This window comes from Orycteropus afer, unplaced genomic scaffold, assembly GCF_000298275.1.
Source record: "Orycteropus afer afer isolate SDZICR_OR568_19922 unplaced genomic scaffold, OryAfe1.0 scaffold00329, whole genome shotgun sequence".
Lineage (NCBI taxonomy): Eukaryota > Metazoa > Chordata > Mammalia > Tubulidentata > Orycteropodidae > Orycteropus > Orycteropus afer.
In genome coordinates this window covers 3785413-3847857 of record NW_006921916.1, presented here as the reverse complement: position 1 = coordinate 3847857, position 62445 = coordinate 3785413, and the positions used below count along the sequence as shown (strand labels likewise).

The following is a 62445-nucleotide window of genomic DNA, read 5'->3' as shown; positions in this document are numbered from 1 at the left end:
CTCAAAAAAAAACTATAAAAATTAGCAGTCACTTCCCATTTCCCTCCCTCCTATATCCTGGCAATTCCTGATCTATGTTCTGTCTCTATATATAGACTAGTCTATTCTGGACATTTCATACGTGGAAATCATGTAACATGTGGTCTTGTGTCTGAGTTTTTAATAACATTTTCAAGGCTCATCCACATTGCATCTTGTAACATTTCTTCATTCCTTTTAATTGCTGAACAATGGCTAAATAATATTCCATTATATGGATCTACCATTCATTAGTTGACATTTGAGCTGTTTACATTCTTTGGCTATTATGAATAATGCTGCTGTGAAGAGTCATGTAGTAGCTTATGAACAAGTTTTCAGTCTCTTAAGTATATACTTCTTGTTGTTGTTGTTGTTGTTAGGTGCCTTCGAGTCGGATCCGACTCATAGCCACCCTTCCTTGGGTTTCCGAGGCAGTATCACTACGGAAGTAGATTGCTCCATCTTCCTTCCGAAAGTATATACTTAGGAGTGGAATTGAGTTGGAATCAACTCAACGGCAACTAACAACCTTCAACCTCTGTTTAACTTTTTGAGAAACTGCCAGAATATTTTCTACAGTGGTTGTGCCATTTTGTATTCCCACCAGCAACGTATGAGCATTCTAATTTCTCCACATCCTTGCCAAAACTTATTTTTCAGTTTTGTTTTGTTTTATAATTAGTCATCTTTTTGGGGAGCTGGTGGTATCTTCTTGTGGTTTGATTTGGATTTAACTAATGACTAAGAAGTCTGGTGATGTAGTGGGTAAGGCATTTGGATGTTAACCAGACTGGTCAGCAGTTCAAACATACCAGCTGCTCCGTGGAAGGAAGATGAGGCAATCTACTTCTGTAAAGATTTATAGCCTTGGAAACCCAATGGGGATTTCTATGAGTTGGAATCAACTTGATGACAGTAGGTTTGGTTTATTGGTTTTTTGAAAGTCTAATGATGTTGAGCATCTATCTGTGTGCTTTTTCATCATTTATATGTCTTCTTGGGAGTAAAGTCTACTCACATCATCTATTTTTATTGTTTTTATTGTTGAGTTGCAAGTTTTCTTCAGATATTATGGATGCTAAACTTTTATCAGATACCTGATTTCCAAATATTCCATCTGTATGTGTAGTTATTTAAACTTCCCTGGAAAAGAGTTCTGGAAGGATTCCAACAGACCATTTTCTATAGTGATGTACAGCTCTCCTCCCTCCATGGGGAATTCTGGGGAAGACAGAACCTTCTGGAGTTTCAGTTATAACCCAAAAGACTAAACCCACTGCCATTCAGTTGATTCTGACTCATAGTGACCCTATAGAACAAAGTAGAACTGCCCCATGGGGTTTCCAAGATTGTAAATCTTTAGGGAAACAAACTTCCTCATCTTTCTCCCAGAGAGCAGCTGGTGGATTCGAACCACAAATTTTTGGTTAGCAGCCAAATGCTTTAACAACTAAGCCACAAGAGCTCCTGGTTTCAGTTAGAGCTCAGGTCAAATAATGCTCCTCTTAACAAGAGATGTTGGTCTTCTGCCTAGGGGGTAAAAAACCTGGTCATATTGCTCAGTAATAAGATAAAGGGAACTCTCTAGGATCTGGGAGAGGGGAAGGAAGGTCAAGTATGGGGGAGGCAGATACCCCCCCAAACTGAACAATCTTAACTAATGCTAAACAGCTATAGGGGCTTTGACTCATGATGTCAATATTGAGGTGATTTTAAAAAAAACTTTTAAATAATAATTTTTAATGTTTCACATCTAGTGATCAAAAATTACTAATTACAACAGGAAATTATCTGAACCAGCTCATTGCTAATAAAGTTTATCTGTAAACCCTATCGTGAATTACAAAGTTGATCAGAGGTCCACTCTTGCTTGGCCCTGAAATGCTAGTCACAGTTGTACCTTCAGCAAAGTTTTCAAATTCTAAATCTTTTACCCCTAAAGTAAAAATATCTACATCCAGGCTTCCAGAGGGATGTGTAAGGCTTCCTTTTCCTTCCTTCCTTTTTCTCCCAGGAACATAACCCAATTCTTCCCCAGTATCTTCTAATCTCAGTGAACTTTTGCTCAACTTATTTTGCATTTCAATGGCTTGACCCTTGCCTAACTCCTCTCATTCTTATCCTCAATGACTTATTCAAATCCATTCCCACTGAACTGTGCTCTGTTCCTACTGTGGGCCCTCTTATGACATGTCTCATGGAACGTGTCCAGAAAGACTCCCAGGTTTCCACACACACACCTCATTTCTGGCCAGGGAGCTTCAGTATCCACGTGGGAATCCATCCACCAAACTCAGCTCCACAATCCACCTCAGCTCCTTCAGCAACTCTGCCCTGCCACACCCAGCAGGTTATCACCACCATACCCACTTCATCTCTGAAATCCCAGTGATACATTCCCCTATCCTTCTGGTTTCTTCTGTTACTAAATCTGCTCTTGACTTCTGCCAGACCACCACTCCCTCCTTTTCCCAATAGTAACTGCTCTCTCCAAGGCTCATTTCTTTCTTACCCATACTTTCACAGGCAGACCTGTTCACCCTCACCACTACTCAAGCAAAACCTCATTTAGCATCAGTCCTATAGTTGGACCTGTATTTCTACAAAGGAGCTGCTAAGCATGCAACTCTGCAGATGGAAACCAATCTATGAAGTCCAATTTTATCTGGGACTTTTCTGTGCAATAAGGACTCCCAGACTGTTCATGTCCTCTTTTCTCAGGTCCCCAGCTCCACCCTGCCCACCAACCCCCACTCAACACTCACCCCTCCAAGGTCATGATTCACTTTGATTTTACAAAGAAAACAGAAGCAACCTCCCTCAGCTTCTCACCCACTCACCTCAAACTTGACCCAGACATACCATTCCCCATCCACCACTTCCAACCCATCTATGACACTTGATTCTCTCCTTCTTGAAGCACAGTGTCAGCATTTTTCTAAGGCCTTCCTGAGCCATAGTAAAATGCTCAGTAACAGTCAGCTATTATTTTTATTTCCCTGCCATTCACACAAAATTGTTCACTTTCTACCACAATAGTACTTTTTATACTTAATATTATTGCACTCAACATATGCATGTCTTTCTCTACACAAGCTCCTTGAGAGCAGAAAATGTGCCCCCCCCTCTTTTTATTGTCTTTGGAAAAAATGCACAGTGTCTGGTATTTAATAGATGCTTAATAAATATTTTATGAACTAGTTTTGTTACATTGATATCTTCATCTGTTTAATGGCTACACAATAGAGTCATTTCAGGAGACTTTAAGAACTAAAATACCCTAACCTCAGACTGGGCCAATTCAATAGAATTTCAGAGGGAAACCAAGCCTCCACATTTTATAAAGTGATACTCTTTATCAAGGACAGCCTAGATTGAAAATCACTGGTTTAGAAAAGATAGTAAGAACTATTGATTAATTCTAATATTTTGTTTTACAGGAAGCATCTGATTCTAATCTATTAAGAGAGACAAGAAAAGTTTCAGGAAAAGTTAACCATGAAGAACTTGGTTGTTAAGGTCAGTGTAAAGGTACCGGATGGTGGCTAGCACTGCTCCCTGGGTAACAAACAAAAATATGACTGTGTTGAGTCATACCTGAGGTCCAGATACTCAGTTTCCATACCACTATTTTCCCCTGTCAGTAGACATTATTATTTTCCAGTGTTATCACTCCTGGTTCTAACACCAGCATTTGTAGGACTTTGGGAAAAGGAAAGATGCTATAGGCAAGAGTTGTGAGGCCAGGTTATGGGGAAGAGGTTCAGAGCAGGAAAGAGACAATAGGCAGGCAAGAAATTACCAAAATCTGTAGTCTTACAAGTTTTCTGAAATGATTCTTTGGTGTGTATTTCTGAATTTGGTACATATTAGGTCAAGAACATCCCTAGAAGTCAGTGCAGATAAATGCTCTAGGAACTTGTAATCAAAGTTTGGCTGTGGGCTGGTAACATCATCATCACCAAGGAACTTGTTAGAAACAGAATCTTACCTCTACTCAGTCAGAATTTGCATTTTATCAAGATCCCATAATTAAGTGCAAAATCAAAAAAAAAAAAAAAGAAAAAACTCACTGCCATCTAGTTGGTTCCGTGGTAAACCTTTACAGACATAGATTGCCCATCGCCTCTGTGGAGCGGCTCATGGGTTTGAACAACCAACCTTCTGCTTAGTGGTCAAATGCCTTAGGCACCATGTCACCAGAGCTCCTACTGAATTGCATATATATTAAAATTTGAGGAGCACTGTTCCAGACCACAATCTAATTCAGAAGGGCAGAGGTAGCCTGAGATTCTGCATTTCAGACCCTGTTCAAAACCAAAACCAAACTCACTGCCATTGAGTTGATTCCAACTCATAGCAAGCCCCACAGGGGGAGGGGAGGCCCAAGGCTGTAAATCTTTAAAGAAGTGAATCACACCATCTTCCTTCTGTGGATTGGCTGGTGGGTTTGAACCACAGACCTTCTGGTTAGCAGTCAGATACCTTATCCACTCCTTATCCACTATGCCACCAGAGCTCTTTTCAAACACTGTCAGGCAACTCAAATTTGTAGATACCCTGTGTTTGGTCTTTCTTTTTGCCAACCAGGGCATTTAGTGATCCCTTCCATGCCATACCCTGAACATGGTGCTGCCCCCCTATCTGTTATGAATTCTCAATGTGTCAAGAGATGAAAGACAATTCTAAGGGGCTTAAAAAGTAGATGAAATCTATTTGCTCACATCACTGAAGAGTTCAGAGGTAGGGCTCACCTCTGAGAGGCCTGATTCAGAGGCTCAGGTAATATGTGAATCCCAGTATTCTCCTGTCTTGGCCTTCCACCGCAGTGACATCTGTCCCCTGTGCTCCATGGTGTCTTCCAGGCTCTCTTGATGAATTAAATGGCTGCAGTAGTCATGGACCACTAGCCCACTCTGTTCAAGAGCCTCTCTCCCTTTCCTTTGTTCTGAATAGGATGCCATGCCCCTCTCCTCTGAACTGATCACCAGTTCAGATGGGATGCTGACAAGCTTAAGGTGTTCAAAGGAAAACCAAAGTTCTGTTGGGGGAGAAAGGGGCTGAGGAATGAGCCAACAAATGCTGCATCACATCCAGTATGAGGACAAGGAAAGATCTCTGCAATGCAGTAAGGTGCTCACCATGTGTTTCATCTAGTATTTTATTTTTGAAATTTATTTAACTAGAATGGAGATATCTGAGACTTTGACTGTAAAAACACTTTTTAAAATCCTCTGTAATGATCACTCACCCAACCTTCATACCAGTGATTCTAGAGGGAAGCACCCAAATGTTAAAATCTTAAAAAAAAAAAAAAAAATCACTTTCTTGTCTAGAAATATACAAACTCATTCAAAATATTAAATCACAGTATAATAAACTGCAAAACATGAACTCTACGTTTGATATGGATAATGCCATTTGTGAAACAATTTTTATCTGAGTGTGACTCATCACCAAATACTAATCTACCCCAGACATTTTTCAAAGGCTGTCAAATTTCAAATTCCTAAAATTGTACAGGGTGAAACAAGAGCACTTCGGGACCTCACCTGAGCTTTCTAGAAAGAGCCATCAACCAGGGACCTAGCAGGGGAGTCTTCTGCCTGGTCATTGTGTTTTGTCACTCATTTTTTCTGGGGTCCTCATTCAGACTGTAAACTTCCTGAAGGTGAGAACAGGAGCTCTAATGCCCTTCTAGTGATGACCCTTCAGTCACGGAGGTCAATTTTATTCAATTCCTTCCTAAGTGCTAGGCTAAATTCCCTCTCCACAGTGGTGTTCTGCAGGAATGCACAAAACGCACTGCCCTCCAGTCGGACCTGATTCGCAGCGATCCCTCCTTGGGTTTCCCAGGTGATATCACTATGGAAGTAGATTGCCCAACCTTCCTTCTGAGGAGTGGTTGGTGGATTCCAACCACCAGCCTTCTGGTTAGCAGTCAAATGCCTCAGGCACTACACCACCGGAGTTCCCTTCTATAAGAAAGCCTGGCCTTTTCTGACCTTAATGCCCTCCCACAGGTGCACCCTCCATCCTCTTCTCTGTATGCCTGCACCATGAGTTCTGCGGAGTTCTGCCGTCTGTGTGAGGGCTAGGTATGGCCAATGAGAGTCACTGTCTGAAAATTAGCAGGGCAACAGGATTCTCCCTCTGAGACCCCTAGTGGGCTTCATTCCTCTTCCCAAGACCAGCTTCTGGCTGGCAGGATCCCCAAAGCTACATCACCCTGCTTTCCAATGGCTGTTCCTCCTCCTTCCCACTCAGGGTTGACGCCTGATGACTTGAGCTACTATTTGCTCTAGCATGCTTGGTGGATTGTCTGTGCATTGATCTTTCGTCAGTCACCCATTTTAAGCACGTTTCCTGTATGATCCTGACTGATATAGAAACGTTTCATTTAATTTTGCAGAACATAAAATCCAGAAATTGTGTTAAAATTTTATTTTCACGTTCATCAAAGTGTCAATAACCAAGAACTTTAGAAATAATTACCTAAAATGTAGGATATAATGAATACAGTAAATGTTAATTTTTAAAAATAGTTGGAATGGTGTAACTTTTCTAGGGAAAAAAATGCTTCCTACCAAGGTTCATTACTTTTCCTCTTTATAAAAATAATCCATTTTAATTCAAAAATAACTTGTATAATTAGAAAAATGAAATATATTTGCTTTGGATACGCTTAAGCAGAGCAATTTTGCATGGTTTCCTTTGAGACATTAACAACGTTAAACATTGATCTTACTGGAATGCTGGTCTTGAGAAAGATAGGTTTCACGGTATCAGGATTTGCAAACTGTCTCAACCATAAACTTTGCAAACTCCTAATGGAACTCACCGGGGACAGAGAGGAGGGCTGAAATCCGGCACGTATTTCAGTCCACATTTTCTGACTCTGTTTTCAGAGTAGTCGCCTCCCTGGGGGATGGCTGTATCTGGAAGCCGCGCACGCAGCCCACTGCCACTGAATGTAAAGCATCCTAATAGAAATGCGGGGCGCTGAGAGGCGCCAAGACGCCCTGAAACGAGGGGACCCCGGACTCTGGGCTTGCAGAGGTCCAGTGGGTGGTTCCGGGAGCCTGGCACAGTCTGAAGCCTCGGGCAGGTATAGGCGCCGCCCAAGAGTCCGACGACAGCTGGACGTCGAAGAGGACTGGGTCTGGCTCAACGCAGTCCAGCAGGGACATCTAGAGGGGTGCCCAAACCCTGGCAGTCGCTGTACCGGCCACCCACGTGCCAGGGCAGCTGTAAGGGGCCTGGGGAGGAGGAGAGAGGGGAACCCCACTCCTAGATTGCTGTTTGTCCTGCAGGGTCGCCCATAGTGTGGTCATCTGCACAAAGGCCACTCCTCTGCCTGTGCCTCCCGACACCATGTCGCTTCCCCTCTCTCTCTCCCACAGCCTTCACACCCCACAGGCTTGCTGGAAACTTACATAACAGTGCCCCCAGTGAGGTCCGTACATGGGTGACCACACACTTACTACCCAAACGAAGACAGTTTGAAACTGGAAGAGATACTATTCCTAATAATAATATTATCCAATACACAAGAACAGGGGCACCCAGAACACCATAAGCTTGTAATTGTTGGGGAATGTCTCACCACCTCTCAACCAAGCCAGTTTATTAGAAGGCCATCTCAGCCTTTTGTTAGAGTCCCACAAATGCCAACGGGTCACCTTGCCCGGCCAATACCTGCTCGTAGGAAAGCAGACAACTTCAGGGCAGTTATGGGAATGTGTATTGCCAAGTGAGTTTTCTAGCTCTACTACTAGCTCCAGTGAAAGAAATTATAGAATGAACTGGTCTTGTATGAAGATTGCTCTTAGGGTTGCACAGTGTCTACCCCTTTGTTTCTCAGGTGAAATGCAGGCACTCTCCGATCAAGTGCACACACTTAGTGTTTACCTACTAATCTGTAGGAAACAATTTAATATATTTCCAACACATCAAAGATCCTGTGTCCAGATATGACTGGTATCTGTCTCTCTTCGAACCCCACAGCACTTTCCTACAGAATCCAAGACTCTTCAAATTTACAGTCTCTGACAGGCACCTGAATATCCAGTAAACAAGGTAAGCAAGGCTTACTTGTTACCTAGCATATTGGGTATTTCACCCCTGTGCACATGAATTTGAGAAAGTTTGAAGGCTTTAATTGCACATGAAAGGATTAAAACACAGATACAAAAGCACACTGTCTAGGAGGTGGGACTAGAAGGTCTGACCCACGGAAGCCTGAGAGGACCACCAACAGGACAAAACTGAGGTCCATCTTCTCAGGATACAAAACACCAAATTCTATTTTTAACTGAAAAAGCAAGTGGCAGAATAATAGGAATAACTTGATCTCATTGGTGAAAAAAGAAAGAACAAAGAAAATCAATCCTCTACATCTGTATGATTGCAAATGCGGAGAAAATGTGTGCAAGGGAGCCCACTAGGTTGTAAGCATCATTAGCTTTGAAGCTCCAACTAGGGCTGGGAGGCCATAATTTTCATTTGATGTCCTGCTTAAATTTTTATGGGAAAAAATAAGATAATTTTTATATGAAGCTATTCACACATGAGACAAATTAGTTTACCTCGACTTTACAGAAATCACGTCAGGCCATTTTATTCTTTATTTTAGATAAACAACTCTGTCCTCAAAAGGCTCCAGAACCTCAAAGAGTGCCAACGGTCCCCAACTAGAGGCCACTGGATCCCACCTTTCCTAATACAAACTTTAACAAAAAGGACCGGCAGACTGTCACTTTGGTGTCTGTAGACAGCAGCCAAGTTTGCATGAAATCCCAAAGCTTTAAACATTTCCTTTATATATATATATTTTTATTGTGATTTGGGTAAAAATTTACAGGGCAAATTCACTTTGCATACAGCAGTTCACATACACTTTGTCTCATGACATTGGCTACATAAACATTTCTCTTAAAGGTGCTGATGACAGCATTTCCAGCTCCAATGAGAAGTCATTACCGCCGTCTCTGTTACTTACCTGAGAAATGAAGAAAGGATTCATCTCTTTTCTTTTTAGTACTTGCAATTAGGGCATTCGAGATTTCTTTAATAGAGGAGCTTTGCTAGACGACAACTTAAAACCTGTTCCAAAACCGCAGTGTTTCGTGTTATCATTGATATCAGAAAATGGTTAACAATTTAGTTTAGAACCTTTGACTTAATTTCATCTCGCGCCCCCACTTACCAGTCAATTATTTCCCCAGAGGAAAAATTCAGGACCAAGAAAGCTTTCTGGAGGTAGAGCCACCGCGGATTTCCCGAACCTGGCGACCAAGAGACCGCGCCCCACTGAAGCCCACCTTCCGCGGTCCTGGCTCTCTCGCCAGGCCCAATGACCGCCTCCCCAGCTTCAGCGCTGAGCCAAGTCCTGCAGTCTTTGGTCCCCGCGCCAGCCGCTAGTGCCCAGCCCCAGTCACTTCTGAAGGCGCAGGATCTGAGGTTCGCCCGAAGCCGGCCCTTCACCTTCATGTCCTTGAGGGGGCTTAGCGGCTTGGCATGGGGCATGGGGCCAGCCTGGCCATTACCGCGGGCAGTGCGCTCCAGACCTAGCTGTACTCATCTCTGAAGTTTACCACATCTCGACTGCTCTTGGAACCCCAGGCAGGCCCTGCGCCCCGCAGCCCTCACCACTTCCCCTGACCTGACACTGGCCTGGCGGAGAAACCGCTGGCTGCGAGGATCCCAGTGGCCTCGACCTCGCCTGCTGCGTCCTCGTCTAGTCCCCACCAACAGCGTAGCCCGTGTCCCGGCTCGCCCAATGACACTGCGGCGTCCCGGGACCGCAGGGCCTTTTCTGCACAGACTGAGTGTAGGAAAGCGCGATTCCTGCTGCCCTGCTCTACAGCCAAGTCGAGAACTCAGGCGCCCAGGAGCCGCCGATCCAAAAGGCCACACGGTTTGAAGGTTTGACGTCCCCTCTGAGAAAATACCCCGTCGAACCCTCCATCCCTGCCTTTCTCTGAGGAAAGAGGTTTGCTGTTCCCTTGTCAGCTCAGAAGGTCGAATTCAGGAGCGCAAAGCAGGAAGCCCGCCTTCAAACTGCTCCGGCTGAGCTTGCTCACAGATGCTGACTCCTGATCCAGACACGGCCAGCGTGGTCGCAAGCTGGACAGAAGTCTTTCGGCACCAGGTGGAGAAGTCCTTCGGCACCAGCTGGCCTCGAAATGTCGCGAGGCCAGCGCTCGACGTCATGGTCCTTTCATCCTTGTTACTGGGTGCGGGTCCGGGGGTTCAGAGTGATCTGCGCAGAACGCCAGAGTCCCCAAGCGGAGTTTTCGGCGGCCCCTCCTGCCCCACCAGTTCGGGAGATAGGTGCCAGCAGCGCTATCCCGAGCGACTATGGCCAGAGACTATGGCCGAGTTTTCCCCAACACACGCTCCAGCTCTCGGTCGCTCTCTCTCTCTCTCTCTCTCTCTCTTTGTTTAACACCAAACCTACGATCTTTACCTTCTAAATTAAAGTCTATCCAGAGTCTTGTTGAAATGTTTTCTTGATTTACTAGCACTGGAGGCCTAATCCTGGCGAGAGGGAATTGTCACAGCCTGCCCGGAACCCACAAAGGCCCAGGAGGATGGTAGGAGCATTGAAGTTGGAGTCTACCCCTTTTAAATGAATTGGGTGCGTGTGCATATGTGTGTAAAGATTTAGGTAGACTACTTATCTTGTCTGCTGTATGTACAAAGTGAGTGAATTTAAAGTCAGTGAGACACCGCAGTAAGTAGTCCTGACTGACTGGGATTAATTGAGATGTTGTAAAACGGATACCTTTCATCAACCCCCACAGAAAAAAATTTCGTCAGAAAATACCCAATTTCGCAGACTGGGGGAGGAGCGCGCAAGGGAGGGAGGGGCTTCAATAGTTTCATCTTACACAGTGGGGAGTCAAACCATTCCGCCTTTGTGATGGAAAGAGAAGGTGTGAAATCATACTTTAAATAGCAGTAGTAATTAATAGAAGAACTGGAAAAGGATATAATGCATTTGTTGGATAGAAGACGGTAGAAATTTCTTAGCTATCATAGCGGGAAGTCAATGTCTAAAAATGATAAATCTAGAATTAGTAGTGCAAGCATATTAATTAGTTAGCCAGAATTTCTAATATTAATGGAGGTAACGTCCCATAGAGCAAATATGGCATTGACCTGTGGAACTGGTGCTAGGGAAGAATGGAACTTTCTCCAACTTTTATTTTAAATTATAAATCCATTGTAATGTTAGAATTTTGCATGCTTGTATATTCCTTACAATTGAAATTGTTTGAAAAATTAATAAATAAAAATTAGGATTTATTAAAATTAGCAGAAGGATCCACTATAGAGTGAACAACTATAAAATTGTTCCTTCATTTTGCTAGTGTCTCAGGATTTTCTTCTCTTTGGCTGGTCCACTGTTGCCCTGGTGAAAGAAATCACTTCTGAGGACTAAGTGATTTAATGATTGGCTGGAAGCCAGAATTTATTTCTTAATTTGCTGTCCTCTCCCATTCCTCTCTGCTTATTCTTCAAAAATTCAGACTGTGTTCCCAAGACCATGGCCCTAAAACACCCTTCTGATCTGGAACTGAAATAATTCCTGGACCACCTTTCAGCCAAATAATAAGCCCATAAAACAAACAACACCCAAGAGGAATGTGTTCCTAGGAATGCTCAATTTTAAGAGATCAAAAGGTCAACCTTTGCCCAAAAGCAAAAATGAGAAGAAGGCAGGAAGAGGTAGAAACTTTGGATGAAAGGAAATGAGGAACCCATGGAAATGGGGAGAGTGCTCATACTTTGTAGGGAATGCAACCGATGCCATGGAACACTATGTACAAACTACTGAATGAGAAATTAACTTGTTTTGGAAACTTTCACCTAAACCACAAAAACATTTTTTTTTATTTTTTTACAAAAATCAATCCAGGCTTTGTTCAATTCTAAAGAAGTAAATTATGCGGTGATATGATTCAGGATCTGAGAAGGTAGGAGTGGTAGGAGGAAGGGCTGAACTGAAAAAATGAGTGTTAGCAGAGGTGATATTGTTTTCAGTGTATTCTAGTTAATGGTCTTTTTTTCATAAGACTTTATAGTCTTCATTCTAAATGGCAGTTCATATATATTAAGGCATTCTATATATAAAGAAAAGTCTAAGGAATTCTGGTGGCACAATGTTAAGTGTCTGCTAACCACCAGTTGGTTCAAATCCACCAGCTGCTCCACAAGATAAAGATTTACAATCTTGAAAATCCTATTGGGCAGTTATACTCTGCCCTGTAGGGTCACTCTGAGTCAGAATCAACTCCATTGTGGTGGGTTTATATATTGTCATTCTACCAAGCAGAGTATAAGGAAGCCTGATCTCTGTAAGTGACAATTATTTCTATTCTCATTTTGTAATCAAAGAGGCACAATTGTTCAAAGCTCAGAACAAAACGGAGATGATCTGTATCTCTAGCTAATATAGATGATATTTACAAGGTTATAAAATTATCAATCCATATGTAAAGAACTCAGGGGAGGCAAAAAAAAAAAAAAAAAAACCCTGCTGTCTTCTCTTTCCCAATAAAACCAAAAACCAAACTCACTGCCACCCAGTTGGATCTGACTCGTAGTGACCCCTCCTTGGGTTTCCAATTGCCCAACCTTCCTTCTGAGGAGTGGCTGGCGTTTTTGAACCTCCAGCCTTCTGGTTAGCATTCAAATGCCTTAGGCACTACACCACCAGAGAAATTAAATCCCTGAAGTCTGCAGAAGTAGATAATAAGACACCTGAAAGTAAACAACAGAGATGGGGAGAAACTATCCTTTCTGTGGCACTGCAAGCAATTCTCATTTGATCCCTACAACAATTCAGTAAGGCATGCAGGGTTATTCTAATTTTTCCTGCTTTCTAATGATGAGCAGACTAGAGTTCAGAAGAGATTAGTGACTTCTGCAAAACCATAAAGCTAAATGCCTAAGCAAGATGAATCTTCTAACTCAAAATGCGGAGCTTCTTTCTGGATCACTGTCACTCATGGCATTAGTCTGTCATTTTCTACTCAGTTGCTCCCATATCTCAGTCTCTTGGGTAAGTTCCTGTGCCTGACACATTATTCAGAAGAAAGGAATTTAGTCACTGATGATCATTTGAAATAAAGAGAGACAGACAAAGCAGGAACTCCCAAGTTCTCTCTAGAACTCCCAGTAAAAAAACTGTGATACCACTTACCAAGTGAGTTAGTCAATAAAGGTTTGATGAGCAATTAAAGTGCCAAATCAGGTGATACAGAAGGAAAGTGAGGCCAGCCATGCCTTGGGAGCTCTCCAACTAGCCAGAGAAGACCAAAACCTGCTCAGCTTACTGCATGCTTGCCACTTGCTGCTTTTCTTACCCAACAAGGTATCAAGGATGTGGGACAGCAGAAGGGGCATCAATCAGACCCACAGGCAGGTCCCAAACCCACTACCATGGAGTCCATACCGACTCATAGTGACCCCCATTGAGTTTCCAAGGCTGTAAATCTTTATGAAAGTAGATTGCCTCATCTTCCTTCTGTGAAGCAGCTGGTCAGTTTGAACTGCCTACCTTTTGGTTAGCAGCCCAATCAATGCCTTAACCATAGTGCCACCAGAGCTTCTTAGAGGCATTCCAGTTTTGTGTATTTACCCTCATCAGAATCTTCAGTCAGGAAGTAGGTCTTCAAAAAGCCATGTATTTGAGCAACATCAGTTTTAGGAATACTTGCTATGAAGTCAACTTGGCAAGATGTTTAAGACTTGGGCTACAGTGAAAACAAGATCCTCAAAGCTAGAATTCCTTCAGGAATCTGTTACAGAGTAAGTTGCTTTGTTTTGTCTTGTTTTATTTCAGCCACACTGCTCTTTATATCTGAGCTGCAGAGAAATTTTACATTAAAAACATTATCATCATAATAATTTATTAAGCATTGATCACATACTCAGCACTGCACTAAGAAATGTTTATTTTCAGTATCTAGAACAAACCTGGGATTATTGCTGATGGTGAGAGTTCAGGGTTTATGTAGGAGAAATGGGTGCAAACTGAATTAATTCAATAAAGCTGCCTGACAGTGCAGTACAAAGTTCACAGGAAACTTCTCACCATAGGGAGGGTGGGGATAGGTATTATAGGCAAAATTAAGGAGGATATACAGACTGGATCACAGAGCCAGAGGACCTGAAGAAATGTTGGACTGACCACGGGTTCCTTACTGTTGAGAAAATTGAGCTGAAACTTGGTTCCTCATTCTACACCGGATGAGGACTTGGTAGGGGCATCGGTGCTTTTCTCTTCCTTCCCCAGTCAAATATGCTGGACTCAGAAAGAAGCATCTTTTAAGCAGGAAGAATAAATTTGTGCTGAATGAATGAATGTAAACTAACTGTCTAATATTGTCAAAATAAATCAAAGGACATAAGATGAGGAAGGGAATGTTGGACATTATGTGACAAGCATAGTTTTAAGTATTAAAAACAAAATAAAAGCTGGCATTTAAAAATGCTAGATTGAATGACCAGAATTACTGTCAGATGGAATCTGGTGAGACCCCCAATACTGTGGTCCTGGGATACATTCTGGGCCTGGAATAAAGCTCACTCCCAGGGGTTAGCTCTCAGCCCAATAGTAAACAAGATGTACATGCAGTCCACTCAACCCAGGGTGATGCACCTATGTACTCTATAGAAATGCATACCTTAGAGCAATAGACCACAGGGCACCAGAGGGGCAACACTCACACAGGAGGAAATGCAGGATACACAGGAGTGCATAACTGGAGGCTGGGTGTTACTAGGCAGGGAAGGGAGGAGACTGGGTTAGGGTTGGGCATGGTAAATGGGGAGTGAAACTAAATGTACACGTAATGTAGTGATACCACCTTGGAAACCCAAGGAGGTGTCGCTATGAGTTGGTCCAACTGGAGAGCACATACAACAATGTTGAACGTAAAACAAATTCTTAAAATAATTTTTTTTAAATGCTAGATAAATTCTTAAAATAATTTTTTTTAAAAAATGCTAGACTGAGATGATGTATTTTGGTTCATAACCTCCCACCCCATTTTCTCTGAGTTACTTTGGCTTGTATGTGCTTTTTCTGGTATCAGCACAGATTTGAAGAACAACCTGATTGTTTGTAATGTGATTCAAACTAAAGGTACAGTAACCTGAGGTAAGTAAAAGTGATCATTTCACTATGATATCACTTCTTAGCTGTTTGTCTGGGTAACCTATGAGTTTAATATAATTTATTAGACCCACTAGTCCCTTTAATAGAGATGCAGTCAGGGTTCTAGTGGGAAGGAAAATGCACTCTATCTTTCTGGCTCTCTCAGAGGTGTGTTGATTCTATGCTGGTCTCCAGTTAGGAAATGACAGGGCAGCCTTGTGTCTATTTGATGATGTCACGTCATCCATCCTGTGTCTACACTTTACAATACACATTAACTTAAAACTGTGTTGGTGCCTCTAATGCATTCCAAAGCTTTCCCTAATTTTGCCACCATTGCCTAAATCTTCATGGAAGTAGATTGCCTTATCTTTCTCCAGCAGAGCAGCTGGTGGGTTTGAACTGCCAATCTTTTGGTTAGCAACCTAATGCTTTAACCACTTGCCACCAGAGCTCCTTTTTGTGATACAGTACATGCCCAGTTATGTCAACCTGTGTCTCAATCCTGAAGATTTCATGAAACCACTACAGCTATTCAAAGCACTACAGGAAACTGCTGAGCTTCACTGCCTACTTATAATGCTGTGAGACTGTTTCTTCTCCATAAAGGCCGAACAATGATACCCTATAGTTGTAGGGTTAGTATTTGTAAAGCACACTATACATACAGAAATCAACTATGGACTGTCCCCAAAGCTCAAGAGCTTCAGGAGTCAGATCCTGGATAGAGTTGAGAGGACAATGTGGAACAAAATTCAAAATCATAAAGACTACTGGTTTACCAGTCTGATAGAGCCTGATGAGACCACTGAGACTACAGCCCTTTAGTTACCCTTCAGGTCTGGAATTTAATATACTCCCATGGCTTCTCCAGCCCAAAAATAGACAGTCCTATAGGGTGAACATTTACATCAGGTAAATACACTCCTTAGAGCAATCAACCATGGGAAAACAGAAGGTCAGTGTTTGCACAGGGAGACTGCTAAGGGGACAGGAATTCACAGGAAAGAAGGACACAAGGAAGAGGTAACTTACAGGGAAGGAGTGAGAAGAAAGTTGTTACATTATGGGGAATGGCAGTCAATGTCATAAAGCAAAAAATATGTATGAACTGCTGTATGGAAAATTAATTTGCTTTGTAAACTTTCACCCAAATCACAATTAAACAAACAAACAAACTACAGGAGCCAGAAAATGTCACATATGCAGTTAACATACAGTGTCAATATACACTATTGGAATTAGATACTCAGGTTCATTAAAAGTAAAAGTCACGATACAAGTTTTAGTTTGATGAGCTCCTGTGATTCCTTCAAATTATTTTTAACCCAGCAACTGCATTTCCCAAAGTTAGAAACATGAGAGTTAAAGGCAAGTTCAGTGGAGATATAGGGTAAAGAAAACAAGCAAAAAAAGAAAGAAACCTTCTGTAGTAGGTCTGAAAGGTACTTTCAATAAGCAGAAAACCAAAACCACTTGGGTACTCCTCTTTGATTAAAGTGATATACTAGAATAAATAAATACTTATATAAGATTAACCATTACTTCATTGAGAATAAGGTCATTTGGAATGAATGGCATAGGTGCATTCCAAAAAGTTCCTTTTTTCTAGCAAATCAATTTGGAACAAATATAGATATCCCTAATACTCATTTTCATGACTTCTCTTTGAAACCAATGAGAAATCTATAGAAAACTATATATTAAAGATCACCACGTACGTATTTTTTTAAGTCTTAATGTTAACTTACTGTAACTTACTTAAATGTTTACTGACTGTAAAGGCTTAGCTCTTGGGTAAGATTGGTTAGTGTGACAAAGGCACTGGCAGAGTGAAAAAAGCAAAAAATTTACATTTTATTTGTAAAAGATTGAAAAGGCACACTCATGACAAAATTTCTTGATCAATAAACTTTCAGGAAATGAAGTCAGTTATTCTGTGACACATTCAAAACTGGTAAACTTAACTTGGAAATGGGGTTGACAATGCAATTGTAGACAAATCTTTGAACAAATCTTAAAACACCACCTCACATTCCTCCCAAATGTTCAAGTGGCGGTCAAAATAAATTACCATAAATTATATGCCAAGGCAACTTAAAAACAAAAACAGAACATGAGGCTGAGGATTTCCTTAGCTTCTCCAGGAAGTGTGTAACACTGTTTGTGACTCTGGGCTGCAGGCTCGGCAGCTCAGGGACCAGTCAAACGTCAGGATAATTGCAGTAATATACCGCAGAACTGGCATCGGACACCACTGAGGAGAGGGCCCCGTGACTGTCCGGCAGATTCACACTAGAGTCATGCCCCTGATAAGGGAGGCCCATCTCGGGCTTGCACACGAAGTGCAGATACTGTTCAAACTCCGTGCGGTCTACCTCCCCGAGGAGCTCGGTGGGCTGGTTTGGGTCCGTGCCGTCCCGGCAGGGTAGCGCATCGGGAGGGGGCGACGGCTGCCCGGGCCCGGGTGGGTGCTGAGGCTGCTGCATCTGAAAGCAGCGCGCGCCGCCCGCCGCCGCCGGCGAGCCCAAGGCACCATAGTACATGTGCAGGGCGCTGGGGGGCGCCAGGAGGCCCGACAGCGCAGGGCTGGCGGGATCAGGGCCGAGCCGGGGGTGCAGAGGACCAGTAGGCGGCTCTAGGGGCCCCCCGTAGTCCGAGGCCTGAGGATAATTGTAGGCGCCCGAGGCCGCCGGGCAGTCCGCGGGAAGCGCGGCAGCGAAGAAGGCCGGGTCAGGCTCCACGCCGTCCAGCGGGGACGTGTCGGGCGTGGGCAGCGGGTAGCTGTCGAGCTGGGGCGCGCCCAGGCCCTGGCAGTCGCGATAGTGGCCGCCTAAGTGCGGGGGCAGTAGCGGCGGGCCGGGAGGGAAGCCCTGTTCCGCGAAGGAAAGGCCCAGGCCGTCCATGCTCCCGCGGCCGCCCTCAGGTCCCAGTACGGCGGCCGGTGGCTCTGGTAGGCCATGCAGGAAGCCGCCCTCCACCCTCTTCAACCGCTTCACCTGCTTGCGGCGCCGCGGGCGGTACTTGTAGTTGGGATGGTCCTGCATGTGCTGCACGCGCAGCCTCTCTGCCTCCTCCACGAAGGGCCGCTTCTCTGCCAGTGTCAGCGCCTTCCATGATTTGCCTGCACAGGGAGATGAGAGTACTAGAGGTTACCCGCGCACTCTGCTCCTGGCCCCGGCTTTTAAGTGGGCAACTCCTGGGGAACAGGGTCAAGTTAAAGGAGTAAGGTCTGGGACGCTGACTGCTTAAAGTGAATTCCGAGCACTTAAGGACGGAAGATGCAGCCTCGATCCTCTGAACCCTCCCCTGCCTTCCTTTTACCTCCCCATCGCTGCTTGCCTGTCCCCCGGGCTTTCGAGAAACTGAATCACCTCCCCCAGCCAGTGAAGGGCTCCAGAACGGGTCAGGGGTGACCAAAGTCAGAGCCGACCCGGGTCAGGGACAGGGGTGCCCTCGCCGCAGCTCTAACTCTTAGGAGAGCCGATCTCCCCCGAATCACTGCAGCCCGCGCTCTCCCAGCCAACAGCACCAAAGACCAAGGCCGAAAGCCAGTTTGGAAAGTTGGGATAGCGGGAATCAGGAAGGAACGAAGGCCCTGGAGAAGGGCATGGGAGCAACACAATCCGGATCTAGGGACTCATGACCCAGTGACAAGCACTTTTAGGTTCCAGTAACCCGCTGAGCGCTTCACTTGGGGCCCTTGGCGCTGAAACCCTGCCTCCGACTCACCTAGCATCTTGCTCAGCTCCGCGTTATGGAGGTCTGGGTTCTGCTGCGCCAGGCGTTTACGTTCGTCCTTCGCCCACACCATGAAGGCGTTCATGGGTCGCCGAATACGAGACTCCCCCTTAGTCCTGCCCGAGGCCCCGGCTGGCGCGCCGCTACCCGTCGCCACCTCGCCCTTCACCTTCATGTCCCCAAGGGGGTTCAGCGACTCGGCCCATGTGCAGGGGCCTAGCCCGGCCATCACCGTGGGCAGCGCACTCCGGGTCTGGCTCTGGTCGTCACTGGCGTACCCCGCATCCGGGCTACTCATGGCGCTCCAGGCCGGCCCCTCAACCCGCAGCCCTCGGCCGGAATCGCCGCCTCCCCCAGCCCGGAGATGCCCGCGCCCGCCTTGGGAGGCTAAGAATACCACTGCGGCGGCCCCTGTGGCATCTACTCAGCTGCCTAAGATCCCATTTACTCCCAAGCCTCAGCGCAGCTCTGCGTGCCGGCCAGAGCTGTGACACTGTGGAGACCCCAGTCCGCAGAGCCTTTTCTGCCCCTCCGTGGCCAATGGAGCTCCGAGGGCGGGCCAGCGGGCGTCCGTAAGCCCACGCCCAGCCCGCTGCTGGAGTCCCAAGTCCGGGTTCAACCCCAAGCCCGCCCGTTTTCCCTCCCCCTGCCCCGCGTTTTGGGCTACACCTGCCCGGAGGAAAACTGGCTGGAGCCTGGCTCTGGCACTAAGTCCTCGCCCCTGGGGAAGATGGTTGTAAAATCTTTCAAAGATGCTTGCTGCTCTGCAGTTCTGATTAACAAACTAAGTACCCCTTAATTTAATAATTAAAAAAAAAAAAAAAAAACCTTGCCGTGGAGTTGATTCCAACTCATGGAGACCCTACAGGACGGGGTAGAACTGCCTCCTTAATCCCTTTAAAATCAAATCTTTATTACACGAACGAAAAATGTTTCACTGGTGGATAATCTAGCTTTCTTCCAAGGAACCACACGAGTGTCTTCTTCAAACGTATTTTTATAGAATGCAAACGGCACATGACAAAAAAAAAAGAGAGAGAGAAAATAAATCGCTGCCCAAGAACTCAACCTAGTTGTTATATTATATTCAAAATACCATGTCCTAGGTAAATTCATCATTTTCTAACAAAAAAAAAATTGAATATGGAATGACACCTTGTAGTCAGTATCCAGTCACCCACTCTGAAGAATTTAAGTTTTACTCATAATGATAAACCATTCCTTGAACGTTTGTTTCTACAAAAAAAAAAGTATAATAAACATAGCAAAACAATTTCTCATGTGTTCCATAAAAGAAGCAAGACATTTTTTATTTCTAAAATGTGGTAAAATAAAAAATAAAAAATGAGCAATATTTATCTAAATGCCCAATTGCATTTAGAACTAAAAAATATCTTCAGTGGAATTTTTAAACAAACCCTTATACAAGATTTGTTGCGTGTTACACCCTCCAAACATTATCAAACTACTTTATGCCCACGACAAGTGAGGCAGACACTAGTGTATCTTACAGGAGGGAAAACTGAGGCACAAACGTTTGGGAATTCACCAGACTATAGCAATGGGACAAGGATGGGGGTGGGTGTAGAATTCACATCTACTAGTCTGCCTCTAGATTTGAAGCTTTCTATCTCTGTGCAGGCTGTTGTACTTGTGTATTTGTGTTGTTCTCTAAGGCAACTAATACAATCATTCCTGCATAACTGAAGATAACTTTGCAAAAGAAAGCAATACATCACTCTCCAGAAGAGATTTTGTTTGTTTACTATGAAGGGGTGATGAAAAAGGTAGCGCTTACATCCAGAAATCTGAGAGAGAAACTGGGCAACTTTTGATGTGACATTACAGTGACAAAGTCATCTGTCAAGTTCAACTTTTTAGTGCCATCCATCAAAACAAAGAAGCACTGAGCCTTTGCAAATCCCTGGCCCTTTCTTCAGTTTCTTTGACATTGCTTTTTCTCCAAAGAACTTCTACACACTTGTTTTCAACCAATTTTTCTTTAACTCTCTGAGTAACTGTGAAATGTTGGCTGCTTTCCCTTGCCCTCACCAGCCAGTTAATAGTTCTGGTTTCTGGGTATCTGAGGTTCAGAGAAGGAAAGATTTAAAATCTGCTTAAGCGAATTATCCACCCCTCACTTCCCCCTCCCCCCCAAAAAACCCAGTTCTCATGGAGTCAGTGCCAAGTCATAGCCACATGGGTGTCAGAGTACAACTAAGGCCATAGGATTTTTAATTGCTTTTGGGAAGTGGATCCACACGCCTTTTTTAATGTCCTCCGAAAATATAGAGGGGTGTTCTTTTTAATTGGTAGTTTTAAAGCAGTTGAGCATAAATTTAATTGATTATGTACTTTTCCTTTAAAGCTTCATTTTCTGAAAAAAAAATGGATTTCAAATGCAATGCAAATGTTATATAAATAAGAAAACTACACTGGGAATATTTCAAATTAATATCATAGCTCCTTTTCCTGTGCTGTTTTCTTCAAAACCAAAAAACAAACTCACTGCCATAGAGTCAATTCCAGCTCATAGCCACCCCTTAGTAGATTGCCCAGTCTTCCTTCCGGAGAGTGGTTGGTGGGTTTGAACAGCTAACTTTCTGGTTAGCAGTCAAATGCCTTAGGCACTATGCCACCAGAGCTCCTTAGAGGCCTCTAATTTTTCTTAGTAAACATATTTTCAAAATCTGAAAGTAGAGTTTTCTATTAGCACAAAAGCTTTTATGAACTAATAGTTTTCTTAGAATTGAAATTGAAAACTAAACAATGTATTTTCCAGAACCCAGTTTATCTGTCTGAATTAATCTAATAGACTAGTTAATCTAATAGACTAGTTCCTTTAAAAGTAAGAGTACAAGAAATAAAATCCACATGTGAATTTTAAAAATGTATACCTGCACATTTATCCTGTACATGTTCTCCATCCGTTTGTTCCTCCTCATTCTCCCCATATAGGAACAGATGTGCTGGGGAGTCAAGAAGGGATATACAATCATTCGGAAGAAAATCTGAGGGTTCCGCATTGTTACTTGCACTTGTACAAAGATTCTAGCTATTGATCCTTGTCTTCTAAGGTTACTGAGAAATCAGGTGAAAGTTGAAGATGCCTAGGAGGGACTTGGAGCTTCAAGCACATGTCCCTTTAGCGCATCTTCCCCCACTTCTCATAACATCCTCCCTGGGAGATATAAAGCAGCAGTTTATTTTATCGAAATTCCAGGAAGGAATTATGGTGCCTTCCCAATACTGGTCCCTTTTACATATATTTAATCTAGATATAATTGTTTCTCTTAATTCTCTTGTCACATATTTAATGGAGGCGGGGAACGGCGCCCCAGACCCCGGCGCAGTGTTTTGGACTCTTCTATTTCAGTCCCTGTACTAAACGCCGCGCTGGAAGTCGAGCTCCGGGCGTTATCAGACCGGGCCACAAATGCCACATGAAAAGCAGCAAACATCCGGAATGGCTTCCTGCAAACCTTGCTTTTCTCAACAAGAGAGGTTTATGCGCGGGGGGTGGGGTAGGGTCAAAATGATCAAACTTTGCTGAATTAAGAGCCGAGTACACGGTTCCTGTCGGGAGGACCTCTGCGCTAGTAACTGAGCTAACCTCACGTCCCGGGTCGTACTCAGGGATCCACGCGCTGGCCAAGGAGGCGACAACTCTATCGAGAAGCTGTGGCCATTACCACTTAGGGGCCTTTTAACACCGGTAGGTGACGAACTGTGGCTCAGACCCGAGGAGTCATAGCCAGGCATTCCCTTGTCCTCTAAGTGACCAGCCAAGGCTGGGTGATTTCCTGCAAGTTTTTGTGCTTTTGATGCTTGGAAAACAGGGGTTGTACTAAGTACACTGCAGGCGATCGGGAAGGACCCACGGGCCGCCAGACAGATCCGTGTTAACTCAGAAGGGCAAGTCCATGGGGGCGGGGAAGGAGCAAAGCGCCTCAAACCCTTTGAAAACTCCCTAGTGGCCCACCGAATAGACAATAGTAGCGTCTCAGGAACAAAGAACAACAATAAGGCCTTTGCATTTGTAAGTCAGATACTGAACAAGTCTTGGGAAGTCTTGAGGGAGGTAGCGGTGGGCAGCGGGAACTCGGCAGAGGACGTCACACCCCCTACAACACTCCCAGGTAGGGTCGTGTACCTCCCAGTAGGGTCCCCGCACTTCCGCACTTCCCCGACTGAATCCCCACACCTCCTCGGCGGGGTCCCTCACCGCCCAGGTAGGATCACCACACCACCCAGGCAAGGCCTGGGACTAGGTGGTGGCACCGCGCCTTTTGAAATCTTTCGGGTCTCCTCCCGTGGGTCTGGGATGTAAGGTCGAAGGTCTCGGGCTGGAGGGGAGGAAGGAGAGCCCGAAAGATAGCAGCTGTCTGGTCCCGCCCGCGCGCGGCGCAGCGCCAGCCCCCAGCTCTAGAGGCCTCTACCCACAGGACCCTCCCCTGGCCCTGTCCTCCTCAGTGGCGGCCTCTCGGCCTTGGCGACGGGAAAGGGTGATGGAGAGAAAGACTTTGGGGATTCTCGTTACACACGAAGTTGGGAGAAGTGCGGGCTGCTTTCAACCACTTTCCCACTCTCTGGACCCGCGTCCCTCCCCAGGCCGGGGGTTTGCGTCTCTAAGCAGGAAATGCGCTGTTCCGGATCAACTTTCCTGCTCAGGAGCTCCCGCGCCGAGGTGTTTCTAATTCCTCTCCCCAGCCAGTGGTCCCGGGGTCGAAGTGTGGGTGCCTTCCCTTTCCTGCCTGCCTTACAGAACCTTAGACTCCTGGAGAGAGGGTGTCTTTGGGGGCATGGGGGAGATACAGCCCAGCCCCGTCCCTCAGGGCAACTTATGCACACATACTGTCTTCAGGTCGTCCTCGAAGCTTTAAATGACATTTCAATAGCGTCGGGCTTCTCTCCAAAGACTGTCGCTGACCTCCCGCTCCCACCTACCACACCCTACGGCCAGAGTTTTCCTTGAAGAGCTGTAGCATCAGCTGACAGTCTTATCAGCAGCGCCTCCACTAGGAGCAGAACACTTGCACTCCCCACCAAAGAGAGTGGACATGGTTTCCGCCCAGGAGGAATGTACAATGCTGTTTAATTCGTCCTCCTTCCTGATTTATTAACCTCCAGCTGGCGGTTCTTCACTTGTTCTCTTGTAATCATTTGTTCCTGGTCTGTGAAGGGGGTGCTGACATCAGTAGACCAATCGTTTTCGGGTATTTGGTCTACTAGAGCTTACTTTTCCACCCCCAAAACTGTGGATTGCCAAATTTCCTTAGTAAACAGGGTTGGATTTTGCTGGGGGTTGGTGTTTATTCTGTGATCAGGGGACTGATCAAAGTTAGAGACCAACAGGACTCGGTTACCAGCATGTCTATGCCACTTTAGCTGCAAGCATATCAGATTCTGGAGAAGTAACTTGAGTTGACTCCCAAAGTTTCCAAACTAGAAAGAAAATATTAGATATTCTAGCTGGATTCCTCCAGAGCCCTACATTTGGGGTCAGCCTTCAGTTGACCTATGTTACTTAAATTTTCTTTTCTGTCCATTTCTTGGACCTTGCCAACAACTTTGTCTATACTCTTCTAAAAAATGCAGGGTGTTTGTTCATCTTTATATTCATAGAGCACACATCATCCACTGGTTTTTAATAAATGCTTATTGATACTATAAATAGCTGTCCTTCTTGTTCTAGTTTTAGGGCCATTCATCTTCTTTCAAGGATTATCTGTATAAATCTCAGCAAAGACCCTATTCTTACATCAGACACATCTGTGTAAACCATAGGGTCACCTGACTCACCCTCTTATTCACCAGAAGTTCATTCTCCAGTCTTGATGCACCTGAAACCCCACCTCTTCTGAAGATTAACTCAAGCTCCATTGCTTTCTCACCTCTTTCAAGCTACAAGGCTTATACTAGCTCCAAGCCAAAACTATACATGGAAAATTTTGCAGGTAAATATAATGCAAAAGCAAATATCTGTATGGGGGATTTTTCACAACCAAAATCTTCAGTTCATTTTTAAATACTTCTAGAATACAGTTTAATAAAGCAGTTGTAACTGCTTGTACAAAGCAGTTTGTCACATATATTAACTCGTTTGATCCTAATGATAGCCCTGGAATAGGCAGTGCAGCCTTTGATATTATCACCATTTTTTCAGAAGAGTGGGTGGAGACTGAGCAGGATCCTTGAGTTCCTCAAGGTCACATGACAAAGGTGCTTGGACCACTTGTTTGCCCCTGCTATTAACAATCTATTGTTTTGCATTTCTTTTCATCCCTTGTCTACAGTCTGAGAGGGACCTGATGGGAGTAACTAAATATTTAGGTAGGGGCTAAATAAAGAGAGGGAGTTCTGGTAGCATAGTGCCTAAGGCACTTGACTGCTAACCAGAAGGCTGTGGTTCAAACCTACCAGCCACTCCTCGGAAGGAAGATGGGACAATCTACTTCCATTGTGATATGCCTTGGAAACCCAAGAAGGGGTTACTATGAGTCAAGACCGACTCAACAGCACATAACAACAACAAATAAAGAAAATGGATAGTAGAATTGGAGTAAGGCACAGAAACCCCCAACATGGTCCTTAATGTTTTTTAATATCAATGATTCAGAGCTAAAACAAAATATATATTAGGTTTTTTTTTAAATCAGAACACTTACAATTATTTTTATTAGATCACTCAGTCCAAGCCCTAGATGACAACTCATTTATTTTGTATATTATTTCATACAAATTCTAATTCAGCTGAAAGAGAGAGAGAGAACATTCCAAAGTTATATGGAGATAAAGTTCATATATAAGGACATTTATGTCTTGGAAACAGGCTTATCTCTGGAAAATAGGGCCTTTGGCAATTACAGGTAAGCATCACTTGCTTAACATCCATGATATGCTCTGTGAAACAGATAATTTTGTGATTTGAACAGTGTTCTAACACTACATTAAGACCTTATGGGAGCCTGCTTTCTGTTGTCCCCATTGCTGCTGCTCTTACTACTGTTCCCAGAGGCCACATCCAGCATCTTAACCTGAGCAACTGCACCGGCAGCAGCAGAGGTAGAGCAAGAGGAAGCAGAGAGGTTTGGAAGAGGAGAGTACTGAATCCACTTGCTGTTCCTAGGCCCTGAGCAGCAGGAGAACCCGCCTGCCAGCCCCAGAGTGGTACCCAGATCCGTGTCCTCTGCCTCACCTACCTGTATTCCACGTGTAGTCTGGTACCTGGGATTGGGGTCTTTAAAAGCATTAACCCAATGCACTTTCATAGAGTTGATTGCCACTCACAGGACCCCCACTGGGTTTCCAAGGCTAAATCTTTACGGAAGTAGATTGATAGTCTCATCTTCCTCCGGAGGAGTAGCTTCTGGATTTGAACTGCTGACTTTCTGGTTAGCAGCCAAATGCCTTACTCACTATGCCACCAGAACTCCTTTTACAATCATTAGGGAGAAATAATAAACAAAAGGAGAGCTGCTTCCTCTTCAAAAAACAAGAACAACAACCTTATTGGATGCTGGTTGTCCCAACTTACATTAAGTGATGCTTATCTGTTGAAGGTAGCTCTGGTAGCGTAGTGCCTAAGGCACTTAACTGCTAACCAGAAGATTGTGGTTCAAACCCACCAGCCACTCCTTAGAAGGAAGATGGGGCAACCCACTTCCATAGTGATACCACCTTGCAAACCCAAGGAGGAGTCGCTAGGAGTCTGGTCAGACTCCACAACACATAACAACAACAACATTGGCTCCCTGAGGGCCCATGGTGAACAAGTCCTAAAGACACACTCACAGCTGTTAGGTAAAGTAAATCTTCATTAGTATTGTTTGGGAGAGAAATAGATGGAAAATTTATCAATTCTATTTCACAAATGAAAAATTAAAGATACAGAACAGTGGGTAATTTGCTTAATGCTTCCAAAGCAGTCTAAGAGGAAAGAGAATAATCTATTCATTTAGCTAGTAAATAACTACCCAGCACCTATGAGTCTGAAGGCATTTAACTGCTAATCAGAAGGCTGGTGGTTCAAACCCACCAGCCACTCCTTGGAAGGAAGGTTGGGCAATCTACTTCTATAGTGATACTGCCTCAGAAACCCAAGGAGGGGTCTCTATGAGTTGGATCTGACTCGATGGTAGTGAGTTTGATTTTTGGTTTATGCATCTGAGGATTACTGCAGCACAGACTTGGGTGTTGAATTCCTTTAGGTAAATCCTAATTATGCTGCTCTGTGTCCCTGGAGATGTTACTTCGCCTCTCATAACTTTAGTTTCCTCATCTGTAAAATCCACTGCCTTCTTGATTTCAATTCATAGTGACCCCCTTTGCATTTCCAAGGTGTTAAATCTTTATGGAAGTAGATTGCCTCAGCTTCCTTCTGCCTTAGGCAGTACATCACCAGAGCTCCTTTCATATGCAAAGTGAAAGGTAATAATAGTACTGACCTCAGAAGTTTTTATGAAGATAAAATGAGTTAATTGTCCATAAACTGTTGAGAATAACATATTAAGGGTTAAACAGATGTTGAATAAATAAAATAAATTTTAAATTAATGCATCTTAGCATATGAAAACGTTAGGAAAATAAATAAGAAAAAGATATTTTAGTATCAAGGGTAAATGCTTTATAATAACCAAGTATTTTCAAAGAAAATCAATGTAAATTCATGTTTTAACTATTCAATCTGTATGCTGAGCAAATAATCTGAGAAACTGGAGTATTTGAAGAAAAACATGGCATCAGGATTGAAGGAAGACATAATAACAACCTGAGATATACAGATGACACAACCTTGCTTGCTGTAAGTGAATATGACTTGAAGCACTTACTGATGAAGATTGAAGACTGCAGACTTCAATATGGATTACACCCTAACATAAAGAAGACAAAAAGCCTCATTACTGGACCAACATCATGATAAATGGAGAAAAAATTGAAGTTGTCAGGTATTTCACTTTACTTAGATCCATAATTAAAACCCATGGAAGCAGCAGTCAAGAAATCAAACAGCATATTGCATTGGGTAAATCAGCTGCAAAAGTCTTCTATAAAGTGTTAAAAAGCAAAATATCAATTTGAAGACTAAGGTGCACCTGACCCAAGCCAGGGTGTTTTCATTTGCCTTATATGCATGTGAAATCTGGATAATGAATAAGAGAACATGAAGAAGAGTAGAATTATGGTGTTGGTAAAGAATATTAAATATATCATGGACTGCCAGAAGAATGAGCAAATCTATCTTGGAAGAAGTACAGCCAGAATGCTCCCTAGAACAAGAATGGCAAGACTTCATCTCACATACTTGGGACATGTTACCAGGATCGACCAGTCCCTGGAGAAGGACATCATGCTTGGTAAAGTAGACGGTTACTAAAAAAGAGGAAGGCCCTCAAGGAGATGGATTGACATAGTAGTTGCAACATAGCAACAATTGTAAGGATGGCAGTTGTTGTTTGTTGTTATGTGCTGTCGAGTCAGACCAGACTCATAGCAACCCCTCCTTGGGTTTCCACGGCAGTATCACTATGGAAGTAGATTGCCCAACCTTCCTTCATTCCATTGTAAAGAGGGTTGACAAGAGTCAGAACTGACTCTATGGCACCTAACAACAATAACAATATCTAATAATAACTAACATTATTAAGTTTTAATCAAAGTATCTATTACATTTGCAAAAGGTTTTAAAGAGAAGGTCTTAAAAAGCTATGGTACATATTCCAATTACATTTGAATGTGAACATTTTTACTCTGTTGTTGTTGCTGTTATGTGCCATTGAGTCGGCCCTGACTCATAGCGACCCCTCTTTGGGTTTCTGAGGTAGTATCACTACGGAAGTAGATTGCCCAATCTTCCTTCCCAGGAGTGGCTAATGGGTTTGAACCGCCAGCCTTCTGGTTAGCAGTCAAGTGCCTTAGGCACTATGCTACCAGAGCTCCTATTTTACTCCAGAGGTAACGAAATCTTTCCTTTATTCGGTGGACTTGAACCTTTTAAATCCCTATTCTTTTCAAGAAGAAAATATGATGAATTATGAAACACACAATATTCCACTGGAAAATCTTTGAAGTAAATTATCTGGCTTGACCTAGATTACTCTTCTAAAAGCATAGAGGCAAAGTTCAACTTTGATACCTGTTCCTGGTACACATATATCTCAACAGAAGAATAACCTCACAAATGTAAAAACTAAGCCTAGATTCTTCAATGTAGAGTACAGAAAAGATTATAATTCTAATCTTGGTTTTTCAATAACTTTCTGCCAGGTAAACTGCAAGTCACTGTTTTTCCCCTGCAAAAAAAGTAAGAGGAAAATACCTGACCTTTTCCCAACTTTTCCAGACAAAGCAAACATTTTTTCATGAAGACTTTGGAAAAGTAGCAATGCTGAGGAAAATTGTGCTAGTTTGTGTATATGAGTATGTGTGTCTGTGACTATCTGGATATATAAGGATTTATAAGAGGTTCTTTATAAAGAAAAAATAGTAATTTGAGATAAAATGGAAATGTTGTTGTTATGTGCTGCTGAGTCATCTCTGACTCATAGTGACCCCTCTTTGGGTTTCTGAGGCGGTATCGCTACAGAAGTAGATTGCCTAACCTTCCTTCCCAGGAGTGGCTTGTGGGTTTGAACCACCAGCCTTCTGGTTAGCAGTCAAGTGCCTTAGGCACTATGCTACCAAATAGTGGATTTCCAAGACTTCACTGCTTTTTGCATTATAATGGAATGTCATGGTATTTAGAGCAAAAGTTATTTTATTTTTTTTTAAATTAATTACTGCAGAGAGGTTTTCACTTTGGATCCAGGGAAAACATTTCTATTTTTATGAATTAAGATGAAGTATTTTTATCCTTCAGACTGTGGATTTATCATTATATTAGAAAAGCCAATAGATTATTTTAGCAGCTCTGGTAGCATAGTGCCTAAGGTACTTGACTGCTAACCAGAAGGCTAGCAGTTCAAACTCACCAGCCACTCCTCGGAAGGAAGGTTGGGCAATCTACTTCCGTAATGATACTGCCTTGGTAACCCAAGGAGGGGTCGCTATTAGTGATTCATTGAAAACCATTTTTTGGAGAAAGAAGAGACTATTCTTTCTTTTTGATATCCTCCTACTATGTAATATTTTCCCAGAAAATTTCCTGACATCTATGGAATTCTAGGGTTAAAAGGATGGCATTGTCCATCTTCTACATTCCAAGTTTTATCAACTATCCTAGTGGAAGTTTTGAAACGTGGAAATTTCTTACCTGTGAACTAGTACATATTATACTAATGTATGAAAGCACTGTTCCTTATACAACTGTATAAATACAGTCATTTGTTTAAAATCTTTTATTTTGAAATAATTTAAAACTTACTGAAAAATTGCAAGAATAGTACCAAGAATCTCTGTATCCCAATCATCTAGACTCTTCCAGTAGTTAACATTTATCTCTTTTGCTCCATCTCTAAGTAAATAGAATGATTTCCCCACATTTATTCCATCTGTCTCTTCCATTCTAAATGTATATATAGGTATAAAAAAAGTATATACATGTATGAACAAAAATGTATTAAAAAAAAAAAAAACCACTGCCATCGAGTCAATACTGATTCATAACGACCTCCATTGCGTTTCTGAGGTGGTAAATCTTTACGGAAGTAGATTGCTCTGTCTTGTTTCCTGGGAGTGGCTGGTGAGTTTGAACCATCAACCTCTGGTTAGCAGTCAGATGCCTTAGGCACTGTGCTACAAAAAAAAAAAAAAACCTCACTGCCATCCAGTCGATTTCAACTCATAGCGACCCCTCCTTGGGTTTCCGAGGCAATATCACTACGGAAGTAGATTGCCCAGTCTCCTTCCGATGAGTGGCTGGAGGGTTTGAACCATCAGCCTTCTGGTTAGCAGTCAAATGCCTTAAGCACTACGCAACCAGAGCAGAGCTCCTTATATCAATGCAACAACAAAAAAAGAAAACCAAGCTCACTGCCATCCAGTCAATTTCAACTCATGGTGACCCCTCCATGGGTTTCCAAGGTGGTACCTCTACGGAAGTAGATTGCCCAATCTTCCTTCGGAAAATCAGTGTATAGAACAATATAATACATTGATAATAACTTATTAATTATATCAACATATAGTAGATCCATTATACAATGTTATACCTTATATAAGTAAATCATATATATGTCATTTATTTTAGTAGTTGTTTCTCTTTTCTGACTCATTTAAGAGCAAGCTGTGGCATAATATCTTATCATTCTTAAAACCTACAGTGTGTATTTTCCCAAATCTAGGACCCTCTCCAGTGTAATCACTGTCATTAACTGCTGGCAAATTTCTTAGGAATAAATTAACAACAAAATTGTTGTTGTCATGTGCTGTCTTGTCAATTTTCAACTCCTCAGAAGGAAGATGGGGCAATCTACTTCCATAGTGATACTGCCTTGGAAACCCAAGGAGAGGTTGCTATGAGTCAGGGCCGACTCTATGGCACATAACAACAACAACAGTGACCCCATGCAACAAAGTAGAACTACCTCATAGGGTTTTCTAGACTGGAACCTTTATAGGAGTAGATTGCCTGGTCTTTTTCCTGCAGAGCTACTGGATGGGTTTGCATGGCCAAATCTCTTAGTTAGCAGTGAGTGCTTAATGGTTGTGCTACCAGGGCACTTTAAAAACAAAATTACAAGGCATTATTTTTTAAAGAATTTTTATTGTGGAAAAATATGAACAAAAATTTGCCATTTTAATCATTTTTAAGTGCACAATTCAGTGGCATTTATTTACATTTACCATGGTGTGCAACCATCACCACTATCTATTTTGTTTGGGGGTTTTCATCACCCCAAACAGAAACTCAGTACTTCTTAAGCAGTTAAGTCCCCATTTTTCCCTCCTCCATCTATCTCCTGGTAACCACTAATAAAGTTTTTTTTTTTTCTTTATACAAGGAATTATTTTTGTTTGTTTTAGATGAGGTCACTTTAATTTTGAAACTATAAGATTGCAACTTTAAGAACCAGGAAATGATCATGGCTCAAGCAAAACTAGAGATTGGCTTCATTTTCTAGGATTTCTTTTACTAAAGACTATAAGGGAGAAAGAGAAGTAAGGATTAAATAATATTTTACAGAAGTGATAATGGAATTTGTGGCTGCTTTGAAGAAGTAGTTCATAAATACATTGCCTCTCCCTACTGCCTGCCAGATCCACACACGCATTACTCTCCATGATATCAAACTAAGAAAATAACGCATGAGCATAACAAGTCAGATTTCCATGACTTCCCCACAGTGCAGAAGTTGGCCAATCTAATTTATGCTACTTCTCTGCGTGGTTGAGTTCCCATGAGTCATTTTCACCTTCAGTGTGAAACCCATGAGTCATTTTCACCTTCAGTGTGAAAGTTCAGTGGAATCGTATTAAAATGAAGACCAGTGCCTTAGCCTCCAGAGCAGGCTCCGTTGTTGTTGTTGTTGTTGTTGTTATTTGCCATCGAGTTGGCCCCGACTCCTAGCCACCCCTCCTTGGGTTTCCGAGGCAGTATCACTACAGAAGTAGATTGCCCAGTCTTCCTTCCAAGGAGTGGCTGGTGGGTTTGAACCGCCAGCCTCCTGGTTAGCAGTCAAGTGCCTTAGGCACTATGCTACCAAGGCTCTCTGAAATACAAGGTTTTCTCTTCACACAACTTGGAACTGCAATGCTGGCACAATGTTAAAATCTGATCAGGAAGAAGTCCAAGGTCACCTAAAGTGGACAATCTAGGGTCTATAATCAGGCTCTTCTCTCCTTGGGAAATCTCTCTCCCTTCTCCAAACTTGTTGTTGTTGTTGTTCACTGCCATTCAGTTGATTCAACTCATAGCGACCTGTCCCTTGGTTTCTGAGGCACTATCTCTATGAAAGTGTTGCTGTTGTGTTGTTATGTGCCATCGAGTCAGACCTGACTCACAGCGACCCCTCCTTGGGTTTCTGAGGCAGCATCACTACCAAAATAGATGCCCAACCTTCCCTCTGAGGAGTGGCTGGTGGATTTGAACTGCCAGCCTTCTGGTTAGCAGTCAAGTGCCTTAGGCACTAGGCTACCAGAGTTCTTTCAATGGAAGTAGATTGCCCAATCTTCCTTCCCAGGAGTGGTTGGTGGGTTTGAACCACCAGCCTTCTAGTTAGCAGTCAAATTCCTTAGGCACTACGCCACCAGAGTTGCTTCCCAAAACTAAAGCAGGAAAATCTTCCTGTATCATAGCTACAGGAAGGGGTGATGTTAAAACATGTCAGAACTGGAAGGAGCAGACTTTGGTTAAGCAAGGATCATAAGCATGAACAGCTTAATAAATATTAATCATTTGTGTATTTATTAACTGGTTTGGTCATTGTATGCAAAGAGACTTACAAAACATCTACCAACTCAGTTTTAGGATGGTTGTTCAAGTGGAAACTTTAATCCTTGAGCAACTCAAGTCTTCCTTAAATAGTTGAATGGTCTATGCTATTTGAATTCTTGCAAGCATTTATTTTCTATTTAAGAAATAACTTATAATGATGATTAATACAATTTTTTTTAACACTTCACCTAGCATTTGATTTGGGTACATTTTAATAGTAAACATTCCTTGCATTGTCCAATGCACATTCATGACATCATAATCACCAATTCCAACTCAATCCAATGCAAATGTCCCATCCATTACAGTGGCCTACAGGGTCCCTCATGAACTGGCTCCTTCTTATCTCTCTACTCCCATCTTGTACCACCCTCTGCCTCTATCTACATTCTAGCCAACTGACTTCCCGCTGTTCTTAGAACATGCCAAGCTCTTTCCTGTTCAAAGCCTAGGTTCTCTTCCCTCTGCATGGAACCACTGTCCCTAATGTATATATATTTTATAGCTAGCTCCTTCATTCAATGACACATCTATTCTAAGAGACCATCCTAGCTAAAATAGCCAATGACCATCTCCCCCACAAATTTGTCACACTCTATTCTTTCACCTACTTTATAATTCCTTAAAGCACTTATCACTAAGAGCCATTTTATTTTGTGTCTAGTTAATTGTATATGCCTACCTCCCCCCCACTTCAAAGAGCACTAGCTCTCTGAGGCCAGATACATTGTCTATGTAGTTCATTATCATATCATAGCCTTTGTGCCCAGAACAGCTGGTGATGGGAATTCTCTCCAAGGATTTATTAAATGAATGACAGATAACCTGAGGCTGAGCCACATTAAAGGATTTCTCTATGGACCCAGCTGAACCAAAGTTGGGAAGTTTTTTTTTGACTCCTAGTTAGTCCTTTTACAATGCATTTCCACATCTTGCCTTTTTCTTTAAAACACTCTTCTCTTTTAGAGCCTCCTATCCCTCAATTTGAGTGCTTTTTATTGAAGTCTCATTAGGCCTTCTGTGAAGAGGAATGTTTCCTGAAGTGATGCCACAACAGACATGTATTTCATTAACAGAGTATTATCTCACAGAGTAACTAAGAACTTTCAAAAGGAGGGTGATGGCTATAAGAGCCTCCAAATAATTTTGACTGATTAGGTATCTTAATCCAGTTGCCAGTTAATTGTGTTTGCTTATGATTAAGAATATGATTTTCACCTACCCCCCCCCCCCTTCACAATCTCCCTATGTTTGGAGAAAGCCAATCTTCCTCTCCAGTTCATATCTGCAGCAACTCTTTGAAGGTGTTTGCTGAGTGGATGAGACAACAGCTATCACCTGGAGCCAGGAGCTGGGAAGAAGGAATCCCTGCTCAGCCACCTGCGGTCGGTCAAGAAAGACCAGCCCCCGGGACAAACAATCAGCCCTTCTGAGGCCAGCGCTCCCCCGCCCTCCTTGTACCCAGGTCAAGATTTCCAGGGAGTTGAAATGTTGATCAAAACTCACTCCTTTAAAGTAGGGCTTCTCAAACCATCAGTTTTTTTTTTTTTTTTTTTCTTCCTCTAATTCGTCACGCCTTGATACTTATTAAAGAAAAAGTTTAAAAAATCACGAGAAATAAGGACGACATACGAAAGGGACTTAACAAAACGCAAGCTCACATTTTTTTTACCGTAAGGTTCAACAGACCAAAAATGATTCCCAAACAGCTACCAAAGTTTCTCTCCGCTCACTCGTGGTTTCTGAACTAGGGAGCGCCCCACCAGCGCGACCTCGCTTTGTCAAGTCTGCGCTGAAGGACACCCACCGCAAATCAGCTGCCTTTTGCAATTTTACGTTGTCAATCCTTATTATTATTTTCTTTCTTCTTCTTTTTTAAATAAATGCAAATATCACACTGATAATAAAAATGGTATTAGAGGACAAATTTTATCACTAATAAGCTCTAAATCAGCAGTACGACTTTATTGGCAGCATTTAATGTTGAGTATCGAGGTTATTTGCCTTAAAAATCAGTCCCAGAGGACCTCTGTGAGTGGAGCTATGAACGCAATTCCACTTCCCTGTTGTTGTTACGTGCCATCGAGTCGGACCCGACTCATAGCGAACCGTCATTGGGTTTCCCAGGCAATATCACTACAGAAGTAGATTGCCCAACTCCTCGGAAGGAAGGTTGGGCAATCTACTTCTGTAGTGATATTGCCTGGGAAACCCAAGGTGGGGTCGCTGAGTCGGGTCCGACTCGATGGCACATAACAACAACAACAGGGAAGTGGAATTGCGTTCCTAGATTTAATTTAGATGAGGAGGAAATGGAAGGAATGGAAAGCCCTTTTGTGGCAAAGAAGAAAGGGGACATTGCTCCTCTTAGGTTAACTTGAAACTTCCAAAGACCCGGTTCTAAATCACAGATTTTAATTTTTCCTTCTTCTGCTAAGTATTTTAAACTTATATTATTATTAAACATAGCTGGTCTTCTAAATGGTTTTCACTTCATTTTCATGATCCGTAAAACAGTATATACATACTGTTTTACGGATGATGAAAGCGAAGTGTGTATATATATGTGTGTGTGTGTGTATAAATATATATAGGGAGCTCTGGTAGCAGAGTGCCTAAGGCATTTGACTGCTAACCAGAAGGCTGGCAGTTCAAACCCACCAGCCACTCCTTGGAAGGAAGACTGGGCAATCTACTTCTGTAGTGATACTGCCTCGGAAACCCAAGGAGGGGTCGCTATGGGTCGGGTCAGACTTGATGGCAAACAACAACAAAATATATATATATATGTTGTTGTTGTTGTTGTTAAGTGCCGTCAGTTGGCCCTGACTCATAATAACCCCTCCTTAGGTTTCCGAGGCAGTATCACTACGGAAGTAGATTGCCCAATCTTCCTGCCAAGGAGTGGCTCCGTGTGTGTGTATATGTGTGTGTATATATATACACACACACATACACACACATACACACACACATATATATATACATATACACATGCTGCTGTTTTACTAATGATGAAAATGAAATTCTGACTAGTCAAGGCATTTGACTGCTAATCAGAAAGCTGGCAGTTCAAACCCACCAGTCACTCCTGGGGAGGAAGATTGGGCAATCTACTTCCATAGAGATAGCCTGGGAAACCCAAGGAGGGGTTGTTATGAGTTGCATTTGATTGGAGGGCAGTGAGTTTAGTACCAGAGGCACTGCTGAAGGATGTATTCCTTGCCCACGCATTTAGAGCTATGACAACACCCACCCAAACTTGCTACTCAACCTGAGATTGTTAAAGCTTGTTACACAGTTGTTGTTGTTGTTGTTACTTGCTATCCAGTCGGCCCTGACTCATAGCGACCCCTCCTTGGGTTTCCGAGGCATTATCACTACGGAAGTAGGAATGCCCAACCTTCCTTCTGAGGAGTGGCTGGTGGGTTTGAATCTCCAGCCTTCTGGTTAGCAGTAGTGAGGTGCTATTGGAGCTGTTTGGCCAAACTCTCCTCCTCACTTAGGAATTTCTGAGTCCTGCCTTCCACCTCACTTTGCAACTCATTCTAACTTCTTAAGTACCCTTAGACCCTAGGCTGGCTTTCACAAATCCCTTCAATTCCCATTCCCGTTCTTGGTCCCACCACCTCCAGCCAAAAGCTGTAGTTTCTTTTCCATATATGGAAAATTACGATATGTAAAATATTGATTTCTTTGTGATTTATATATTATTACCACACTAAAGTCTTTATTTAACCAGAGAGTTTAAAATTTTTATTGATGTGAAAATTCTTTTCCAGGCAGACTCTTGAACTGCTTATATGCAGTTCCTTTCATTTTAAATTGTGATGAGCTGTCCTACCCAGAATGTGTGGCCTTACTTCCTCAGTTCTGAATTTCTTTATAAAAAGCTTTCTGCAATTGAAATTATCTTACCCGAATGATCTTCAGATTATTTTATTTTTCACATATTCTTAGATTTTCTCTAAATTAAACATTGGCAAATGTCTTCAACTATTTTAGCACAAAGGAGAGAAATGGTTTCTTTTGTGGATTTATTTTCAGAAAAAATGGGCTTGGATAATACACTTAAAATGGTGTGTAGCTTTGTGTAAAAAAAAAAAAAGTATGCTACTTGGTATTGCCTTTTGAAGGACCTGGATATGGGAACATTTTCCACAGCACAATAATTAATATTACAATAATATCAATAATATTTTGTAGAGTATTTTTATATATACACTTCTAATATAATCTTCAAAATAACCCTACCCATCAGGATTACAGCTTCAATTTTTTTCAGAAAAAGAAATTGAAGTTTGGAGAGGTGAAATGACTTACCCAAGTCACAAATCTAGGAAATATTAGATCCTTTGATTGCACAATTTTTGCTTCCTCTATTGTTCCATGCTTGGTTTCACACATGCAAAAAAGGTCAATTCTACCATCTTCCTATTAGCCACAGCTTGAAGGAATCCAGTTCATTTAGATTGTTTTGAGTACTCCAGCCTGGCTTGAAGACTAATTCTAACTGATTCTTATTAAATAGTTCTGTTGGTGATACCATCTATGTACATAGACCAGGTTTCGATGATGAATTGCTAACACAGAGAAACATACTCCAAACAGATTTCCAAACTCCTACCCCCAGGAATTTGATTCAGTGGCTCTGAAGAAGGCCTGGGAATGTGTATTATAGGTACCCACATGGTTCTGCTACTTAACCAAGGCTAGAAACCTTGCTGTAACTTATTACAAGCAGTAAATGATCCATGATAGTCAATAGAATTGTTGCAAAATAGAGGAAAACCATGACAGTATGCTGAGCTCACATTTAGGGTTCCCTGAGTGCTACTGTTCCTAAAGGGTTACCTTGTTGTTGTTTTGTGCCGTGGAATTGGACCCGACTCACAGCGATGCCTCCTTGGGTTTCCGAGGCAGTATCACAACAGAAGTAGATTGCCCAACTTTCCTTCTGAGGAGTGTCTGGTGGGTTTGAACCACCAGACTTTTTGTTAGCAGTCAAATGCCTTAGGCACTAGGCCACCAGAGCTCCCTTAGATTCTTGTTGTTGTTGTTGTTATGTGCCCTCGAGTCGGCCCAACTCATAGCGACCACTCCTTGGGTTTCCGAAGCGGTATCACTATGGAAGTAGATTGCCCAACCTTCCTTCCAAGGAGAACTGGTAGGTTTGAACTGCCAGCCTTCTGGTTGTAGCAGCCAAGTGCCTTAGGCATTATGCTACCAGAGCTCCTCCTTAGATTCTTAGACCCTGATAATTTGAAAAATAATCAAACCTCAGAAGAAAAGATTTTCCTACCTTGTCTTATCCCTTTTCCACAAAGCAGATGTAACCTGGGCAATATTTAATGCCATTCCCCAAAGGGGGGAAAAATAAATAAATGAAGAATCATGACTCAAAGTCTTTTTGAGGTATACTCCCTTCTGTAGTTTTTTCCTCCCAGACAGAATTAATTACTTATGTCTTCCATAACCTCTTTGTCATAATGCTAATAGAGTTCTAGTCATAGAATATTGCGGTTGGTCATTTTTGCTAAAATTGACCTCCCTGAAGGTGGAATCCTTATCTTATTCTTCTTTTAGCCACTTTCCAACTCAAAATAGTTGTTTAATAAGTACTAATTGGTTATAATTCCAATTTAATAAGAACAACTGCACTGCTGCCTGGAAAATAAATTTGCTCTGTAAACCTTCACCCAAATCACACACACACACACACACACACAAAAAAAAAGACTGAAAAGGACTTGGTATCTCTTCGACTTTCTTAAACCCTGTTTCACATATGTTCATTTCAGATGCTAGAATCTTAAACTTTCCTGGCTAGCTGAATATTGCAAGGTACATGTGAAAAACCAATCAGCCTGTATCCAGGACACATCTAACAGTACATTTCCATAGCCCCTAGGTTTCTAGTCATTTTAATAGGTTCAGAATGGCAATCCAAAGTATTTGTAAGCAATTGCAGATCATTTTTCATGTAAATAAAGCCAGTTAAAATGTTTTATTTCTACAGTAACAAAGACAATTAAGGACATTTATACATTTGATTTACAACAAATGAATCTGGATAAAGGATATTCAAATTTCTTTTTGTACAAATTTATTTTAGCAACTTTTCTGTGAGCTCAAAATTATTTCCAAATAAGAAGCTCTTTTTAAAAAATATTAGACATTAAACCTTGAAAATATTATGCTAATGCAGGAAGCCTATCACAAAAATCTACCTATTGTATGATTCCATTTCTATGAAATGTCCAGAAAAAACAAATTTATAGAGACAGAAATTACTTTAAACCACTACCTAGGACTGAGGGGGTTGGGGGATTGGGAGGTAATGGCTAAAACGTACGTTTCTCTTTAAGTTGATAAAAATATTCTAAAACTGGTTATAGTGATCATTGCACAACTCTGAATGTACTAAAAACCATTGAATGATCGCTTTAAATGGGTGAATTGTATGTTATGTAAATAATATCTCAGTAAAGCTGTTACATAAAATTAAACATTAGAGAAAATCTGGAGAAGTTCGGTCTGAAATTTTAACCTGATTGGAAGACCCAACCCACTTTAGATAACACCAAACAGGGTATTATCCCTTTCCACTTTCCCTCCTCCACAAAGACATATTCACATTAGCAATAAGAGGATTATCTCCTCCCAAGCATAGTTTAATAGAAGGGTGTTCTAGTGCATTACATAATTGACTTATAAATAGTCATAAGATATTTTTAATATCTGACAATTTTGATTTTGAACTTTTACATTTTACATCTTATTTTCTAACAGAATTTATAGATATTTCTAAAAGTGCTTTCATCTAAAGAATTGTACAAATCTATTCCAGATTCCTACAGCAGATGTTTTCGTCCTCCTGCCCTTCCCATATCCCTACCTGGAATGGGTAAAAGGATTTGTCAGTCTCTTTTTTATCTTATTCAGATTAAATGGCAATTAAGGTTTGTGCAGAAATATTGAACTTAAAGAGAGAGAAGTTTACCTTAAATTAACCAGGTTAAAAAGGACACTTGGGCAATTGTAGACATGGAAAGAAAGTCTGTTTAACATACAACCTTCCTTCATTTCTCCAATATGTGTTGATTAATTCAATGCATTTTTATCAAACATTCTCTCCTGTCTTCATATTGAGACATCATGAAATATTCCAGAAGACATTTAGCTTATGTTCCAAGATGTTAAGTAAGGTTGGGAATTGGATGAGCCTGAAAAATCTATATGTAGAGAAACTGCTCATCAGATCAGCAGTTAATATTTCATCTTCTTAAATAAGAAGCAAAATTATTTTACAAATGGATTTAAAAGGCACATAACTATGTTCTGTGCAAAATGTTTTCTTTTGGTTACTGAGGGAGGACTCAAAGTGACAAAAAGAATCAAGTTATTTTTCCACAAGTTGAGTTTTATACTAACTAGAGAGTATTCAAATTTAAGCATGAGCATCTGCGGCAATGCCAGAGCACGGAGATCAGGAGGGTGCTATTTAGGTGTCAGAACACTTTAATCCAATTATAATGGAGGCATCACAGGTATGTATGATGTCTGCATCATTCTGCAAAGGGAGAATGTGCAACTGATTTTACCACTGCTCTTTAAATATCTAAGGAGCTCTGGAGGTGTAGTGGTTAAAATTTGGCTGCTAACCAAAAAGTCGGCAGTTCAAACCCACCAGCTGCTCTGTGGGAGGAAGATGAGGCAATGTACTTCCTGAAGATTTACAGCCTTGGAAACCCAGTGGGGGCCGCTATTAGTAGGAATCAACTTGATGGTGGTGGGTTTGGTTTAAGCATCTTATTTATCTTGCCTGCCTCAAAGGAAAATATTTTTTCTAAAACTTATTGAAGTGGTTTTTCTGTTTGGAAATATTTGTTAGAAAAGAAAAGAAGTGTTCTAATACTAACTAAAGGAGCTCTGGTGGTGGTGTGCCTAACGCATTTGACTGTTAACCAGAAGGTTGGCGATTCAAACCCACCAGCCACTCCGCGGAAGGAAGACTGGGCAATCTACTTCCCTAAAGATTTACCGCCTCCAAACCTAGTGGGGGTCACTATGAGTTGGAATTGACTTGATGGCAGTGAGTTTGGGTTTTGGGATCCTATAACTTTGACTGTATTAAATACGTCTATATTCTAGTTTAAGGACCTGTGATGGTGCAGTGCCTAAGGCATTTGAATGCTAACTAGGAAGTTGGTGGTTGAAACGTACCACTCACTTCCTGGAAGGAAGAAGGGGCAATCTACTTCACTAAAGATTTACTGCCTCAGAAACCCAATGGGGTCACTATTAAGGAACTCTGGTGGCTTAGCTAAGGAATTTGACTGCTAACCAGAAGGTTGTCAGTTCAAACCCGCCAGACTATCCGCGGGAAAGAAAATGTAGCAATCTACTTCCATAAACATTCACCACCTCAGAAACCCAATGGAGGACACTATGAATCAGAATTGACTCAATGGCAGTCAGTGAGTATGAGTATGTTCTAGATTAGGGTCCCAAATTTAAATTTCGATTCCTTAGCAGCAGGGGAATTTACTAAGTTAGCCAAACCACTAAGTTTTACTTAGAATCAACTCTAAACTTGGGAGCACTCCTTTTCCCCACAAATCTACCCCAAATTATTATGTAGTAGACTGTTTCCCCAAGATACATAAGAAAATATCAAAGTTTACTAAATGTATTATCACTAATTCTATTTAATACCATTTCTCTTAGTGAAAAAAAAACTTTCAATTTTAGAATATAGTCATTTTGACCTACTTTTTAATACTATAATTATTTTCTTAAGCAAGATCAAACACGGGCTCTTTGCCTCAACTAAATAGGCATGGTGAACTGGCTCCAAAGTTGATTTGTGGAACTCATTATGGACTTCACAAAGTGTTCAAGGTTACTTTTCAATTTGTTTCAGCCAGAATCAATAAATCTCTCACCTGGCTTCTTAACTGTACGTATTGTACTGGTTAATCATGTATATATACTACATAGCACATTAGACTTGGAGAAAGAATTTTCTGATGGGAGCCAATTTTTAACTACTGTACTGTTGAGATTTGAAAACAAAAGAAAACTGCTCCTGTTTATTATTAAGGTGTGCTGTGGACTGAGAGCCATAAATAATCTCGCTGGCCCATTTCCAGGACTAAAAAAGGGGGAAATAGAGAGAGAGAGAGAGGCTGTGTGTGTTGTGTGTAAAATTGGTCTTCTGAAATTGTTTTGTTGAAAAAGCGTAACATTAAGAAAATTCTTAATATTAATAGGGAGCCACCAGTGCCTAACAAGGAGAAATGGTCAACTCTTCAAATGTAAATAAGCTTTTTACAAGAAAAACAGCATTAAATGCTTTCTAGAGACTAAATAATACATTTTACATTTATATGGGTGAAGGTAGAAGAGGTGTGGCTGAAAAAATTAAAAAATACCACCTCTACAGTGACTCCTTTCTCCTATGAGCTCACCTTTCCAGATTACCCAATTTATTTCTAATTTTGTTGTTGTTGTTAATGTGCCATTGAGTTGGACCCAACTCATAGTGACCCCTCCTTGGGTTTTCGAGGCAGTATCACTACAGAAGTAGATTGTACCATCTTCCTTCCGAGGAGTGGCCAGCGGGTTTGAACCACCAGCCTTCTGGTTAGCAGTCAAGTGCCTTAGGCACTACACTACCGGAGCTCTCATACAGTGTTGAGCTAATTATCTAGTTTCTTCCTCCATAAACACAAGTGGGTGTACTATATGATTCAGGTGACTGTCAGCTTTTGCACTCTAAAATCAAAAACCAAACCCACTTCCACTGAGTCGGATCCTACTCATAGTGACCCCTCCTTGGGTTTCCGAGGCAGTTATCCCTACTGAAATAGATTGCTCAACCTTCCTGCTGAGGAATGGCTGGTGGGTTTGAACCGCCATCCTTCTGGTAGTAGTCAACTGCCTTAGGCACTATGCCACCAGAGCTCCCTAGGATTCTAAAATTCTCCAAAAGGCACAAATTCCACCTTTCTGATGAGGTACAAATATTTTTAAATTTACCTAAAGAGTATGCATAAGGATCACCTAGGGATGCCACAGGTTTCAGGTAATTTTCATGAATCTGCATTTTTAACATGCATCTGAGGAATTCTCACCCAGATGGTTCATAAGACAAGATTTGGTGAACTTAGCCCTAGGGATCCTCTTAATTGTCTAATGCTAACGGTTATGAAAATCAAGATTTAAAAAATAAATTTAACCTGGGAATATTTGTAACATTCTGAATTAAAACTATAGCTTGTGCTTTTAGGAAATTAGCATACTTAAAAGGCAATCTAAGAAAATGGAGCAATAATAGTGGGGGGCAATTTCTAGATTCAAACTACTTCTTCCTGTTGCTTGCTGAAAAGAATGAGTATAAGAGATAAAGGATGATAAGAATTATTTAAGGATTTTTAGCATATCTTGTTTTCTATCTTGCTCATGCTAAAGGTATTTTTAAATCAATGTCACAAGATCTAGTAGTGATTGATTCACTTTTTAAATAATAGCTTTTTTGAGATATAGTTTACATACCACATAACATCCTTTTAAAGTATACAATTCAGAGGTTTTTAGTATGTTTATAGATATGTGCAACCATTACCACATCAACTTTAAAGTATCTTTATCACTCCAAAACGAAACCACTAACAATTTCTCCTCATTTTTCCTGCAATACCCCTTAACCCTAAGGAATCACTAACTTACTTTCTGTCTCTATAGATTTGCCTATTTTGGACATTTCATGTAAGTGCAATCCTATAATACGTAGTATTTTGTGACTGGCTTCTCCTAGCATAATGTTTTTGAGTTTTATCCATGTGGTAGCATGTATCACTACTTCATTTCTTTTTTGTTGCTTAATAATTTTCCCTTATCTGGATGTATTATATTTAAGTGATCATTTGACGGACATTTGGAATGTTTCCATTTTTGACTTATGCTGCTATGAACATTTGTGTGCAAGTTTTGGAGTAGACAAATTTTCAATTCTCTCAGGTAATAACTTGGGGTGAAATTACTGGGTCTAAAAGGAGCCTTGGTGGCTCAATGGTTATGTGCTTGACTGCTAACCAAAAGGTTGGCAGTTCAAACCTACACATTGGCTCTGTGACAGAAACACCTGTTGTGGTAGTTATGTTTGTGTGTCAACTTGAGTGGCTGGACAGCTTGATGTAGTATTCCCAATGATGAGATGGCAATCAACTCCATGGTGGAATCTGCATCCTTAGGGATGTGGTCTGCTTCCTGTATGTAAAGAGAAGCCTTGGGGAATGGTCTGTAGGTTATGGCATGCTTGAACCTTGCATGTAGCCGTGTCATTTTTCAGCAGTCTGGCATGCTCTGCTAATGTTAGAACTTTCAATGGACTTGAGTTAATGGCCTGCTGTGTGGTTTGGTAATATTGAGACTGTGTTTTTTTACTTGTCAACCTTGGGCTTGTCAGTCTCAGCAGCCAGCAGCCAGCAGCTATCTGAGTTAAGAAAAGCCTTCAGCTTCAGTAGGCCTGGAGCAGGAGGCAGAGGTGAAGCTCAAGGTTGAGGGGCTTTTCACCTGCCCCTAGAGCCTGGTACTTTGAACTTGGACTCAAAGCCTCCAAAATTGTAAAAGAATAAACCACTGTTTTTAAAGCCATCCAATTTGTCGTACATTCCTGTCAGAGCAGCACTAGGTAACCAATACACCTGGTGATCTCCTTCTGCAAGGATTACAGCCAAGAAAACACTATGGGAATGTTCTATTCTGTTACATGGGGTCACTAGGGCTCAGAATCCAAGCAAAAGCCACCCAACAACAACATGGTGACTCTATGTTTAGCTATTTGACAAAATGTCAAACTTTTCCAAAGTGGTACCACCATTTTACATTAACATCAGTAATGTAGAAATAAATTCCAATTCTTCTGCACTATGAACACTTGTTATTTTTCGTGTTTCTTTCTTCTTTTCTTATGTAATAAATCATTTTGGTTGGTTTGAAGTGGTATATCACTGTACTTTTCATTTGCATTTCTCTAATGATAAAACTCAAATTCACTGCCGTCACATTGGATCCAACTTATAACAACCCTCTTTGGGTTTTCAAGGTGGTAGCTCTACAGAAGTAGATTGCCCAATCTTCCCCCTGAGGAGTGGCTGGTGGGTTTGAACTGCCAGCCTTCTGGTTAGCAGTCTAATGCCTTAGGCGCTGTGCTAGCAGAGCTCCCTCCCTAATGATAACGAGCATCTTTTCATGTGATTATTGAGCATTTGTATATCTTCTTCAGAGAAATCTAATTCAGATCCTTTGCCCATTTTTAAATTGGGTTATTTATGTGTTTATAACTGAGTGTAAGAGTTACTCAGGAGCTCTGGTGGCATAGTGCCTAAGGCATTTGACTGCTAACCAGAAAGCTGGCAGTTCAAACCCACCAGCCACTCCTCGGAAGGAAGGTTGGGCAATCTACTTCTGTAGTGACACTGCTTTGGAAACCCAAGGAGGGGTTGCTATGAGTTGGATCTGACTCAACAGCAGTGAGTTTGGTTTTGGTTAAGAGTTCTTCATATATTCTAAATAGAAGTCCATTATCACATATTATTTTCATTGTTTTGTGCCGTTGAGTCAATTCTGACTCATAGATACCCCATAGGACAGAGTAGAACTTTCCCATAGGGTTTCCTAGGCTGAATTTTATGGGACCAGATAACCAGGTTTTTTTTTTTTTTCCCCACGGAACTGCTGGTAGGTTTGAACTACCAACCTTCATATTAGCAGCCTGTTGTTGTTATTTGTCGTCGAGTCGGCCCTGACTCATAGCGACCCCCCTTGGGTTTCCGAGGCAGTATCCCTACGGAAGTAGGATTGCCCAACCATCCTTCCGAGGAGTGGCTGGTGGGTTTGAACTGCCAGCTTTCTGGTTAGCAGTCAAATTCCTTAGGCACTAGGCTACCAGAGCTCCTAGCACTTAACAATTGCATCATTAGGGCTCCTTTGATCAACTATATGATTTGCAAATATTTTCTCTCAGGTTGTCTTTTCATTTTCTTGATAGTGTCCAATGAAACATGTAAGTGTTTAATTTTGATGAAGTCCAGGTTTTCGTTTTTTTGTTGTTTCATGTGCTTTTGTTGTCACATCTAAGAAACTATTGATTCATCCAAGGTGAAGAAGACCCCACCCCTCACCCCAATTCTTGTGCTTAGGTCTTTGACTCATTTTGAGTTACTTTTCATTTACGGTGCAAGGTAAATTCTTTCACATCTGAGTATCCAGTTGTCCTAGCACTGTTTATGGCACACACACTGGTAAGTACATGTAAGTAATTGAATTTAAAAGACTTCTTTATTTCAAACTTTCACATTTCAGTAGAGAAGTCTGAAAACTGCTTCAAAACATACTGTACATATTCAGGGTGCTATTGCTGATGATGGTATATATTCAGAGACAATTCTACAAAACAATGTATGTAGATGCCATGCTCCTATTTCTTCTTTGTGCTTTAGAATCATTCTACCATTTTCCTTTTCCTGTTGAAAAGTATACTGTCATCTCATATGCTACTTTAAGAGATACTGTAATAAATAATAAATAATACAAATCTTTACTTAGAAGAAGTCTATTTTTATTATTGTTATAAACTGTATTTAAATAATCATCATAAAGCATGTATATGAAAATATATATAGGAAATAGAGAGTCATTAAAATTCCTTCAACTTCATCTTTAGTGGAAATGTCTGTCATCAAGAATCAGTATATACTGACTACCAATAGGTGGCAATAGACATTTAGTCAGGATTTCATTCACTTTTACATTGCCTGTAATAAAATAACTATAAAGTCTCTCCCTGAGAAAGAGAGAACATAAGATGATTGGGTAAATGGGCTCTCGTCCTAATAGCAATACAGTCATATTCAAATTGTCAGTAAGTGAAGGTAACTTTCAATTAAACTGAAATAAATAGAGAGATGTTTACTGTTCAGAGTTGCCCCAATAGTTAATAAGAAAAGGCCTTTTCACTGCTCTTAAGCTGGGCCTTGAGACCAAGGAGGCAATCAGACCCTCTTGGATCTACCAAGAAGTAACTGGGAAAACTGAAGTTTTTACTTTATTTCTTTCAGTCTTGAGGGAAAAAAAAAACCTCTTACAGCAGAGAATGATATACACTTCACTTTAGAAAGATTATTGTTACAGAACTAAACATAAACAATTGATTGGTAATAGGACAGAATTCATCATTTGTATGAGTTTCCTAAATAATTATAGCATTTCTCAGTCTTGATCACTGATAGATTCCAACACACACACACATTATCCTATTGATTGTTATTACATTAATATTGAAAGAAATAATCTAGAACTGATCTTTCACATTAATAATCTACACAATTTTGTTGTTGTTATGTGCCATCGAGTCAGCCCTGACTCATAGTGACCTCTCCTTGGGTTTCCGAGGCAGTATCACTACAGAAGTAGATTGCCCCATCTTCCTTCTGAGGTGTGGCTGGTGGGTTTGAACCTCCAGCTTTCTTGTTAGCAGTCAAGTGCCTTAGGCACTACGCTACCACAGCTTCCAATATACACATTAGACAGTATAATATATATTGAACATGGTGTTTTGGATACATTTCATTTTTATTTATAGTTGTTGTTGTTAGGTGCTGTTGAGTAGGTTTTGACTCATAGTGATAGAACAAAACACTACCCTGTCTTTCACCATCTTCACAACTGTTGCCATGCTTGAGCCCATTGTCACAGCCACTGTTGAGGATCTCCCTCTTTTTCACTGACCCTATACTTTACCCAGCATGATATCCTTCTCCAGGGACTGGTCTCTTCTAACATGACCAAAGTAAAAGAGATGAAATGTGGCCATTTTTTCTTCTCAGGAACATGTCTGCTGTATTTCCTCTGAGATAGATTTATTCATTCTTCTAACAGTCCATGATACCTTCAATATTGAATACTGAATGTTTTCTTGTGGTTGTTGTTAGTGCCATTGAGTCAGCTCCAACTCATAGCAACCCTATGCAGAGCAAAACGAAACACCACCCGGTCCTGTACCAGCCTCATGATCCTTGCTATATCTGAGTCCATTTTTGCAGCCACTGTGTCAATCCATCTTGTTGAGGACTTCCCCTTCTTCGTTGACTCTCCACTTGACCAAGCATGATATTCTTCTCCAGGGAAGATTCCTCCTGACAATATGACCAAAGGAGGTGAGACAAAGTCTGGCCATTCTCGCTTCCAAGGAGCATTCAATGGCTACACTTTTCCAGGATGTATCTGTTAGTCCTCTCAGCAGTCCATGGTATTCTTACCATTCTTCTTCAACAGCACAACTCAAAATCATCAACTCTTCTTTGCTTCCTTATGCCCTGTCCAGCTTTCACATGCATAAGAGGTGATTGAAAATACCATGGCTTGGGTTAGGCACACCTTAGTCTTCAAGGAGACATCTTAGCTCTTCAGCACTTCAAATAGGTCTTTTGCAGCAGATTTGCTCAATTCAATACATTATCTGATATCTTTACTGCTGCTTTCATTGGTGTTGATTGTAGAATCAAGTAATATGAAGTCCTTTACAACTTCAATCTTTTCTCCATCTATCGTGAAGCTGTTTATTGGACTGGTTGCAAAGATTTTTGTTTTCTTTATATTGAGTTGTAATCCATTACTGGAGACTGTAGTCTTTCATCCTCATCAGTAAATGTCTCAAGTCATCCTCACTTTCAGCAAGCAAAGTCGTGTCATCTGTGTATTGCAGGTTGTTAATGAGTTTTCCTCCAATCCTGATGCTACATTCTTCTTCATATAATCCAGCTTCTTGGATTATTTGCTCAACATACAGATTGAATAAGTATGGTGAAAGGACACAATGCACTCCCCTCCTGATTTTAAACCATGCAGCATCCCCTTGTTCTGTTCAAAGACAGCCTCCTGATCTATGTAAAAGTTCTTCATGAGTACAATTAAGTTTTCTTATGCTTTTGCATAGTCAATAAAGCATACATAAACATCTTTCTGGTATTCTTTGCTTTCAGCTAAGATCCATCTGACATCAGCAATGATATCCCTCATTCCACATCCTCTTCTGAATCTAGCTTGTATTTCTTGAAGTTCTCTGTCCATGTACTGCTGCAACCATTTTTGAAATATCTTCAGTAAGATTTTACTTGAGTGTGATATCAATGATACTGTTTGATAATTTCCACATTCTGTGGGATCACTTTTCTTTGTAATGGATACAAATATGGATCTCTTCCAGTTAGCCATGTAGCTGTCTTCCAAATCTCTTGGCATAGCTGAGTGTCTGCAGTGCAGCATCCATTTGTTGAAACATCTTAATGGGTGTTCCATCATTTCCTGAAGCTTTGTTCTTTCCTAATTCTTTCAGTGAAGCCTCAACTTCTTCCTTCAATACCATTGGTTCTTGATCATGAACCTCCTGAAATGGATGAACATTGACCAGTTCTTTTTGGTACAGACACTCTGTGTATTCCTTCCATCTTCTTTTGATATTTCCTGCATCATTCAATATTTTGCCCATTGAATCTTTCAATATTGCAACTCAAGGCTTAAATTTTTTCTTTAGTTCTTTTAGCTTGAGAAATACTGAGCATGTTCTTCCCTTTTAGTTTTCTAACTTCAGATCTTCGCAAATTTCATTGTAATAATTGACTTTGTCTTTTTGAGCTGCTCTCTGAAATCTTCTGTTCAGCTCTTTTATCTTGTCATTTCTTCCATTTGCTTTAGCTATTCTCCATTCAAAGATAAGTTTCAGAGTCTCTTCTGACATCCAATTTGTTTCTATTCATTTTGAATCATCCACATCAGCCAATGGTGGTCCCTAAAGCTTTACTCCATCCATATCATTACAGTCATCTCTAATCTGAGGAGTCAGCTCTTCCCCAGTCATATTTTGAGTGCCTTTTGACCTGATGGGCTCATTTTCTGGCACTATATTGGACAATGTTTCAGGTATATTCATAAAGTTTTCCAGTAATATATCAGACTGTGTTTCATAAGATGAGTGATTGTACTTTAATAAATAAATAAATCTCTTGCTATCATTTAATGTACTATAAGAAAGAGAAGTCTAATACGGAAGATAAAGTCACCAAACAAAGGACCCTGCACTCTGCAACCCATCCCTCGAGCATGTTCAACTCTCTTTTAGATTTCTTGGAATAAATGGTTAATGCATTCAGCTTTTACAAAAGGATAAAAGTTTGAGTCCACCCAGAGACATCTTGGAAGAAGAGCCTGGAAAACCTACTTCCAAAAAATCAGCCATTGAAAACCCCAATGGAGCTCACTTCTGCTCTGACACACTTGACTTTGGATAAGCTTGGGATTTTATTGGAATTGTCCCAGAGTTTTGAGACAAATGCTGAACTTGAAGATCCTTCTCAAGTCCACCCTTGATCAACCCAGCTTTGCAGATAACTTAGGACAAGCTTAAAAGTTTTCCAGGCTTCTCTGAAACAGAACATTATTTCTTCATTTATTTCTCAGCATCCTTGATGAGGATAAAAACTCCTTATTTTGTTTTGTTTTCCCCTCACACTCTTTGTAATAATAAACCAAAAAACCAAACTAACTGCCATCAAGTCAATTCTGACTCATAGCAACTCCCATTGGGCCTCAAATCCTACAATACAAATTCAAAACAAACAAACAAACAAAACCCCACAAACACTGCTTTCAAGTAGTTTCCGATTCATAGGGACCACTCCTTGAGTTTCCAAGATGTTATCTGTACAGAAGTAGATTGCCCAACCTTCCTTCTGAGGAGTAGCTGGTAGATTTGAACCACCAGCTTTCTGGCTAGCAGTCAAATGCCTTATGGACTACTGTGATTATCCTCACTTTATGGTGAATATATGATTAAGATGAGCAAAATATTTTTTTCATAGTTCTGGATAATGCAATAAATGAGATTTCTTAACATTTTTTTTTTCCTTCCAGCAACAAATAAGCTAGGCATTTCAAATTTCAAATGAACTCAGTTATAACCAAATACATGAATTTTTATTGGTTCATTTGAATTCACTTCAAGTTATCTTTAACAAGTTAGATTTGGTAATCTTTTAGCATTTGTAAGAAACTATTGTCCTTCTTGGTAGGAATTTAGTAGATGTCAGGTATACTTATATTTGTATCACACCCTAAGGAACTACTGGGGTAGAAGAGCTGTAGGTAGGTTGAATAAATTAATTTGCTTGGGTAGTTTTAATATAATATGGTGTGCTGGATCACTTTTCAATTCTACTTTTGAGTTTCACACTTAATGGTAGAGGTATTATCAAGTATATATATATATATATATACACATAGGAGCTCTGGTGGAGTAGTGCCTAAGACACTTGACTGCTAACCAGAAGGCTGGCAGTTCAAACTCACCAGCCACTTCCCAGAAGGAAGGTTGGGCAATCTACTTCCATAGTGATACCATCACAGAAACCCAAGGCGGGGTCACTATGGGTCGCATCCAACTCCATGGCAATGGTTGTGTACCTTTTGGAGAGAACAGAGTGCCCAAGGTAAATACAGCAAGCCCAGAGAATAAATAGTCCCACGTCTAAGCTGCTTGCAGGAAGGGGGTGTAGAATAGAGCTGATTAAAGTATCACCAAAAGACTCATTGAGGGCACACTTATCATTTCAGTCCTTAGAGTCCATACCTCTTTTAAGGGCTGGAAAGGCCCATTATAACTGCTAGCATTGAGGGTTTAGAAATATATTTTAGATATGCATTAAGATAATGCTAAGCTCCCTGTTGATAATCAAAAATTGGGTTGTTTGAACCCACCATCTGCTAGTGGAAAAAAGATGTGGCAGTTGGCTTCTGTAAAGATTATAGTGTTGGAAAACGTGTTGGGCAGTTCTACTCCATCCTTTAGGATTGCTGAGTTCAAATGAACTTGATGGCAATGGATTTGGTTTGGTTTAATATAATGCTATTTGAATCCCTCTTTTGAATATTATTTGGTTACTTAATTGAAATAAAATAACCTGGAAGCCAAAACCAAACCAAACTCACTGCCATCGAGTTGGATCCTACTCACAGCAACCTCTCCTTGGGTTTCTGAGGCAGTGTCACTATGGAAGTAGATTACCCAACCTTTCTTTGGGGGAGTGGTAGGTTTGAACCACCAGCCTTCTGGTTAACAGTCAAGTGCGTTAGGCACTATGACACCAGAGCTCCTAAAATAACCTGGAAAGAAGATATATATTTAAATACCTGCTCCTATATATTAAAATAAAATAAAACAAACTACAGCAACAAGAAACAAACAAACAAGAAAGCTAATTCTGAAAGCTTGCAAATTATTTCCAGGAAAGCAGATTTGCACTGATAAGAATATTGATAAGGAAATTAAGCTTGGCAGTTATTCAGGATGCTCTCATTCAGCCGTTCCTTACTTCCCAAAAGAAAATACAAGTCAGGGGTTGCAGAGTATTACATTTGGTAAGTTTGAGGGATAAAGAACTTTGGAAGCAGAAAGGGGGATAAACCTGGCCAGAAAATACTAGAATTCTTTCCAAAGGATAGCCTTCCCTTACCCTAACCCTCCCAGTGACCCGCCAGCTGTCAAGGACTGACAGACACAGGGTTGCATTTCCTCCTTGCCTGATTTAGAGTGCACTTGAGAAGATAAATTCAGTTAGCAGGATGGGAAGGAGAGAGTGGGCACTGCGTCCTACTCCAAGTATAGGGCCAGAGAGGAGACAGCACCTAAGGTCTGGGCCATGACTGGATTGGAAATGAGAATGTGCTGGAAAGATAGACCAGTAGGACTGTTTTCAGTGGTGAGGGCTTTCATTTCCTGGGCTTTTCACTACAGTTAGCTTTGGAATCACAGTGCCCTGATTTCTATCCCATAAGGATGCATTTCCCTACAACTGTGGGGATCTTCTTTCTGTAAAATAAGCAATCAAAGATAACCTTCAGCCTACCCAAGTGACAGCACTATTCAGCTGGCTCCATGATAAGAGATCAGCTCAGATAGACTGTTTCTGAACAATCAAAGTGAAACTGAGGAACGTTTAAACGTCTAAGGTACATAAAATGTCAGACTTAGCCATGAAGGGGAGATAGGGCAGGGAGAAGTAAGATGTCAGGGCTTTGAATGCTTCAGGGTGGGGTGCTCACGTGCCAAAGGCAAGGAGGAAGGAAAGGACAGGACCTGGGCTGGAAATCCTGATGTTCCTTGGGGATCCAGAAGACTGTCATCAGAGGGGCTGGCCTGCCCCTTGAGGTAGGGATAAGAGTCAAAGTGAAGTGAGCTGTGACAGGAAGAGCTGAGCCAGGTGAGAGGCAGCCCAGATAGGTGCAATCCCAAAGAAGGATATCAATCACCTCCAAAAATAGATCAGAAATCAGAAAGGAAAGCCTTTCTCTTGAAACATGTCCCAAACTGCCACAACTCTCTAATAATGGGTAATCTAAATAATTCAGGAATGTTTTCTTTTCTTCAAATTATTCTGTTAATTATGGGAGCTCTGGTGGCCTAGTGCCTAAGACATTTGACTGCTAACCAGAAGGCTGGTGGTTCAAATCCACCAGCTACTCCTGGGAATGAAGACTGGGCAAGCTACTTCCACAGAGATACTACCTCGGAAACCCAAGAAGGGGTTGCTATGAGTTGGATCCAACGCGATGGCAGTGAGTTTGCTGGTTTTTTTTTTTTTTTTAAACCCCAGATGTACACAGATTAAACATATTAATGTTCTGTCTTGAATAGCTGTAATAATGTGGGCACGTGAACTGCCCTCACATAGAAGTTCTCTTCCTTTTCTTGGTAAACTCCTGATCAAAGTTGCATAAACTTATTCACTTAAGTACATTGTAAAGGAGCTCTGGTGATGTAGTGCCTAAGGCATTTGACTGCTAAGCAGAAGGTAAGCTGTTCAAACCCACCAGCTACTCCATGGAAGGAAGACTGGGCAATCTGCTTCCGTAAAGACTTACCACCTTGGAAACTCAAAGGGGATTGCTATGAGTCTGACTCCACTCGATGGCAGTGACTTATTTTGGTTTAGGTATATTGTAATTTTTTTCCTTTTTTTTTAAATTTCTTTTTTTAATTGCCTTTGCTTTCACCCAAGTTAATGTATCTACCTTCTAGTTGGGAGCTGTGGTGGCATAGTGCCTAAGGCACTTGACTGCTAACCAGAAGGCTGGTAGTTCAAACCCACCAGCCACTCCTTGGAAGGAAGGTTGGGCAATCTACTTCCTTAGTGATATCGCCTCAGAAACCCAAGGAAGGTTCACTATGAATTGGGTCCGACTTGATGGCACATAACAACAACAGCAACAACAACAAACTTCTAGTTAGTGGTGTACCCTTCATTTCCCTCACCTCTGATAACTATCAAAGAATGATTCTTTTTGTATGAAACCCTTTCCTTGACTTTTTACAATAGTGGTCTCATACAATATTAGTACCTTTGTGATTGACTTATTTCACTCAGCGTAATGTCCTCTAGCCTCATCCGTGTTAAAAGATGTTTCACAGATTCATCATTTTTTTTAATATTGTACTTTTTAAAAATAATATTTATTGTGTTTGCACAATAAATAAGTAGGTAAGTGCAAAGGGAGTTTAGCATTCTGAGCTACCCAGGAAGCATGAGAAAATGCTCAAATTCTGCAAGTCAGCCTTGTGGACAGATAATATTTTACTTTTTACCAATGCACTAAAAATCTTCCCTTTGTTGGAAAGATCTTCTTTAATGCCTTTAAGAAGGTGAATAACATTATCGACCACTTAAGCAAGTAAGCTTAAGCAAGTAAGCTTCATCTAGTGAAAAGTCTTAATACATTTTTAAATGAACAGATAGTTAAGCACATGAAACAATTTCAGTGAATAGGGAGGTCTTGTAATGTAAATTATTTTAATAGCTCAGTTTTCTGATGGATCTAAGATTTTATTCTCTCATTATGACTGGTAATGGAAATAAATGAACTGCCTGATCCCTAAGACAGCTCTTGCTAATATAAAATATTTAAACATTATGCTTTATGTTGTTGTTGTTGTTGTTAAGTGCCGTCGAGTCATTTCCGACTCATAGCGACCCCATGCACAGCAGAACAAAACACCGCCCAATCCCACGCCAGCCCCACAATCCCTGCTATACTTGATTCCATCATCGCAGCCACCATATCAATCCATCTCATTGAAGGTCTCCCCCTCTTTCGTTGACCCTCCACCCTACCAAGCATGACATCCTTCTCCAGGGAATGGTCCCTTCTGACAACATGACCAAAATAGGTGAGATGAAGTCTGGCCATTCTTGCTTCCAAGGAGCATTCTGGCTGCACTTCCTCCAGGACAGATCTGTTAGTTCTTTTAGCAGTCCACGGTACTTTCAGCATTCTCTGCCAGCACCACAACTCAAAAGCATCAACTCTTCTTCGGTCTTCCTTATTCATTGTCCAGCTCTCACATGCATACCAGGCGATTGGAAATATCATGGCTTGTGTCAGGCGCACCTTAGATCTCAAGGAGATATCCTTGCTCCTCAGCACTTGAAACAGTTCCTTCGCAGTTGACTTTCCCAATGCTACACATCGTCTAATGTCCTGACTGCTGCTTCTGTTGGCATCGATTGTAGAACCAAGCAACGTGAATTCCTTGACAACATCAATCTTCTCTCCGTTTATTGTGATGCTGCTCATTGGTCCAGTTGTGAGGATTTTTGTTTTCTTTATGTTGAGATGTAATCCATACTGCAGACTGTATTCTTCAACCTCCATCAGTAGGTGCCTTAAGTCATTCCTCACTTTCAGCAAGCGAAGTTGTATCATCTGCATATCTCAGGTTGTTAATGAATTTTCCCTCCAATCCTGATACCACGTTTTTCTTCATATAGTCCAGCTTCTCGGATTATTTGCTCAGCATATAGATTGAATAAGTGTGGAGACAGAATACAACCCTGACGCACTCCCTTCTTGATTTTAAACCATGTAGTGCCCCCTTGTTCTGTTTGAATGACAGCCTCCTGGTCAAGGTACAGATGCCTCATGAGTACAATCAAGTGCTTGGGGATTCCCATTCTTCTCAATGTTGTAAAGACCTTGAGTCTGAAAACCAAAAAGGAATAACACGCTCAGCATTTCTCAAACTGAAAGAACTGAAGAAAAAATTTAAGCCTCGAGTTGCAATATTGAGAGATTCTATGGGCAAAATATTGAATGATGCAGGAAACATCAAGAGAAGATGGCAGGAATACACAGAGTCACTGTACCAAAAAGAACTGATCGATCTTCATCCATTTCAGGAAGTGGCATATGATGATTATGCTTTATATTATGTGCTAAAACTTAGTAATACAAACTTAAAATTCTCAGTGGATCTCTTGACAAAAAGTTTAGTAAGAAAACAAGGAAGAAGGGCCATCATCCACTATACATTTTTACTTTTGATAATAACTATTGATATTATTAAAGGTCAAGTTTTGAATAAAAATACTTAAATAGGGTTCCACGTAGATGCTACCTCAATGCCTATTAGACAACATGAACTTCCTGAAAACTAGATTTGGGAGTTTATGAATAGGATAGATACATCTTTGATGGAATATTATCTGGCAACAGGGACGCAGCTTTTTCCAGACTGTTAGTTCTATGAAGGAGATAAGGTATTTTGGCAAGCATGTTTTTATCCAGCACTGGAGTGTACCCAAAGGGAAGCTGGAACACTCTTGCATCATAATATACCTATTGACTTTGGAGCATCCATATTAATACCTGCCAAATACACACAGGTGTATGGACTCAACACAGGAAAGGAAATGTCAAGTATAAAAATTTAAGAGGAAACGGAAAGAGAAACGTACATATTCTTTTACCTCTGTATACATATTCTGTTAATTGTTGTTATGTGCTATTGACTCGTAGAGACACTATGTAGAATAAAACAAAACACTGCCCAGGCCTGCACCATCCTTACAATCTTTGCTATGCTTGAGCCCAACATTGGAGCCACTATGTCAATCCAATTCATTGAGGGGCTTTCCCTTTTTCACTGATTCTCCAGTTTACCAAGCATGGTATCCTTCTCCAGGGACTGGTCCCTTCTTACAACATGACCAAATTACGTGAGACAAAGTCTGGCCATTCTCTCTTATAAGGAGCATTCTGACTACTTCTTCAAAGACAAATTTGTTTGTTCTTATTGCAGTTCACAGTGTTTTCAGTATTCTTCACTAACACTGCAATTCAAATGCATCAATTCCTTCTCAGACTTCCGTATTGATTGTCCAGCTTTCACACACATATGAAAACTCCAAACTCACTGCCATCTAGTCAGTCCCGACTCATAGCAACCCTTCCTTGGGTTACTGAGGCGGTATCTCTACAGAAGTAGATTGCCCAGCCTTCCTTCCCAGGAGTGGCTGGTGAGTTTGAACCACCAGGCTTCTAACTAGCAGTCAAATGCCTTAGGCACTATGCCATACATATAAAGCTATTGAAAATGTGGCTTGGGTCAGACACATCTTAGTCTTCAAAGTGACATCTTTGCTCTTTAACACTTTAAAGAGGTCTTTTGCAGCATATTTACTCAGTGTAATAAGTCATCTAGTTTCTTGATTGCTGCTTCTATGGGCATTGATTGTGGGTGCAAGTAAAATGAAATCCTTGACAACTTCAATCTTTTCTCCATTTATTGTGATGCTGCTTATTGATCCAGTGTGAGGATTTTTGTTTCTGTTGAGGTGTAATCCATACAGAAGGCTGTATGCTTTGCTTCATCAGTTAAGTGCTACAAGTCATCTTGACTTTTATCAAGTCAGTTTGTACCATCTACAGCTCAGGTTGTTAACGAGTTTTCCTCCAATCCTGATGCTGTGTTCTTCTTTATATACTCCAGCTTCTCGAATTACTTTCTCAGCATACAGATTGAATAAGTATGGTGAAAGGATATAACCCTGATGCACACCCTTCCTGATTTAAAATTGTGCAGTATCCACTTATTCTGTTTGAGCGACTGTCTCTTAGTTCATGTACACAGAGGTTTCACAGAAGCACAAGTAAGGGTTCTGGAATTCCCATTCTTTATGATTTTATCCATAATTTGTTATGATTCAAACAGTTAAATGCCTTTACTTAGTCAATAAAACACAGGTATGTCTTTCTGGTATTCTTTGCTTTCATCCAAGATCTATCTGACATCAACAATGATATTCCTCATTCCCCACCCTCTTCTGTATCTGGCTTGAATTTCTGGCAGTTTCCTGTCAATATAGTGCTGCAACCATTTTTGAATTATCTTCAGCAAAACTTTACTTGCATGTGACATTAATGATATTGGTTGACAATTTCCACATTCTGTTGGATCACCTTTCTTTGGAATGGGCACAAATTTAGATCTCTTCCAGGTGATTGGTCAGGTAACTGTCTTCCAAATTTCTTGGTATAAACAAGTAAGCACCTCCAGTGCTGCATCCATTTTTTGAAAGATATCAATGAGTATTCCGTCAATTCCTAAAGCCTTGCTTTTCACCAGTTCCTTCAGTACAACTTAGACTTCTTCCTTCAATACCATCGGTTCTTCACCATATGCACCCCCTGAAATAATTGAATGTTGACCAATTATTTTGGGGACAGTGATGCTGTGTATTCCTTCCATCTTCTTTTGATGCTTCCTGCTTTGTTCAATATATTGCGCATAGAATCTTTCAATATTGCAACTCAAGGTTTAAATTTCTTCTTCAGTTCTTTCAGCTTGAGAAATGCTGAGTGTGTTCTTCCCTTTTGATTTTCTAACTCCAGATCTTTTCACTGCATTATAATAATTGACTTTGTCTTCTCTAGCTGCTCTTTGAAATCATCTGTTCAGCTCTTTTATATTGTAATTTTTTCCATTTGCTTTAGCTACTGTCTATTCAAGAGCAAGTTCCAGAGTCTCTTCTGACATCCATTTTGGTCTTTTCTTTCTTTCTTGTTTTTCTTCATGTATAATGTTCTTGATGTCATCCTACACTTTGTCTGGTCTTCAGTGAATGGTGTTCACCAAATCTATTTTGGAAATGGTCTCTAAATTCAGATGGGATATAGTCAAGGTCATATTTCAGCTCTCGTCAACTTGTTTTAATTTTCTTCAGTTTCAACTTGAGTTTGCATATGAACAATTACCGGTCTTCTCCACAGTCAGTCCCTGGCTTTGTTCCGATATTAATATTGATATTGAGCTTCTCCATCATCTCTTTCCACAGAGAGTTGATTTGATTCCCATGTATTCCACCTGGCAAAACCCACATGTATAGTTGCCATTTTTGTTGAAAGAGGTATTAGCAATGAATAAGTCCCTGGTCCTGCAAAATTCTATCATGTTGTCTCCAGCATCATTCCTTCAACAAGACCATAGTTTACAACTATTGATGCTTCTTCTTTGTTTCCAACTTTTTCATTTGAATCACTAGTAATTAACAATATATCTTGATTGCACATTTGGTGAATTTCAGACTTCAGAAGTTATTAAGTGTTCAATTCCTTTATCTTTGGCTTTAGTGATTGATAAGTAAATTTGAATAATAGTTGTACCTGATTTTCCTTGTAGGCATAAGTATATTATCCTATCTGTGACAGCATTGTACTGCAGGATAGATCTTGAAATGTTTTTTTTGACAATGAATGTGATGTTATTCCTCTTCAATTTGTCATTCCTGGTATTGTCAACCATATGATTGTCTGAGTCCAAATGGTCAATATCAGTCCATTTCAGCTCACTAATGTCTAGGATAGTGATCATTAGGTGTTCCATATCATTTTTTACAATTTCCAATTTTCCTAGATTTATACTTCATACATCCCTTGTTCTGATTGTTAATGAATATTTGCAGCTGTTTCTTCTCATTATGAGTCATGCCCAATTAGCTAACAAAGGTCCCAAAAGCTTTATGTCATCCACATCATTAATGTCAACTCTAATTTGAGGAGGCAGCTCTTCCTCAGTCTTATTTTGAGTGCCTTACAACCTGAGGGACTCATCTTCTGGCACTATATCAGACAATGTTTCACTGATATTTATAAAGTTGACCAGTAATATATCAGACAGTGTTTATTGCTATTTATAAGGTTTTCAGTAACTGATTTTTTCAGAAAAAAAAAATGGCCCTGTCATTCTTTGTAGTCTTTTTGTCTGGAAGCTCTGCTGAAACCTGTCCACCATGGGTGACCTTGCTAGTATTTGAAATACTGATGGCATAGCTTCTAGCATCACAGTAACACACAAGCCACCACAGTACAACAGACTGAAAGATGAGTGGTGGATGCTGTTAATTAGGTCAGTCTTTAAAATTTATTTCAAAAGATATTCTAGGTACAAAACCAAATTTAAAATGGATTAAGGACCTAAATGTGAATTTTTTCTCCCACTCTATCCAGGATCTCCAATTTTGATCCCTTTCTGAGTGGTTGACATTTGTAGTCAGGCACCATCTTGTTCTTCCTGTCTCTGGGTCATGAAGGCTGAGGTTCCTGTGGTTCATTATATCCTTGAGCTTATTGTTTCCAAATAACTTTGATTTTCTTCACTCTTCTTTGCATCAGACAAGGGGAGACCAATAATTGCATCTTAGATGGCTGCTCGATAGCTTTTAAGACCCCAGTCTCTACTTACCTAAGTAGGATGTAGAGCAATATTTTTATGTACTATGTTGGTAGCATAGTGCCTAAGGCATTTGACTGCTAACCAGAAGGCTGGTGGTTCAAACCCACCAGCCACTCCTCGGAAGGAAGGTTGGGCAATTGACTTCCGTAGTGATACTGCCTCGGCAAACCAAGGAGGGGTCGCTATGAGTTGGGGCCTTCTCGACAGCACACAACAACAATATGTTGTGCCATTTGAGTCTGCTGTCCTCTGAGACTATGGTCCTGATCCCACAGGCCCAATGACTCTCTCCCTCGAGGCATTTGGTTGTCTCTGATAAAGATACTCCAACCTTGTCCCCTGTTACTTGAGTCAGGAGTACCTTAGTTTTCAAAGTGATTAGTCATTAGAGAAATGCAAATCAAGACACAATGAGATATTACTTCATACACACTAGGATGGTTATTATCAGAAAATAACAAACGTTGAAGAGGAAATGGAGAAATTGGAACTCTTATTTATTCTTAATGGGAATGTAAATGAACAGCCACTTTGGAAATATTTAGGTGGTTTCTTTCTTTCTTTTTTTAAAAAAATACATTTTATTGAAATATAATTTATGTATAGTGAAATGCACAAAACTAAAGTGACATGAGTCAATGCTTTTTTTTTTTTTTTTTGCATTGTTCTTTCCCCTCCCCTCCCATTGGGTGGTTTCTTAAGAAGTTGAACATAGAATTATCATATGACCCAACAAATCCACTTCTAGGTATATGCCCAAGACACATGCAAAGTAGTGGCTCAAATAGATATTTGTACACCAGTGTTCATTTCAGATTTATTCACAATGAGCAAAAGGTAGAAATAACTCAAGTATCCATAAACAGATGAATGGATAAACAAAATACAATACTTACACACAATGAAATATTATTCAGCCAAAAAGAGAAATGAAATCCTGATACATGTTACTGCATGGAGGAATCTTGAAAACATTTTGATGCATGAAATAAGTCAGACAAAAAATGGACATACAGTGTATGATCCCACTTACATAATATATCTAAAATAGGCAAATGCACAGAGACAGAAAGTAAATTATTGGTTACCAGGGGCTGGGGAAAAGATAGAATGGGAGTTATTGTTTAAAAGGTTGCAATGTAACTTCACCTACTGAGCAACAGCCACTACCTCCTTCTCCACCAACAGGTCAACAATAAAAAACCACCAAGAAGAGCCTGAATCACCCTTGGCTGCTCTTCACAAACAGTTAACAGAGATCTAAATACAACATGCCACGATGCCTCAGAGACAACAGACCATCACAGTCCACACAAAGAAGCAGGATAAAGTGGTAGAAACAAGGGAGCAGGATACAGACCCAGAACACATCACTGAGGAAGAAGCAGCATTGGAACTTTCTGATAAGGAATTCAAAAGAATTATCTTTAGATATCTTCAAAGGATTGAGAGACAGACCAGAGAAAACACAGAAAAAAACCTTAGAAGAATTTTGGAAGAAAATACAAG

The 62445-nt window shown here is 41.0% G+C and overlaps 1 protein-coding gene across 1 annotated transcript; it reads right to left on the bottom strand.

Moving 5' to 3' along the window:
* Positions 1–17397: 17397 nt before the first annotated feature.
* Positions 17398–19232, bottom strand: SOX17 (SRY-box transcription factor 17). The gene is made up of 2 exons (XM_007952219.2): positions 18926–19232; positions 17398–18317 (listed from the first exon to the last, which is right to left on the bottom strand). The coding sequence occupies exons 1-2, from the start codon at positions 19230–19232 to the stop codon at positions 17398–17400; spliced, it is 1227 nt and encodes a 408-aa protein (XP_007950410.1).
* Positions 19233–62445: the final 43213 nt, after the last annotated feature.

Coding starts and splice junctions, on each gene's coding strand:
- SOX17 (XM_007952219.2), bottom strand. CDS start 19,232: ATGAGTAGCCCGGATGCGGGGTACGCCAGTGACGACCAGAGCCAGACC. Junction 18,318..18,925: donor GGAGCTGAGCAAGATGCTAG/GTGAGTCGGAGG, acceptor CTCCCTGTGCAG/GCAAATCATGGAAGGCGCTG.